The sequence below is a fragment of the Vicugna pacos genome, unplaced genomic scaffold, assembly GCF_048564905.1.
Source record: "Vicugna pacos unplaced genomic scaffold, VicPac4 scaffold_105, whole genome shotgun sequence".
Taxonomy (NCBI): Eukaryota; Metazoa; Chordata; class Mammalia; order Artiodactyla; family Camelidae; genus Vicugna; species Vicugna pacos.
In genome coordinates, this window is record NW_027328785.1 from 3,460,067 (window position 1) to 3,531,804 (window position 71,738).

General features: G+C 42.5%; 1 protein-coding gene and 1 long non-coding RNA gene across 2 annotated transcripts in view; both read left to right on the top strand.

Annotated features, from left to right (window-relative positions):
* Window positions 1–3,385, top strand: part of LOC140694835 (uncharacterized) — a 15,450-nt gene extending 12,065 nt beyond the window's left edge. The window contains exons 13-14 of the long non-coding RNA XR_012070478.1: window positions 1,618–1,715; window positions 3,111–3,385. This is a non-coding gene — a long non-coding RNA (uncharacterized lncRNA). The remainder of the gene's footprint in view (window positions 1–1,617; window positions 1,716–3,110) is intronic.
* A 10,063-nt stretch (window positions 3,386–13,448) lies between these two features.
* LOC140694830 (uncharacterized) lies at window positions 13,449–50,773 on the top strand. Its single transcript, XM_072957882.1, has 12 exons — window positions 13,449–13,681; window positions 14,156–14,436; window positions 14,957–15,035; window positions 35,998–36,024; window positions 37,834–37,892; window positions 38,125–38,242; window positions 38,779–38,902; window positions 43,476–43,535; window positions 43,634–43,791; window positions 44,070–44,190; window positions 49,292–49,401; window positions 50,746–50,773. Exons 1-6 carry the CDS (start codon window positions 13,489–13,491, stop codon window positions 38,128–38,130), a joined length of 645 nt encoding a protein of 214 aa, XP_072813983.1. The 5' UTR covers window positions 13,449–13,488; the 3' UTR covers window positions 38,131–38,242; window positions 38,779–38,902; window positions 43,476–43,535; window positions 43,634–43,791; window positions 44,070–44,190; window positions 49,292–49,401; window positions 50,746–50,773.
* Window positions 50,774–71,738: the final 20,965 nt, after the last annotated feature.

Genomic DNA, 71,738 nt, shown 5'->3' on the forward strand with positions numbered 1-71,738 from the left:
GTCCCACTTTGCCTGCTGGGGGCGGGAGGCAGGGTAGTCAGGGTGCAGGGGTGGCGGTGGTCGGGGGCCTGCAGCGGGGGAGCGGACCATTTGCTCCCATCTTCCCCGCGTCTTGTCCTGGGGGCGGTCGCTGTTGCCCTGTGTTATGAGACGCGTGTATCCTAGTCGGCCTGACCCCGGGAGTTGGACTTGGTACTTTGGGGGTGGTGGCAGCAGCGGCAGGTTTTCCCATGGAACTTGTCCATTTGCTCCCACTTCCCCCCATGGTTTGCCCTGGGGGCGGTCCCTGTTGTCCCAAGTTCGTCGGACGTCCATCTCCAGGTCAGCCTGCTCCCTAGAGAAGGCCACTGTGAGGTCATGGGCAAGAGTGGTGGCTGCTGCGGGGGTAGGGGCTGCCTTGGGGAGCTGGTGGATTGGCTCCCGTCTCCCTGATGGCCTGGTGTGGGAGTGGCCTCTCCTGCCCCAGGTCACCAGACGCACCTGTCCCACTCAGCCTGCTGGGGAAGGGGCGCCCTGGGCGGTGCCTTTAAGGTGCGGGGGTGGCGATGGCGGGGGTAGAAGACCTGCAGCGCGGAGCCTGTCAATTTGCTCTCCTCTTCCCCGTGACCAATCCTGGGGGCGTCCTCTGCTGCCCAAGAAGCCGGATGCCCGTCTCCAGGTCAGCTTGCTCCTGGGAGACGGGCCCGATGTGGTCGAGGGGCAGAGGCAGTTGCGACGGCCGGCTGCCCCGCCTAATGGGGCCACTTCTTCTCCTCTCCCCTGACCTGGCCTGGGGACGTCCTCTCTGGCGCAAGATTCGCCTGACACCCCACACCTGGTCTGATTGCTCCAGGAAGGTGGGCGCGGTGAGATCAGGAGGTGGAGAGGACAGGGGCTGCCCCTGGAGAGCTGGAGGATAAGCTCCAATCTCTCTGCAGGCCTGACGTGGGGGCGGCCTCTGCTGCCCCTCGTTCCCAGGTCACACTTCTCCGGGTCATATTTCCCCGGGGTTGCGGTAGGGTGCGGGGGCGTCGGTGTGTTGGCGGGGGTATGGAGCCTGCCGCTCGGGAGCTGGGGATTTAGCTCCCATCTTTTCCGCAGATTGGCCTGAGGGCAGCCTCTGTTGCTCCAGGTCGCAAAGCAATTTCTCTGACAGCTTAGCCACCGGAGGTGGGCAGGATGGGCTGAGAGGGCTGAGGCATGTACCAAGGCAGCGACGGAGGGGGCTGTCCCTGGCCAGCTGGTCAATTTGTTCCCGTCTCAACCTTTGCTGCCGCAGTTTCGCAGAACGCCCTTCTCCAGTTTATTCTTCTCCAGGGAGGTGGGCGCAGTGCATGCAGCCCGAGGTCTGGGCTCTTCCTTGGGAGGGGCAGAACTCTCTTGTTCTCCTTTGTCTTTATTCTTCAGCGAAGTGGTTACTGGACGCAATTCTTAATTCTGAGAAAGTGTAGCCTGTGTTATGGAAGAGCTGCTGGACAGTGAGGTTTCTGGGTGGATTTTCACATCAGCTGATGCCCCAGGCAGGCAGGAAAGCTATTACTCAGAGCTTCTTAGTCTGGGGTTGGGGATGGCCCCGCCATCCTCACCATGCTTTTTAAAAATGTGTTACTCCCCTCTTTTTCCTAGGTGACATTTTAGGTTATTGGGTCTCAGATTGCTGACACACTCATCCCTGTTCTCAGACATCTTTTAAACTTGGGTGAAGTGATAAGTAGGGGAAGATGATTTACTGAAAGGTAAGAATACTTAAATTCGCATTAAAGCTACATTCTGTCAATCTTTCTAAAATGATTTTCCTCTGATTCTAAATCCACGACCTAGTGAATGTTGTACTCCTGTGTAAATTATTGATCTTCACATCACATTTGTTGAGTGGTCAACGAGATTTGTTAATTAGATTATTCCTGAAAGGAAAAGTTCAGGCTTTTCAGAATTCCTTGTCTGATGTCACCCAGGCAGTCACAGTAGAAGACAGAGCTGATATAAAAATCCCTCAGCTGCCTGAACTGCAAAGCTTCTGGGATTACTGATCCCTGAAATGCAGGTGACTCTTGATGATAATCTGGGGGATGGTTTAAATGATCAGATTCTTCCAGTCCTATAAATGGGTTCCGTGGCCCCAGCCCCGGGAGAACTGGACATAAGGGCCATATCGTGTGTGGTGGGATGGGAAGGCAAGGTGTAAGAGCTGGAATCACTGAGATTCCACACTCGCTAAACACAGACTCCAGAGCCTAATTGTTGTCAGGTTCTGTTCTGGATTTGAGAGTGTGTTCATACATGATTCTTGCCCTTCTGGAGTCACTGCCTGGGTGGAAGTAACCTTTACATAGATCTGTGGAGGATGACATTTAAGTAGATGGGCTGTTATGGTTCTCAATGTGCCCAGGCTTGCTCTTCCAGGCACTCGTGGGACTAACGCGAGTCATGTTATTCACTCATTCACTGATTTATTACCCTTGAATTGATCACTCGTCCCACAGTAAGTGAAACAAGGTAACAGGAAGCTGAGTTTTGTCCCCTCTCCTATCACTGATTGTTTTTCAGTCGGGCGCCCTGCGTATGCATTGTGAAACGGTGGTATTTCGTGCCCAATGGGGCAGCACTGTCAGTTCTGAGAATCAGGGGAGACACATGGGTAGGACAGCACCCTGACACACATGGCACCCCCCATCCCATGAGACAGAATTGTCGATGCTCAGGTGACCCGATGTAGACTGCGGTGCTAAACCTGAGCATGTTTAGTTATCCTGGTGGCTATGAAAATACAGACTACCTGTCGCTACCTCTGGAGACTCTGAGGGTGTGCACCCCAGAATTCTGCATTTTAAGAAGCACTTTAACGAATCCTGATGAAGAGATCTGAGTGTCCCACGGAGAAACACTGGTGTGCGAGGCACCAATATTGAGGATTCTCAGGGAACGATGTCTTTTTAGGATGGTCCATGGGCCCTCACTTTAGACTTTTGCCTTGGGTTTAATTGTATGTGTTCAGAAGTGATGTCTTTCGATTCCAGTGCATGTCAGCATGCTCTGTGCAGGGATTTACTCTCAGTAGATGGCAAAAACTATGATTCTTCAGGTCACCGAGCTACACTGTGAACGATATTTTATTTTGGTTTTCTTTGTAGCAATGCAGAGTCTCCCGAGAAGAGATTTAGACTCAACAGCTTTGTGTCAGACTTTGGAAGACCGCTGCTGCCCAAGGTGTTCTCTGGCAGTGCAATGACGAATCTAGGTCCCTCTTTCACTGCTACATCAATGAAGTGGACCACTTGGACAAGGCCAAAGCTGGTATCCCTACCATAGCCCTTTACAGTGTTATTCGGCTCCAGGAAGCCATCAGATGCAGCAGGTGGCCAGAGGAGGAGCCGAACAGACTCATGAAATGTGACATCCCCAACTTTATCAACACGGACCAGAACTCTGCCTTTGTGGAAGATGATTTCCTGATTTTGTAACTACCGATTGTTCTAGAAAATAAGCCAGTTGCCCAGAACTCCCACAAAGACTTGAATTGAGAAACGTGCTTTCTCAGGTATCTTTCTGAAGATGTGAAGTCTGTCTTTGTATGGAAGGAAGTCCCCTTTCACAAAACTGAATGTGTTTGTGTCTGAGAGAGGGAAATGGAGACAGAAAGACGAAGAAGCAGAAGAGAGCCCCCTCAGAAGAGATCTAGTTAAGGTGAGTTTTTGTGCCTTTAAAAAACATTTGGGGTTTTAGGGGGAACAAAGTATTTACACTGTCTTATTCTCCTCATTGGAAACCTTGGCCCCGTCGTCAGAGTCAGCGGCCTTGAACGGGGGTTGCACGCTGCGTTTCATCTGGCACTGCGACTTCCACGCTCTGCCTTTAGCACGTTGCTTTGCCTGTCAGGGTTGCCACCCTTTTAACTGTAAGGTGAGGAGTCTGGAGTAGATGATCCACCCCAGCTCTGCTGTTTTGCAAATTTCTGATTTCGTATTCGGATGAGTCTGGGATACACCCAGAGCAGTATAAACCAGGCCCTACCTCCTGCCTATTGCTGGGGCATCCCTCAGGTCTGTGCCTTCTACTCAACCCTTTACTGAGCCCAGCTTTTGTCAGGAGCCCAAGTGCCTACCGGGATGGCAGGGGACTTGTCTTTCGTGGTCACGGTGGCCAAGAATTCTATTGGTGTGCTGAAACAACTCTTCTGAGATCCTCCACCCACCCCTGCTCAAACCTAATGACAGCACTACGGTTCCTTTCCTAGGAGGAGAATCAATCCATGGTGCATTTTATGACAATCCTGTCCCCAGGGATGCACGGAAGTTTATCAGCTGAGTGAGGGGAGGTGCCTCTGTGTCCCTGTATCTCTGTCTGCTCACAGTTCGCTGCCACCGGCTACTGAACAAGAAAAGTGCTATTCACCATGTTGTGTGTTTTCCAAATGTGTAGGTGATGGTCTTGTGGCTCGTGCGTGGGCTTTGATTTGGGATGGTGAAGGGCTTATAAATACCTCATCAACATGTATTCGAGGTGGCCTGGTGCCACACAGATTTGATTCATGAAGGCATCAAGCCTGCACACGGGTTTGGAAACAACTTGGTTTTGATCATTCACACTGCATGCATGACTCGCTGCTAATCTCTGGGTGGTTTTTTCATTTCAGATTTATTCACCCCATGTCTTGCTTAAGCTGAAAAATACATTTATTTCACCAGAATATTCTCTGATTCTTTGTTTACACACATCCAGTTTTTTTAATTCCTTTAAAAATGATTCTGTGTTTATAATGCCTCCTAATTTCTATCATCTCTATGTTGCCAGTGGCCTGAGACATGCACCAGATTTGATGCCGGAACAGTTCCACCAAAAGAAATCCCTTTGCCGTAATATCTTTTGAGGAAAATATTATTCTTTAAGGCTCTAACAGTAAATCGTAGAAGAAAGCATGGAACATTTCTTGTAGTTAATACATGTTCATGCGAAAAGAAATGATATTTTCATTAAACAATGTTGATTTTAATAACTTTTACAAATGTGAACATTATTATTCATAATTTAAGTAACCAGATAAAACCACAGTTATTTATTATGAAGATTGAAAACTATTTACACGGTCTCTTAATTAGAAGTAGCTTTATTAGAAGACTGAAGGGTATTTAAAAGATGGAAAAATACCCATGATGACACCATCATTTTTATTAACTAAATATCAAGAACTGTGCAGGGATAAGATTTAACCCTCTGCAAACTGCCAAGTTAGCATGAGGTAGTTTGTGGATGCTGCCAGAGGACAGGACACTCCCCCAGGATCAGAGACAAAGGACTTCCTGCCAGCACAGCAGGCAGCCTGTGGTTCAAGTTCATATTGGTTCCTGAGTTCCTTTCCTATTGCTGTTGTAACAAAGGACCACAGACTCAGTGGCTTAAAGCAATACACATTCATCTTCTCACTGTTCTAGGGTGCAGTAGTGCAAAGTCAATGTCAGTGGGCTAAAACCAACGAGTGGCCAAGGCTAAGTTCCACACCGAGGCTCTTGGGAGGGATTCGTCATCCTACCTTTCCCAGCTTGCAGAGGTGCTCACACTCCTTGGCCCAGGGCCCTGTGTCACTGTGACCTCTGCTGCCACTTTACATCTCTGTCTCTGACTATATAGATATAGAGGAAGAGTCTTCTACATCTGGTATGGACCCTTTTTCCTACATGGACATTGTATCCCTATTTATGTGCAGATGAAAACCCCTTCCCTCCAGGGTGCGGTGGCATCAGCTCACAAGATGACCACTCTGGGCTTTAAGTGTCCTCTTTGTATTGTCATCAGGGAACTTCTCTCTCCATAGTTAGCTCTGTGTTAATTTGTTGTTATATTTTACCCAGAATTACTGAAAGTTTTACTTAAAAGGGATCCTAATTAGCTCTGTTTACCTGTTTCCAGAGCTGAAAGCTTCAGTTCTAGAGTATCAGTTTGATTTTTCCTAAAAATACATTCCAGTATATTTCTCTGGTGAAAGTCTCTACCCTGTTATCTATTGTCCCATCATTTCCTTATTTTCTTGAATATATTAAAAGTATTTTATAGCCTTTATTGGTAACTCTGATGCCTACATCACCTGGGGTTTGCATCCTTTGTCTAATGCTCCTTATTCTCATGTTATCTGTCATATAGTCTGGACATGTTGCATGTCTAGAAATTCTTTATTACATGGCAGACATTGCAAATGAAAAATCCATGTTATCTTCCGTGAGAGCTTTTCTACCTTCCCGTTAGGCAGACAGTGTGAGGGACTGATCATGTCACTCCAATCAGGCGCTGAGGTGGATCAGGACTAAAGTGCCTTTTTTCTTAAAACAGCTTTGAGGTATACTTGGCAAAATAATTTTCACACGTTTAAAGTGTACAGCTTAATACGTTTTGACGTAAGTATATCCCCAAGGAACCATGACCACACTCAAGACAGTGAACATACCCATCACCCACAAAGCTTCTCTCCTGACTTTTGTTGTCCCTCCCTCCCTCCCCGTCTCTTCCCCTGGGAACCATTGATCTGCTTTCTATCACAACATATTGGTTTGCATTTTCAAGATCCTTATATGAATGGATTCATGCAGTATCTACTCTATGTTGTCTGACTTCTTTCATTCAGTGTAATTATTTTGAGAATCATCTGTGTTGCTGTATTAATAGCTTGTTTGTCTTATAGTAGAGTATTGTTTAGTGCTGAGTTTTTACTGAAGAGTTTATTGTGAGCAGTGTTTGTATAGACCATCATTTCTTTCTGCATTTACTTCTTGATGGATGCATGGGTTATTTACAACTTGTGCTATTATAAATAAAATAGCAGTGAATATTTGGTTACAAGTCTTTGTATGGACATATGCTTTTCCTTTCTAAAGCACCAGATGAGGAATGTCTGGATTATATGGTACACAGGTGTTTACCTTTTTAAAAGAATCTGTTAAAGACTTTTCCAAAATGGTTGTACTATTGTAAATTCCTTGTGGTGTGTATCAGTTCTGGTTGCTCTACTTCCTTGCCAGCACCTTGTAAGGTCAGTCTTTCTAACTGTATTCATTCTAGTATGTATGTGAATTAGTATCTCACTGTGGTTTTTAAAAGTATTTCTCTAATGACTAATGACACCTTTAATCAGCATCTTTTCATATGCTTATTATCCATCTGGATATCTTTACTGAAGTGTGTTTTCTGGCCTCATTCATTCAGGTGTTTGAATTATTATTGAATTTTGAGACCTCTTTATTCTGGATCAGATACAAAGAGAGACCTTTATCAGATATATGATCTGCAAATAGCTTCTGTCTATGGCTTGTCTTTTCATTTGCTTAGCAGTGTTTAGAAGAGCATTGAAGAGTCTTCATGTTCATAAAGTTCACTCTATCAGTTTCTTTTTAAAATAGATGATACTTTTGGTGTCATAGCAAAGAAAAATTTGCCAAACCCAAGGCCATAAACCTTAAGCCTATGCTTGTTCTCCTAGCTGTTTTATAGTTTTAGATTTCCTATTAAGATCTATGATCCATTTTGAGGTAAATTTTGTATATTTTGTGAGGTGTGGATCAAAGTTCATTTTTTTTTTTTGCGTATCACGATCTAATTGTTCCAGCACTACATGCTGAAAAGATCCTTTCTCCACAGCATCCTTTTTGAGAATCAATTGTCTGTATAAGTCTTGGTTTAGTTCTGAACATTCTATTGTGTTCCATTATTCTATTTTCCTGTTTTACACCAACACCATAATTTCTGATTACTGTAGCTTTATAAAAAAAGTTTGAAAATCAGATAGTGCAAGTCTTCCAACTTTGTTTTTCTTGTTCAAAGTTGTTTTGGATTTTTGGGATCCTTTGAATTTTTATATGAATTATAGAATAAGTTTTTAAATTCCTTACATCCTGTTCTGCCAAAATTCCACCCATGTCTTTGGCCGTCTCCAAAGCCACATTTTCTGAAGAAGTCTCTCTAGATCCCAGGTGAAAGGAATTTCTCTTTCGTCTGTGCTCAAATCACATTTGATATTATTTGATTACATTTAATCATATTTGCCTGTATGTACTTGTCTGATCTTTCCAGCCATTTAGTAAATCTCAAAAGATTAGGAATCTTGACTTGGTTCCCTCTGTGTGCTGAGAAACTAGTTCTATGCTTTGCAGGAGTGAGCCCTGCAGTAAGAGGTATCTGCAGCACACATCTAGCTCATTGCTTGAATATTGTCAAGGAATTCTGCAGATTTAGAATTGTTTATTGATTGTTGTCTCCAAGACGGCTCAGTCTTTTTTATTTCTATTGCTACTGCTGCAGTTTCAAAGAACAATGGGCTAGTTATTTTCCAAATATCAAATCATACTCTAATTGTGTTGTCACGCAACTTATGTGCTGCTGTGTCTTAACAACCTGCTTAGTGTTCACAGGCTCCTTCACTCATGGAAAATTTGGGAGAATGTCATATCCTTAGAGATAGCAATGCTGTCTTTGGCGACCTGAGCAGCAGTATCTGAATTCACTCCTGCTGTTTTTCCAGTGTCCCCTCTAGACCTCCTCCAGCCCTCCATGGGGGGCCCTGCAGTTCTGCCCTAGAAAAGCCTGTTGCTTCTCAGGAAGACTTCCCTATGAAACATAATCATGTCCTTCTTGTGGGGACATTCAGTCCAGAGACCTGAAAGCAGGGGAAAATGTTTAGCCTGCTTTTGGTAGAACCTAAATTCTTCCATACTTGTTAGAAGCAATTTCAATGAGGAAACTGTTTTGGCATCTAACAAATCAGCATAAATGACTGATGAGGAAGATCAGCTTCCCCATCCCACTCAGTCGTCATGTTGATGTGACACACACATTGGCAAACATTTTCTCCTGTGAGCAACGTAAAGTTCAAGACGTTATGAATGGCTTTTTGTTTTTATTTCTTAGTCTTTCCACATTCACTGTGTCTCGTGAGATTATATGAATCCTGCTTATTTTCAGCCCAGCACTAAACTTTTTAAAAGGATCACGTGTTTAAAAGGCTAGTGGACAATTTTTTAGAAGACAGAAATCCTTAGATTTTGGTCCCAGAGTTGAATCTTGGTTAGTGGTGAATGAAAATTCCCGTTAAAATTTTAAATTCAGTGATATAAAGTCTTAAAAATAGTTAAATATTAGTCAATTTCATTAAACACTATAAGAGTTATTTACCTTTAAGCCTGTTTCTGGGGCAATTTTGCAATGATTCCCTCCCTTTATCGATTCCCTCTTTATCAGAATCCTTGAGAGGCCCCTGTCATCATTGTCAGTATCATCATCATCATCATGGAACTGATTCTTCTGGAAGATTCTAGGAAAATAAAGAGATGGACGGGATTATGTGTAGGTCAGTGTGTGCATATACAATAAGAACAGCTGTCAGACATTAGATGCAAGATACCCATTTCATTTAGGGGAGAATGTGGTCATGAAATCCTGATGTGGTGAATGAAGGAAGCGGTGGGAACAGGATAGTCAATGGAAAGGAGGAGGAAGTGAGTGAATTGGAGAGCATAGACCCTTGGTTAGTTGATCAGCACATTGGTGAGAATGAGGGGAGTGTGATGGCAGAATCATGTCCCTCCCCGGCCACAGGGTAGCCACCTGTGACATGTTACTGTACATGGCAAAAGGGATGACAGATATTTTAGGATTAAAAATCTTAGAGGATTTCTGTCTCCTAAATTGTCTATTAGTTAGCCTTTAAACCCATGATACATTATTATAGATTAGTGCAGGGGCACAAATAAAAAGGATTCATATAATCTCACCAGACAAACTGAATGTAGAAAGGATAAGGAAGAAAAACAAAAAGTCACTTATAAGTGCCTTGAACCATAAATTGCTCATGAGGAAATGTTACACAAGGTGAATGTCACAGCCACATACATACTGCCTGAGTGGGATGGGACAAGGGGATCCTGAGATGAGACAATAGGGTGAGTAGTCTGGATTGTCCAGGTGCGCTGAATGTAATCACAGGGGTCCTTAAAATGGAGGATATTTCCCAGCTGAGTTTAAAATCAGAGGGAGGTGTAGCGATGGAGCAATGTTCAGAAAGGCTGCTGACCATGAAAATGGAGGAAGTTGAGGGGCACAAGCTAAGGAAGGTGGGTGACCTCTGTAAACTGGAAAAAAAAAGGAAACGTTCTCTTCTAGACCCTCTAGGAGGAAGGAACCCTGCTGGTATCTTGAATTTTCCCAATGAGAACTGTGTTGGATCTCTGACATCCACAGCCATAAGCTAATAATTCTGTGCTGGTTTAAGCTATTAAGCTTATGGGAATTTGTTACAGTGGTAATAGGAAAATAACATAGTGAGTGGTAGTGTAAGGGATTAAAGGTCTAGGATGGGGTGTGGAGAGAATTCTGACATTTACACCTAAAAACAACCAGGTGAAGTGGGAAGGTGTTTTAAGGAAGACCTACCTGGCAGGGCTGTCAAGCAGACTGGAGTGAGCGAATCCTTGGAGTTAGAGGAATCAATTAAACCTCACAAGGAAAATAAGAAATAAAATGTAGCAGGGCTTCAGTGTTAGTAGATGTAGGAATGGAAATGGGCAGAGAGATATAAACATTATTTTGAAATTAGCTACAGGTTTGATGACTGCATGTTTGGGAGAGTTAGCCGATGTGTGGACTGAATGCATCCCCTCAAAATCCATATGTCGAAACCTCATCTCCCAGGGTGATGATATAGGGATGCGGGGCCTTTGGGAGGTGATTAGTAGGATAAAATGAGGTCATGAGAGTAGAGCCCTCATGAATGGTATTAGTGTTCTTATACAGGGCCCCAAAGTGCTTGCTTCTCTCTCCTCTCTGGGCCATGAAGATAGTGGGAAGACAGCCATCTTCGAGCTGGCAATCCTCTCCCAGATACATTGACCTTGAAAGCCTCAGCCTCCAAACCATAAGGAATATGCTGGTTGTTTAAGCCACCCGACACACGGTAATTTGTTACAGAATCCCAGACTGACGAAGACAGTGGAGAATGCCACTGTGTTTTGCACTGATTGCCTGGAGAATGCTGAAACCCAGGGAAGTGGGCAGCACAGACGTTTACTCATTTAATCCTGCCAACACTGTAGGGGATAGAGTCTACATTTTCCTCGCTATTTAAAAGGTAAGGAAAAAGAGGCACAAATAATAACAATGACAACGACAACAACAACAACAACAGCAACAATAATTTGTCCAAGATTCACACAGAACTCCCTGGAGGGAGAGTGAGAATTAATACTTATGCAGGCTGGCCCCAGAGCCCCTGCTCATAACTACTAAGTCAGATCACCTTGCTTATTTAATCAGTTTTTTTCAACTGTGATATGAGTGTACTGTGTCCAGTAACTTATAATTTCAAAATACTTCACTGTAAGGGAAACATTAGTCGCAGGCATTACAACCCACAGAAAGCTAGACATACAAAAATAACTTGTTAAGGCAAGATAACCAATAATGTTTTTAAATATTATACCTGCTGACCCTTTGCAATAAAGTGTTTATTTATAATTCTGTCTGGCTACAGAATAACATCATAATCCTGCATGTGGCTGGTGGCTCCCGTGTTGGACAGCACGGGTCTAGAGAATTTAAATGACTTGCCCAGCCTTGCCCAGGAAGCTCGTGGTGGGATCAGAGCTATAGTCTGGGACTGTTCCTTCCTATCCAAGTCCCTCATGGAAGCTTAGAAGCTTCTCCTTTGGTGCCCAGCTGTCTATCCGTACTTATGACATCTTGTCAGGTGCCCCGGCCTGCTCCTGAACATCAGCCAGAACCCACTTCTGCTCTTTTTTGGCCAGGTAATACCTTCTAGCAACTTCCATTGCCTTCTTGGCATCAGTTTTTACATGGAAGGGTAGTGGCTAGAGAAGGAAATGTGTCCACATGACAGGTTTTTCATAAATATAGTAGGAGTGGTCAAGGGAAGAAAACCTCAGGAATACGAGTGGAAGCAGGTCATTTAATATACCAAATGCGTACTTTCAATGTATGTTTGTGTTTCCGAGTCCACGCTTGTTCTACTCGTGCATTATAGGCCAACACATCAGGAGACAAGGATTTGGGGCAAGAAATAGCGGCTTTAATTTGTAAAGCCAGCGGAGAAGATGGTAGACCAATGTCCTGGAGAACCATCATCCCAAGTCAGAATTCAGGCTCTTCTTATATTAAAAAGGGGAAGCGGGAATGCTTGGTTGTTGCAAACTTGGTGTATGAATTCTTTGTTGTTAGAATCCTTTGTTCTTGCAGCTCTTCACCTGGGTCAGATCCGTGTAAACCTCCAACAAGCAAATGTTATTTTCTATTCTGTATCTTGTTATCTTTATACGAATGGAAAAGTGATAATATCCTTCAAAGTCAGAGCCTTGAGAATAGGGTCTCCTGTATATTTCAGGATCTAGGCAACATTGTTTCACAAAAGGTGCAGAAACAGCAAGACTAAGCCTAGGAAACAGGGCACAGGTTTAAAGTCAAAGGAACAGATCTAATATGGAGTCAGATTTGTTCTTTACTATTTCAGTAGTGCCATGGAGAAGGCACTGTGGGCAGCTTTCTGTAGGGTCCTGGAGGCTTTCTCTCTCAGCCTCTGTGCGCCTCTATTGAAAACCCGTCATCGCTATCTGGCCTGCTGGAAAACCAGTCCGCCTGTTTTGCCCTGAAGTTGTGTTCTGTTTATAACTCATCTCTACTCCTTGGAAAACAACTCAATAAAAACTCAGTTGGTTTCCCACCAGCCCTGAGCAGGGGTGAGGGATAGCATGTTATTATTTTATAAAAAAAAATATAAAAAAGTTTTAAAACAGCACTGGGCACATAGGAGAGAGACAATCAATGCTTCCTGGCTTAAATCGAAAATGATGACTCAGTGAGTCTATGGCTGCTGTATTTGCTGAACTAGTTACTCCTTTGCTCCATTACACATTTATTTTAACTGAAAAAGAAATATATGCATATGGTTAAAAAAATTCAAACAGAGCAAAAAATACTCAAGTGAAAGAAGTTTTCCCTCATCCTCTGTTCTTACACGCCTCCCTGGAGATGCCAATGTTTACAATCCTTTGTGTGCTTTTCCAGATATGCTATGCAAGTTCCCACCAATGTATGTAAATTCCTTTAAAGTTTTACTTATTTTTAACTTTAAGGGATTTAAATCCTCAAGTGGCTTCTGCCACAGTAATAGAAAAGAAGAAATCTGACTCCATATTAGATCTGTTCTTTTGAATTTAACCCTGTGCTCTGTCTCCTAGGCTTCTTCTTGCTTGTAAAACAATGTTGCCTAGAGCCTAAAATATACAGGAGAGCCTATTCTGAAGGCTCTGACCTTTAAGGGTATTTAACACTTTTCCAATCATATAAAGATAACACGTTGCAGAATAGAAAATAACGTTTGTTTTGTTGGAGGTTTACAGGGATCTGACCCAGGGAGATAGCTGCAAGAAGAAAAGGATTCTAACAAGAAGGAATTCCTACACCAAGAAGTTTGCAAAAACCAAGCACATAGGAAAGCAGCCTGAATTCTGACTTGGGGAGATGGTTTTCCAGGACATTAGTTTGCCATCTAGGTCTACAGAAACTTGCTATTCCATGCCCCAACACTTGGTCTCCCAACTTACTGGCCTGTCCTGCACTGAGGAGAATGAATTTGGACTCAATAACACTTCTACCTACCTAGCAAGTTGGACACTGGGACTGAGGGCAGCTCTCCCACACACAGGGGCCTACGGTGAGCCCTTGATTATTCCCTGAGTTTGGGGTGTGGTTTACCCAGGAGGGATGGGGACTCTACACCAACACTCAGGCAGTCTGCTCCTTCTGGGGCTCTGACATTTTACCTCCCGCTCCCTGCCAGCCCAACATTTGGGACAGTGGAGCTAAGGCAGAGATCGTGCCTGCCTGTTTCCCAGCGTGTAAAAGGGGAATATGTACTCTTCCCAAGGTAGTTCTGAGAAACAACACCTGCGGGTGCTTGGTTCCCTGAGCAACAGTAAACCTAGCTCCTTGTGGGGGCAACGGGTATGATACCCGTAGGGTTTCTGCAGAGACCTTAGCTGGAGGGCTGGGCCAGGGACGTAAAATATGAGCTGTGGGCAATGACGGGTAAGAGAAGGGTGTATAGGCAGGACTGCTGCCTCCTTCGGGGTGCCACAAGAGGTAAAACGCTTTCTCCCCATCTCTGTTACTCCCCTCCCAATTCCAGATAACTGCCTTCCCTCTGCTCCTCCTGTCCATGTGTCTCCCTCCACTTTTCCCCGCCTCCCCTCCTCCTCCCCTATTCTCCCTCCCTCGGTTCCCCTTCTCTCTCAGGACCCAGAGCGGATCGCTGGCCCTCCTGCGCATGCGCAGTTGCTGCCAGCTGGACCGCGGGTTGGAAGCTCCAGCTCCGAGCCGGGGATCGGCCCCAATGACTTCTCAGCTCTGTCGCCCTGTAGGCCTTTGGCTACTGCCTGGGGCCGGGGCCTCTGGCTGTGGAAGTGCAAGGTGAGGGGATATCGGGAAAGGGGTGAGGCGGCTGCGGGAGGGCGGTCGGCGTGTCACAGCCCCCCAGGGCGCCAGTCAGTGTGTGTTCAGCTGGATTCCTCGGGCCAGACCCCTCTGCCCGCGCCACCTGCCCCGGCGCCCCGGCCACAGCTGTCCAGGGCCAGGTGTGCCCCTGCCGCCTCTTGGCCCAGCCGGGCTCCCCTCAGTCCGCGGCTGGCGTCCGCTTCCCCTCTCCCGCCCGCGAGTCCTCCCCTCCCGGGCTTCCTCTCCTAGGCCGCCGACCCGTCCCCACCACTGGGCGGGCTGTGTCCCGGGCGGGCGGGGTCTGCACACCCGGACGGGGCGGGCGGCTTGGGCAGGGGCTGGCCTCCGAGCGGGGCTGCAGCCCGCGTCCCCCACCCCGCTCTCCCTGCCCCGCGACCCCGGGGCTGCCTTCCTCTCCCTTTCCCGATCCCTGAGGTCCAGATTAGCGGCGTGGGCGCTGCTCCCCAGGCTGAGAGCCCGCGGCTGTAACTCCCAGCTTCTCCTGGTGGAGTCGGGAAAAGGGAGCGGCAGTGCTGAGGGAGCTTCTGTCTCCTTGATCAGGATTTCTGCCCCAGGTATGTACCTTGAACACTTTCAGGTGTTATGATGGCGGTGCTTGTTGATGTCACATGTTTTTATACTGAGAGGGATTACAGTGGTGAAAGCAGGGCTTGGTTCAGTTAAAAATGAGCTGAAGGCATGAGGTTGTCTCATCCTCCATCATTCACTCTCCCAGGGTGAAACGTGAGACCGTCGATCTTAAAAAGATACTTATAGTCCCTAACTAGTCCAGCCCAGCTATTGTGTGTTAACAGGAACAGCACAACCTGAGGCGTTGGAGACCCAGGGACATTGCACTCCTAAAGAGCTCCTGGCAAAATCTGGTTTGTTTTGTTTTTTTTGTTTGTTTGTTTTACTTAAATTGTGGGACAGACTAGTAGTATAGAGGGAAAAATAATTGGCAAGAAGGATTTTTTCATATAACAGCTTTATTGTGATATTGTTCACACACCATGAAGTCCACCCACTTGAATGTTACAATTCAGCAGCTTTTAGCATATTCACATTTGTGCAAAAATTATTATTCCAGAACGTTTTCATCACATCAGAAAGACCAGTTGAAATGCATGACCTATCCACCCCTTCCCAGTGGTGGTTCTAAAGAAGTTTCTTGGCTGTTCCTGACCATAAATTAACTTGTTACATTCCATGAAATATCTGGGAGGAATTCTAATCAGAATTGCAATGAATCTGTCTATCAAAGCAGGAAGAATTAATGTCTTTATGGCATAAACTTCTTCTACACATGAATATATCTGGGACCCTATCTTTTCATCTGTCCAGAGCCAGGCCTATGGGAAATCCTCATTAATTCTTGGGTTTGTGAATGATGAGATTCAATACATCATTAGATGCAACTGTAGCCTTTCACTGAAGAGAAAAGTAACCTCGTAGAAGCCAAGTGATTCTCTGATGGTTAGAATGAGTGACCGCCAGTGCTGGAGTATTCGAGTGGACTTGGTGCTTGCAGAGTTCTCCACCACCTACAGCTAAGGGGATTACCGTGTTCTTTTACTTTTTTTTTTATGGCGTTGCTTTTATTTTTACTTATTATATAAAATTATTTTTTATTGAAGTGTTGTAAATTTACCATGTTAGCTTCAGATGTACAGCAGAGATTCAGTTATAAGCTTATGCATATGTATATAAATGTTTTTCAGATTGTTTTTAGTACAACTCATTACAAGAAATTGAAAATAGTACCCTGTGCTATATAGTAGGTCCTTGTCATTTATTTTATATTTATTAATGTGTATCTGTTAATCCTCCCTTTCCTGCCTGCTAACAACAGTTTGCTTTCTATGTCCATGAGTCTATTTCTAGCAGCACCGTTTTTGCTAGCAATATATGCTGGTTGGCTCTTTTCTGTTTCAGTAGTTCCATCTTATGTGTGGGCGTTTTTCTTCTGGTGGGCCTGTGTGTGGTTTGCACACGTGATAATAGAGATCTGTATTTGGGAGAACTCCAGGCCTCGTGTAGTCCCTCGTATGGAGCGCCCACTGAACTGATGCTTGAACTTGGAAAAAAACAGTAAATGTTGGAATTTCCACGATGGTTGAGACTTCCAGGTTTCTATAACCTCTTTAGCCCACCTAAATTTTGGCTGCACCCAATACTGGATAATTTGGTGGAACTTCATGGTATGGTGGTGTAGAGACAGGGCCTTGTATGCTTCTTCTCTTTCCTTTTTCTAACAATCATTTTCCTGGGCCTTCCAGGTACTCCCCCAGAAGGGCCCAGGGCTGGCTTGGTGCTGCACTGAGGCAATATTTGTTAATAAGTCCCTTTCCTCATCTCTTCTGAGCCTCCATTTCCTTCTCTGCACAATGAAGGCTTAGACTAGATAAGTGCTTTTCAGTTTCTTTTAAAGCCATGTTTCCTTTGAGAAACAGAAAATTCAAATCTCTCCTCCCATCACAACCCTTTAGATTTTGACACGTCCTCCAAGGAGTCACATAGCTCTTTGTGGTAAATTGACGTGATTGTGATTCCACGTGGCACAGAAAAGACTCTTCAGAGATTTATTGCAGGGAGAGGGCAGGAAAGGGGCAGTATGTCACACTTTCTTGTGTGAGCACTGGAGCAAAGACTTGGGTTTAAATACAGTGTCTGATGTGGCATCTCTCTAATCTTGCACAATGTGATAAACCTCTATCCCTAGTTTCTTAATGTGTCAAGTTGGGGTGGTAATGTTTTAAGGCTTTTGTGAAACATTATACACATAAGCCATTTGTGTCTCGGTAGATACAAGACCTGCTAGAGAGTCGGAATTTCTTTAAAAATACATATATATTGTCCACATCACTCTGTCTGTGTGTATTTTGAAGTTCCTGGAGGGTGAGGGTTGAGTGTAATGTCCATCGTGGGACAGGTGGCCCATGGGTCTGTGTGCCTCAGATTGCCCCCTCCTCCCCAGTCCTCTTCCTCTCAGTCCAGGATGAAGTTCCCTAGTAGATTTACACAGAGGTCTTGTGGAAATGGCTTTTCATTTTATTGTTTCACCAAGGAGGGTTGCCATCATGATCTCTGTGGTCAGGTTTTGGTGACCTGAAGGCTATGCAATTGGGGATTTCTATTTTATAAAAAGAAAAAAAATTACAAATACAAAATTAGACCTAGGTTGGTGGCAGGGGCTTTTGAAAGTGGGGACCATTAGCTTTTTTAGCTTCAGGTGCAGTGGCCTCTGGCCACGAGGACACATCCTCATGCTCTGAATTTGGAGGGACCAGTGGGTTCAGTGGGAATATTTACTGAGTGCATCTCATGGGCTGCGCATTCTCTTATTTGTACTGTGTGTTCCTTATTTGAGACGGTGAGCTGATTTAAACTCAATAGCCTCTTTAAAATAATAGACTTTTTATTTTTAGATGTAATGTAGATTCCCATGTAGTTGTAAGAGATAATATGGAGAGGGCCTATGGACTCTTTGCCCAATTTTCTTTAATAGTTCCATCTTGCAAATTTGGGGTACTATTCATTCGTGACTCACTAACCCTTTTAGGTTTGTATTATTGCCCTCATTTCTATTTATGAATAAACTGGTGTTGAGAGAAGCACACAGGTCTGCCCAGGTCACCCACGTGGTTAGTGAAGATTTGGGTGGAACGTGGGCTTGGCATTTCCAAGCAGTACCATTATGATGGTCTGTGGCAGGGAGCAGCATTCACTTTGCTTGTTTATTCATTCATTCAACAAACATTTATTGAATAAACTCTGTGGGTCAGATGCTTTCATAGGGTTATCTGATTCTTCAGCAGTATGGAGAATCAGGTAATGTTTACTTTTTCTTTTTTTTTTTAATATGAGAAAAATATCTCTGAGAGGTTATAATCTCCCCAAAGGAAAAATAGCTCATAAATGAGGGATAGTACATTTGTACAGTTCCTTCTTCTTATGCAGGTGGTACCCTAGGCATTTTACATTTGCAAACTTCCATAATCCAGATATATTCTTGTAAGGCAAGAAGTTTTTTTTTAATTGAAGTATAGTCAAGTTTACAATGTTGTGTCAATTGCAAGGTGGTTTTTTCTGAATTTTGAATGGAGAAAATATTTTTTGAGGGGGTTAATTAAGTTTATTTATTTGTTTCATTTTTCTAAAATGAGGTACTGAGGATTGAGCCTAGGTCCTTGAACATGCTAAGCACGTGCTCTACCACTGAACTGTACCCTCCTCCCCAAAGCAAGTTTTCTTACCCATTATTCTGCACCTTAGGAGTTCAAATAAATTGGCGTTGAAATCCAGATATTTTGATCCTACTATGGTTCTTTGCATTATATCCTGCTGAGGGGTGGGGAAGCAGTTCCTTTATTCATTCATTTATTCAGCAGTTTTGAGCACCGACTTTGCATCAGGGCCTGCCTAGGTGCTTGGAAACAGAAAACAAGAAATGATCCTTTTCTGCAGGGGATGGAAGCCTAGACCAAAAGCTGGGTAATGTGATCTGAGCTTCAGTAGCCATGTGCAGATGCTGAGGACAAAATTATCCCCGATTTGCTTGGACTTCCCTTGCCTTCTGGCTGGTGCACACCAGGTCGCCGCATCCCAGTGAGGCCCGCAGCCCACAGCACAGTATGTACATCGATTTACCCTCCCTTCTCGGCAGGGCCTGCAACATGAACGCCCCTGACTATGTGCAGTGCGCTGAGGACCACCAGACTCTCCCGATTGTGGTCCAACCCGTGGGGATCATCTTAGAGAATTTCTTTTGCATCTATAATGGAATCTCCTTGGTGAGCCAGATCAGACCGTGCGGCTCCCAGTGGGCACTCTGTATCTACTATAGGTATCTCTATGCGCCCGAGAATGGATGGAGTGACTTCCAGACCCACCGCAATGTCATGGGCCTTGTCACCATTACTGACTGCCTCTTGGCCAAGACCTTCTAGAAGCTCCACGCACAGAGGAGCTGTATGGCACCACGCTCTACGACTCTCAGCTCTTTGTCTTTGTGCTGTATGGGGAGGTGGCCGAGCAGCCGCACACCGACGTGGCCTTCAATCTACGAGGACTGCGGGTGGTGGAGAAGAGGATCGACGACTTCACTGAGTCACTCTTCATCTTGCCCAAGTCCAAGTGGCTGGATGGGGACCCCGAAAATTCTGGGGAGAAGACCCCCCTCCTCTACATCCTATTTGAGAAGGAGGACTTCGTGGGACTGGACACAGACAGCAGGCAAGTCAACCTGAAGGCCGGGCCACCCTGGCTGTGTGACAGATTGCTTCCCTACATCCAGAATGGGATCATCAAGGAGGAGGGCTTTCTTGTAGCCAAGGCGGGAAGGAGGTGTAGCCCGCCGGTTTTCAGACGTTTAAAACTAAATCCGCCTTTGTTTCAGAGAGATCCTTTTAGGGTTAGTGTGGACACTTACTCCCCCTTTTCAGCCAGGACACTTGGGGGGACCCCTGGAGTTGCTGTCCAATAGAGTAGCCACAGCTACTGATGTTAGTAGTGCTGGGGAGGAGGCCGGTCTGAGCTGAGATGTGCTGTAAGTCAAATGCACATCAGACGCTGAAACTTGTCTAGTAAAAAGAATATAAACTATCTTGTTACTTTCTATATTGATTACACGTCAAAATGATAGTATTTTACATACAGTAGAATAAGTAAGGTCTGTTCTTAAAATCAGTTACTTGGTTTTTTTTGTTACATTTTAAACGTGGCAACTGGGAAACATTATTTACATGACTCTCATTTCATTCCTGTTGGACAGCCTGTCCTGGGACAGTTTCATCCCTTTGCTTATAAATGAGACTCTGAATCCCGAGACGCAGAACGAGGTGCTGGTTGAGCTCAGGGTGGAGCCGATGTCTCCTGCCTCCCAGGCCCAGCACCAGCACGGCTCAGGCCCTCTCCCCTGCCTGACAGCCACCATGCCAAGTTAGGACATCAGAAACACTGCCAGGGGCTTCCGAATTAGCTCCTTACGCAGGGAAAGGCGTGTCACGGTGTATGGGACACAGCAGGGAAAAATTCGTCCTCACTTTGTCCCTGTGATTAGGTCAAAGGCCCCACTCTGCCTTGGAAGTGCAGACGATCACTTCTGGGCTGCCTAACCCCTCACCCTCTACTATGTTTCCCTGTGTATCTTTCAAGCTGTCCCTCGGGCAGAAGAGGGTGAGACGTCTTTGCTGAGAGGTGGTCCCCCTTTACTGGGGAGAGTGAGGTGAGCTGTGTCCCCCCGGCCTACGGCCTCGGGCCTTGAGTCTGGAGAGCGCTCATGGCGGTCCCACAGGTGACGGTCGGAGGACATGGCACGTGCTGCCGGGCCCGCTGTGCAGGAGGGGCTCTGTGATTCTCTGTGATTCTAAGGTCAGATTCTACTTTCCTGTTGTTGGTAAGATGGAGGAGAAGATGCCAGAGAATTGATAAAAAGAAAATCCACACCAGTCCTGTGAATGACAGACACAGGGGATCCGTGTCCCACCTGCGTGTGGTGCCTGGCAGGCTCTGGAATAATTTTCACTTCCTCCCCGGACATTCCTCTATGGCTTAAGGAAGGGGAGAGGCATGTCGTGGCCATGATCTGTACTTGTCCTCACAGGGCCCTGTGATCTACATGCCCACACTACACTTCTGCTCCTTGGAGATGAGGTGTCAGGTTTAGGAAACTGGGCACTGCTGAGGGCATAGCTGCCAGAACCGTGCTACACCAAGGCTGGCTCCGTTCACCTCACCTGTCACCTCCTGTTGAGTCCTAAGGCGTCATTCAAGGTAGGTGCATCGGTGCAATGAAAGCAGGGACCTCCTTCACCCCCTGGACAGACTGGTGGGTGATCAGTGGAAGCCTGGAGCCCTGCCCCAGCCCCACGCCAGTGCCTCCTATTTTGTCATAGGAGGCACTGGTGACATTTTTGCTCAGCAACTGCTTGGCTCTGATTCTGCAGAGCCAACAGAGAATGCCAGCTTGTTTTTGCCTTTTGAAGTCTGCCCTTGGGATTTGGCGGAGTAGCTGGATGTGTGCTTAGCCCATAGTGGTTGACACTGTCACCATTGTTTACCCAGAACCTCGTGTACCAGGCATGGCTGCCGGCATCAAAATACAGCAGCGCATTAAACCTCCCTCCTGGTGGGTCTGTCTGTTCTGGTACCATAAGGGCTCAGCCAGCATCTGAAGGTCAGTGAGATAACGTGGCCAGTGAGCTCGGGTCAAGCACGTTCTCCTCCAGTGACTTTTACTCCATTGTTGCTTTTACACAGTCATTAATTTTTTAAACAATGCTTTGGTTCAGGAGCAGAACCTAATTCTCCACTGTTCCTCTTGGTGGGAGTGAGTAAAGTTTCCAGCTTGAAATGCGACCACATTTTGTAGCTCAAAAGCTGTCTACACGCATCTAGGTGAAGTTTTGGTTTGGGGCGCTGACCACGTTGGGGTCCCCCGGCAGCATCGCTCCCCTCAGGCCCCTGCCTTCAATGGATCAGGAGGTGAGGGTGGGTCTCACCGTCCCTGCGTCCCTGTCCTCATCACACTGAGGTAATTTCTTGTAAATGCTGTCAAAGTCATTTTTGTTCTCGTGTGTTTCTAATTTTGGCTGTTCCTCTATTCCTTTTTCTATTTTCCTTTTTCCCTTATACCACCCCGTGAGCATGTTGTTGGGTCTGAAAATGTGGGCTGTGCACAGCCTGCATTGGAATAGCCAGATCGCCCTCTGTGCCATCTCCATCGCTATAAAAAGCAAAAACTTAACAGTTGCCATGATTCGTATATTATCCTAGTCATCTTATTTTCTACTTTTTTGGAATTTTTGCTATGTTAGCACATCACCCACTGGAGTTTGATATCTGTTAAAGTCCTTGCTTTGAGGAACCTGTTAGTTCGTCCTTATATTTGGTAACAAATGCTCTCTTACTAATTTTGTTTATTTGTTTTGAAGAAGTGAGATGCGAATTGATTTAGGCGGCTGCTGAGGGATTTTTTTCATGGAGTATTTAAACTTGGAAAGTCAAATTCTGCAGCACCTTGCTTGATTCTGGCTTTTACACAAACGTGCTCGGCACATGGTTCCTGGCTGTTGCTGTGTGACGTGCGTGACGGCGCTTCCTGGCCGGCGGTCACTGGTGAGGAAGTGGCCGGCTCGGGGGTGAGCAGCTGCAGGGGACGCTGTTGGAGGAAGCAGTCACCGGTTTTTTGTTTTTTTTTTTTTTTTTTTTGCATTCACCTTCCCAGTGCCATTTACTTTACTTTGCATTCATAGAGGGGCAGGAGCGGGCCTAAAACCATGCCACTCTTTTGTTCCCTTTATGAGGCTGGTTTTTCTAAGTATCAGGAAAACATTGCCTTGTCCTAAGTAACTGGTTCACTTGGATCTGGTGGACACAGGGACCGCTAAAGGGGACCGTAGCTTCCTCTCTGCTTCAGCCAGTGGGCATTCAGAGCCAGGTCTGTGGTTTGCCTCAGCAGCCGTGCAGGCCTCCCTGCACCGGCCTTTACTTTTACCCCTTTTTGGCAGTAAATAGCTGACTCTGTGTCTGTTGCAGCTGATGTCCACCACTGACGGCCGTGTGGTTATTTTGCGGTAGTGAGTCTCCAACACCCCTGTCAGCCGTGAAGGGACCTTGCATTCTCACCCCGACCCTGGTTCATCTCACCCAGGGAAAGGGCTTGGCCACCACCGTCATGCTGTACATGAGGCCTTGTTTCTCCTTTCATGCTCTGGTCCAAATGTGGACACTTCATCCTTCACTGACTTGGTCTCGCTTGAGACAGTCCAGACTTTCTGAAAGAGTCCATCACATTCTGGGGGGGAACAGAACAGAAGTAAGAGTCGCAAGTAGGAGTCTAGGCTGTCTGGGTTGGCAAATGCAGGCTGGGATCTGTGATGGCCGGTCTGTGCCCTGGAAACTGGCCTTTCCCGTGGCTCCCGAGAGAAAAGGGGTCGGAGCGAGAACAGACTTGCCTGGGTTCCTACCATCCTCATCTGCTCACTGACAGGAGTGTCAGCTAACTAGGAGCTCCCCCAGACCTCGGGCCCTTCAAACCTCAGATCACGGGAGATCCTTGAGTCCCTTCTTCTGGTCCTTCTTTGTGAGAATCCAGTGCCTTCTGAGGTGACTGGCAGCAGGAGATGCCTCCCCCTCCAGGGAACTCCCTTCGGAGGACTGTGACTCAGTGCACCTTGCTGTGAGCTTGTGGGTTTCCATCGTGCTCCCTGCAGAACCAGACTTGAGACTGGCTTAGTGACAGAAATAACAAGACTGATTCCAGGGCAGGGCCAGGTGGAGGGAACAGTGGAAATTGAATGTGACCTCAAACACCTAGGTGGGTGCTGGGGCTGTTACTAAAATGGGGAGCCTGGGAGGTACCTGCCAGGAATCGAAGTCTAAAGTAAATGGTGGACATAAGGCCTTTTTTTTGACATATGGCATTTTTAAGATGCCATTTGTCATCCAAGTTAGGACTTCCAAGAGGCACTCGTGTCTATGAGCCTGGGGCTCAGGTGAAGGAGCCGGACTAGAGATACACATTGGGATTCGTCATTCTTAGCTGGTGTTCACAGCCGTGCAAGTGGATCAGCTCATCTCAAGAGGTGCAGACTGTGTCTGAGGGGGGGCAGGGCTGTGCCTGGTTTGGAGGAAAGCCCGGACCATGCAGCTTTGGTGTGTCAGTCAGCGGCGTTTGTGATTTTCAGAGCAATGGCATTTATCCTTAAGGTTCTGGGGGGTGGGCAGGGCCACACAGGAAGAAATCTGAAGAGAGGGTTTTGGCCACGTGTGCGCGTCTTGGGACGATCCAGAGGCTGCAGGGTCCAGAAGGGGAAACTCCTCAGAAGCTGGAGTCGGAGTGGGGAGTTGGGAGAATGTAGTCACACTCTCCTGTGATGAAGGGAGGGAGGCCTAGGGAGTCCGCACCCTAGCGGACTCTCTTTCCCACGAACAAAAGGCAATCAGACAGAAGATTTGAGGTAAGAAGGGATGGGCGTTGGGAGAGGAGCCAACCTGGAGAACGGTGGTTGAACAATTCTTGAATAGTCTCCCTGAAACATAGAGTTAAAAAAACCCAGACTCTTAAGAATATTGATAGTGACTGGGGAGGAGGCAGTTGTTTTTCTGACCTCCTAAGGGTAAGGTATGTATCCGGGGATATACAGAAGAATCGGGCAGTCTGTTCCTGGGGCTTCACCCTTACCAGGGGGAACAGTGCAAGTTTAAAGGGGGAGAAGGGCAGCGGAGGGAAACTAGCCAGGTCCCGTGTCACGTACCAGTCGGCCGCCCTACTTGCGTGTTGCATTCACATCCATGCCTCCCAAGTGGGCGGTGGCAGCCCCGTTTTGAAGATTGGGAAGCCTCCTCAGAGGTTTAAGGAATTGGTTCATTTAGCAGCTAGTAAATGCTGTAGCAGGATTCCAGCAGGGCCTTGTCAGACTTCAAGGGCATGTTCTCTCTACTAATTCCGGTTGTACCTGAAATGGTGAAGTGAGTCAGTTTCGGAGCCTTTCAGAGAAAGTACGCTTTAAGTGTCTCAGGACTGCTGCACAAAGCTCAGTGTTCTTTCATGGTTCGGAACCACCGCAGTGCTTTTTGCCCCACAGATGTAAGGTCTTATTCCTTTGACGATGGCGTGGTTGTAAATGACATACAGGTGCAAAACCACACTTAGCAGCTTCTGAAGGGAAACTCTCCTGTTCTCCCTTGATCGGCTTTCTTCCACGGGATGTAACTGTGCTGCAGCTAAGGCCTGAGCTTTCCGTATGGAGTGAGGGTTTGATATCCAAATTTAGCATAAAACAGTCAGATGGAGAAAATCGAAGATGACAATATATTTTGGGGTTTCATTAGACAAGACATACTATCTGTTAATGGCTCATAAAGCTAATGAAATTGAGTACAGAACATTGCATTTCTTACTTTCTACTGAGAGCTGTCTTCCAACATAAGGTTCTCTGCTTTGGAACTTCAGCTCAGCCACTAGGGCGCCTGTCATTGTGTTGGTGTGATTGCATTTACACAGTGCATGTAATCTGGGCTTCCTTAGCCCCAAACACTCCAGTGCAGAATCATAGGCTGTAGCCATCACTTAGTTATACAAATACTTCTAAAGCTATATGATACCAAAAAAAAATAAATAAATAAAAATAAAGAGAGAGAGGGAGATTGCCTTTATCAAAGTTCCTTTGGATTTTAACTGCAAAGTGTTGTTGAGCAGCTCTGGTTTCCTTTGGATATGAATATATACATTTCTTTGCATGTAACTTGGATTTCAGGCTTGAACACCAAGCTCTTGTTTTCCATGAGCCACAAAAATCATAGCCAAATGACACACGTATGAAACAGTTTATTCTTTTTATCTGAAACAGAATCCTTGAATTTGGGACTTGAGCTGCGACTTTCCTGTTTGCTCTTCCCACCCCTCTTGTCACCTCACTCCTTTTTCCCACGTGGCCTCCAAGAGGTCATGGTCTCATAGGAGCAGGTGGACAAATACCAGTTGGTCGCCAAGCAGTGCTGCTGTAGATGGAGCCCAGCCAAGAGCTAAAGGACATCATCAGGGAGGACTTCCTGGAAGAAATTGGCTCTACATTCAGTTCTGGGGACAGAGTAAGAGTCAGCCAGGGGAAGGAATCAAGAGGGTGACTCAGGTGGCAGGAGCAGCCCGGGTAGAGGCCTGGAGGCTTGTGGGGTGGGGACTCGGGGAGACTGCCCTGTGTGGTCCAGGGTGGTGGGTGACCCTGCTTTGAAGGACACTGGAGAGGGCCTAGGGGTGGAGGGCTTTGGAGGAGCTTGGTTTTTACTAGAACTGACACAGAAGAGGCAGTGAAGGGTGTCAGCAGGAAGTGACCCTTAGGAGAGCAGCTCTGCCTGTCCTTTTGAGTCCCAACCCTTCATTCTTTTATTCACAACACACGCAATTCTGAGTGTCTAGGGGAGAGGGGGTGGACCCACAGTAGTAAGCAAAATGTACTTTCTTCTTGAGAGCTTAGCAGTGTCAGAAGTTGACTTAGATTAAAATGTTTTATTAACACAGCAGGGCCCCTAATCCAAAGTGCGGAGGTTGGAGGGAAGGAAGACTTCCTTGACAAACAGTTAAAATGAGCCTGGAGGCTAGTGGGAAGTAGCAGCAGGTCACGGGGCCCCTGAGGTCACTGGGGACCTGGTACTGAGGTGAGGATGGACAAGCAGGGTCGGGGGTGGGGCTAGAACTCTACCAGGGAGCCTCTGATGGGTTTGAAGTGGGGGAGATGTAATCAAATTTGTGCTTTGGGAAGGCTGCCTTGGCTGTGTGTGTGTGTGTGTGTGTGTGTGTGTGTGTAGCGGGGAAGAGGGGGAGGGTGTCACCAACTGGGAGGGTCATTAGAAGACCATTCACAGGCTCGGAGGCCACCAGTGGGAGAGGGGCGTCGGGACTGCTTGGGGACCGCAGGGGCAGAGTGGATGCCGGGTTTCCTTGTGTGGAGGGCTTGTTAGCGGGGTCGCTCTAGCGACACCTTGTGGCTGGAAGTAAACAGATGGAGGCCGCCAGGTGGACTTACCTCTTCTCTCCTTCCCTGCCTTGTGTGATGATCTTAGCTCTGCCAACATATGGAACAGAAGAGCTAAGTTCCAGAGTAGCCCAGGACTTTGCTGGGCTCGTTCAAGTGAGAGCAGATAGGATTTAGGCTTGTGTTGAGATCTGTAAGTTAACTTAGCTAGAAACGTCCTGTCTTTTGGATTTTCATAGGGGTAGTAATTCTTGATAAAGATTGCTTTCTTGGTGAGAGGAATTTTAATACAACTGATGTCTTTCTCAAAAAATATCTTATCTTTTAAGAAATTTAATATTCAAAATAATAGGAATATTTTAAAATGATAAACTAAGGCTTTCGTGTAGTTTCTTTGGTTTCTGAGTTGATGTGTAGGTAGACCCTTTGCATTACATAATAGCACATCTTTGACAGTATTTAAAGAGCTGTTAGTGAGCGCCCCCAATTTGAAAGCATCATTAAAGCTTGCTCTGAAATAGTGAAGTCATATAGGTCTTGTTTGCAGAAGCCAGATATTTGGTTTATAGTGTGCAGCATAGCTCCCTTTATAAAATAATAATAGATTCAAAATTAACAAAGTGGAAAATAATTGATTTTTTTTAAAAAATGAAACATAAACTTTCTTGTGCTATTGTTGCAACTGGAAATTTTGAAAAGAAAAATCCTATTGTAATATCATCTAAGTGAAATACATATATGTCTGTCACATTTGAATAGTAACTGCACAGTGGTTTTTGAAGTCAGGATCATTCCAGCTCAGATACTGGCAGTGATGGTTGCTGGTTTTCAATGGAAGAGCCTAAATTTGCTTTCTTAGCTTTATTCTTTTCTTTTCTTATATTTTCTTTTCTTTTCTTTTCTTCTCTTTTCTTTTCTTTTCTCTCTCTTTTTTTTTTTTTTTTTTTGGGGTAGTGCGAGGGTTGAGTAGTGCTGTGCCAGCATGATTTGGGGGCAATTTGTGGGCAGATGTCGTGCAGCAGCAGTGAGATATTTCCATGCATTTTACTTTCCGGACATCACCAGGGAACATGTGTGGTTTGTGCCTGCAGGATGGGATGCTGCAGGACTCCCTGGTCCATCAATGTTATGTCTTGGAGCTGCTCCGGTCAGTGAATGATTTTCTGTGGCTTGGAGCTAATGTGGTCTGATGCAGATGATCAGATGTGTAACTAAAGTACTGTTACTTGAAATAAGAGAAAAGCTAGCAAAAATGTCTCTAAAATACAGGATGAGGGAGGAGAATTGGCTGAGCTGCTTGCAGTGGGGAATATTCTCAGGTGACTCCCTCACTGTGTCTCCTGTCACTATCCCCCACAGCCCTGCATGGCAGTCCTACTGAAGCAACCATGCACTTTCTCAGAAACGCGCTGAATTTCCTTGTGCCTCTGATTGTTCACTTTGTGTTTTTGAAAGCACATCTTGCCCTTTGCTTAAATGCCATCCCTGCTAGCCACCATCCCTGCTAGCCACCACTTACACTCATTCTTCTGGACCTCGTCCATATATAGCTGCTGAATGAAAGAACAAAATGTAGTATCTCCATTTAGTGGAATATTATTCAGACATAAGAGTGAATAAAAAAGAAAAAATAAATAAAGGGGAATATGAAAAAAGCCATCTGCTCTGGGTAGTCCACCCTGACTGCTCAACCCGGCCTTTTCCCTTTGAAACCCCACCCCTTATACCCCACTCTAACTATTTTTGATAGTATTTACCACCTTCTAATAAAGTTTAACATTTTCAAAAAAAAAGAGGCATGCTGATACCACTTCAACATGGGAAAGCCTTGATAACAGCACGTTAACTGAAAGGAACCAGACACAAACGGCCACATATTGTTGATTTCAGTGATCTTAGAAATGCCCAGAATTGGCTCATGCAGTGGCAGAGAGCAGATGATGGTTGCAAGGGGCTGGGTGGAGGGGGGTTGTGGAGTGACTGCTAGTGACAGGGGTGTTCTATTGGGGTGATGAAGTGTTCTGGAAATAGATGGTGGTGAGGGCTGCACAACCGTGAGTGTGCAGAAGACTGCTGAGCGCTGTCTCTGGGAGTGCTTGTTGTTGGGGCGGCTTTATTTTGTTCTCATCCTGTAATGTGAAGGGTCATCTTGTGCTGAGACCATTCAACTCCTGTGAGTGGTAAGGCTAAGAGACTTTGCAGAGTCATGTTTCTTTTTTCCCCCTTGCTGAGTGTAGGCAAAAATGGTTTAAGCCTGAGAAAGTGCTCCATATGCAGAAATGTCTTTCAGTTTTGGCTGGTGTAAAAATCTTGTGAGCTTTTTAATCATTTAGGACAGTCTGTAGGGGGAAACAGCCTGTGAAGCCTGGGTGAGACTTGGAAGAGCCACGCTACCCTCCCAGACACGGGTGGGGATTTCACCCCCATTCAGGCAGTGAAGGGCCAAGACCCGTGAGAGGAGTTGACAGTCATGAATATTTATGTGTATCCGCTGCTTCATCTTGGATATTAATTTCTAGCTGAGTCATTTTGTGGCGGCAGCCTCATCCTACATCAGGAATTTATAGTATCTGCTCTTTGAGGTGAAGAGCTGACAGACTTGATTATTTAACAGTCTATCTTGTATTGATATCTCAGATTCCTTTGTCAATCACAAAACAGCAGAAATACAGACGTCCTTTAATGCCGATGTGACCTGGAGCAGGTTTGGTTTCTGTACCTCAGTGACCTTATCTGCGTGTGGGGAAGATGATAACAGTGCTTCCCTCAGAGGGGCTGGTGAGAGGAGACTGAGAAGCACAAATGGAAGACTTACACGAGATGCTCATGAATGACAAAATTTAGTGCTCTCAGCCTGGTGAGGCCTCAGGGGCAGAGATGTCAGAACAGAGCAGTCCTAGCCGGAGTTCGATCCGCATTGGCAGGTTTTATGATCACTATCACCACAGTGGGTTATCAGGTAGTTTTAAGACTTGGTAATATGAATTCATGAATAATGTTAAAGACTAGACAACTCAGATCCGGTTTACATAGTTCTCAAGATTTCCTGTGAGAAATGGATATTTTTTCCCCATCTTAAATCTGAGTGGATTCTCTAAAAAAATTCTGTAGTCCTCCATCTTTTTCCTTTAATTCTCCTTTTTTTTAAATAAAAGTTTTTAAATGGAGTTACTGGGGACTGAACTGAGGGCCTCATGCGTGCTGAGCACATACTCTCTCAACTGAGGTATACTCTCCCCCATAATTTTTTTAAACTTTACTTTCTTAGTATTCAGAGGTTAGAGGCCTCTAATTCTTTTTTTGGAGACTTGTCCATAAACCGGTAAATCTAAAATTAATGGACAAAATTTGGTTTATTAAAAAAATCATTAGAACTTTTATCAATCCATTCAAAAGGAAATGCTTATTGAGTTAAAATGTTTCTCCTTTATGGTGATTTCTAATTTTTGGTCTAGCTTAACTTATTAAAAGTAATCCTCATCATCATAATGACCAAGCTTGCTGTGAGTGGACACCTACCAAAGGCTAAACTGTTTTTCTCATGTTTTACTTCAAAGCAGGTGTTTGACGGTAGGTATCAATGTCTCCTTTTTGCAGCTGAGGGATTGAGAGGTGGGCAGCTTGTCCCAAATCAAACGCAGCTGGCGGTGCCTAGCTCGGTGCTGGAACCCAGGCTGCACAGGATGCATTCTCAATTTCTCCTCTGATCAGCCTCCCGTTGAGTGGTTTCCCGAACTCCTGTGAGTCCATAAATGACCGATTTTGGCGATCTCAGCCTGATGAGGCCTTCAAAGGAGAGACACCAGTGAGAATGTGAGACAGAGTGGCATAAATTAAAATTGTACATTTTCACAAATGTTGCATTCTCAGGTAATGACTTAAATAGTTTATGTTTTCTTTATATTAGTGCTATGTAAGCACTAAAAACAAAACATTAAAAATGATTATAGTGCAAAATAGGAGTGGGCTTTGAAAGTCCAATCATTGCTAATGATGTTGCTTGTTTTTCTCTAGTGGTGCTTATTGACAGAATAATTTACAATGACTGAATTTGTTTTATGTATGTAGTCTTAGTATGGAGGAAAAGTTTGTCAGTGCATATTGAAAGTAAAATCTTTACTCTTTTCTTTCCTGATGATAAATATGTACGTTGTTTCCATGGCTTAAGTATATTTCCTCATTTGTGAAATTTGAGTGATGCCGTTTACCATGTCTGACTGTGAGAGGTAGACGCCTTGTATACAAAGCATCCAAGAGCTGCTTAGTAAAAATGTGCTGTCACAATGACAGATAGTTTAGAAGGATCAACTGTGAATACTAAAGAGGGTGGCTTGTTTCTGATGCATATTCAATATGGATATATATGAATATGGCTTAAAGTAACAAGGATTCAGGGTTTTGTGTGTGTGTGTGCGTGCAGTATGAAGTTTTAATGAAATCTGTATCATTCTATTGAGACAGGGACTAGTTAAATTGACTTAAGCAGACGACCTTGAAGATTATTTACACAGAATGTGTATTGTTACAACTCAGTGTTCATGCTGCCGTGTAACTATACACTCAGACATTTAAATTCGTAGGACTCTGACCAGAAGCATTAAGTTTAGAAAAATCCACATTGATCATTTTCAGGGAATAAGCTTCTCTCTTTTGTGATTAAAGAAAATTTTGATTTATTTTTCTGCACTCTTAATAGGTTTTAAAATATCAAAACATTGATTTGACATGTCAGCTTTTTTAATAGAAAAAACCTCATGCTGTTTTAATATGTAAATAAATGTTTTTGTATTTCAATACACTTCTATGATTTCCTGGCTCTTTGAGAAGTATTTTGCAAGATACTTAGATTACCTCCTGTTGGAAAAATACAGACATGACTTTTATGAATATAGGCCTAGTACAGGTCTGTTGGTTTTTGCTACAGTGCAAGACATGAGGACTAGGAGAGCAGTATGTGCTACATAAGCTTTTAGTTATCTGATTCTTGTTTCTGATCCACAGGCAATTTTTGTGTTGCACCTTTCCAGGCAACCAGGAAGGCCTTTTAAGCCATAGGTGGCGCTGTTACACCTTCTTACAGTCTTAACTTTCCTGTTTGTAAAGGAAGTCTTAAACAACGTTTTTTTTTTTTTTTTTGATTCCTTTGCTTAGTGCTTCAGGGTAGCACAATGTCCATTATGTCTGACTACCTGGAACTATTATTCTGCTTATGTCTTAGTTTTATTCTATCATCTCGCTGTGAACATTTCAGACTTCCTGTGCAAACAGTTGCAACATCGGACTTTTCTTGCAGTGTTAGAAACCAGTGAGCCGGGATTTTATAAAAGAGCTAGAAGCGGCCTCTGGAGCACCTTAAAGCTGAAAAGTGTACTGAGTTCCCTAAGTATTATCCCCACCGCTGTGTGTCAGTGGGTGGTAGGAGATTTGGTACATATACAAAGGGGTGTGGTGTTTTGACTTGGGTTTGCGTGCACGCGCTGCCACTGAGCTACGTGATCCTGAGTCAGTTCTTTCTGAGTTTTTCCCTCGTCTGTGAGATGGGGACACTCATTTCTGCTTTGTAGAATTGTGAGAATTAGAAATTATGTAAAGTGTTTAGCACAGTGTGTATGACAAGAGGGCTCATAATCTTAACTGCTGTTTGGTGTGAAGCCATCATTTGATAGTCTTTGGCAATTACTGAGAAACAGGAAAATAAGAAAAGCTGGTTTTATGATGAAAGATATTTGAGGAGGTTCCATAGTTCCTATACACATAATTTAGCATCAGCAGAGTCAGGACAGTTACACAGTTGCCCTGAACCAATGTTAAGCCACAGAATTTTTGTTACTTCATATATGTTGGGGCTTAAGGGGACCCAATACTTATACACATGTTGTGTCCAGCAGCCAACTGAGAGATGACAAAGAAGAACAGGCAGGCGATAAATGTCTCCTTTATTACTGATGAAGCCATGTTCTCCATGAAATTCAGGGCTGTGGGAGAGTGAGTGTCATGACACTATGTCCCAGAATTAGAGACTTACGCAGTCCCAGGTAACTCTGGTCCACAGCGAGCATTCCCTTGAGAGATTCTGCCCCATAATGCACAGGACTGTCTTGCCATGGAACTGAGCATCCCGGCTGCTTCCTAAGGGTGGCCAACACTGGAGGGGAAGGAAAGCTTTCATATGCCCTGCTTGTCTCCCCGGACTCACACCTCAATCTGTTAGTGTGAGGAGGGCTAGCCATGGGCCAGTGGTCAGGGGTGTGAAGGGAGAAGCAGTCTCCCATGGAGCAGAGGAGTGGGTAGGAGGGAATCCCCCCTCAGATTAAACAGGTGGTGGCTTGAAACAGAAGGGTGCTCCTCAAGAGTTTATAAGAGGGGAAATAAGGATTTCCTTTGGGACTCAGAATAGTCATGAAACACAGAAGATGATTAGATGGGAGACTTGTAAATCACTTTCTTATTAAATTGAAATTTGTTGGGCACCAAAAATGTGCTACATTCTTTTCTGAGAGTTTTACAGAAATGAATCCTCCAATTTTCACAACAAGTGAGTAAGAAAGATTTGATTGTTATCCCAGGTTTACAGTGTGGAAATTGAGGCACACAGAGGGTAAGTAATTTGGCCAAGGTAACAGAGCTAGTAAGTGGCAGAGCTGGGATTTAAATCCTGGCTATCTGGTTTCCAGGCTCCCAGGGATGGGCTTTGGGTGTTTACAGGTATCTGCATCCCTGGATCTCTGTACCTCTGCATCAGTTAGACCAGAAAGGACAGGGAAAGTGGAGTTATACAGGTACTCACAGTCGTGTTTCAGCCACTGTCCATGGAGTGTGCCCCGTGATTGGCATTAATTGTTTTCCAGGCAGTAGTTCTGTTCTTATAACAGAAATTTAGTCCATTGAGTTAATCTAGAAACCCTTCCTGCTCTGCTTCTGTCCACGCTTGCCATGTGACTGCCTGCCCGAGAATGGGCCGTGGAGGAGAATCTGTACTCATGGTTGAACTCTGATATTTCAATCTGGTTTGTAGTTTCACATCTCCTGTTACATTAATAAATTGAATTTCTGGTTTTCTTGCATCAGTGTGTCATAAGTTTGCTTAATGTGAAACCAGTCCATGGGAGCCGAGGGGTGCTGACGGTATAATTTCTGAGCATGTGGCATTTCTACCCGTGCAGAAATGGCTGGAGGATGTCCACCTTCCTCACTGATTTCTCCCAGCAGCAGGGTCCTCTCCCACCCCCGGATGTGAGGATGGGATCTCTCTGAGTAGGCCATTCAGAGGCCGAGTCCACCAATCAGATGAAGTACCTGGAAGTGGGTTTAATAGAAGAAAAGGGCTTCCAGGTAGTCCGATGGGCTGTTTGAGTCCGTTTGGTGAGAAGATGTCCACTGTCTGTGGTTGAGCTGCTTCTTTGCTGTTTAAAAGTCTGTATTACATGAAGGGATTTTAAAAAGCAGAAAGGTGTGATTTCAGGTGGTACATCCGCACCGGTGAGTAGTGCTGGATGACCGCCTGTGTGAGGAATAGACAGAGTCTTACAAACTTCATAAAACAGCTTTTAAAGCTCTTCCATCTGAGTGCACTTCGTATGGGGTCCAGTTCATGACTGGTCGCGCTGAGAGGGCACGTAACTGATGATGGCAGAAAGGACACGGAGGCATCAAAAAGGTCCCAGACATGTTCTGTGTTTAGAGGATGGTGCACAGAGTAACATATTTGAGCTGGTTTTTCATTGAACACTTTTGAGTATTTTCTAGGACTCCCCAATCCCCCATGGTTCCATGCAGCTGGGTGTCCCCTCAGTGCAGCTCTGTCAGCGCTTGCCCTGGGCTGACGCGGTGTCACGGGGAGCAGGACGGTCAGTGTCCCCGGCTCCTCCGAGCTCCGTCTCCTCATCCGCAGAGTCGGGTTTCTCATCCGTGTCTACTTAGTAGGATTGCTGAGAATCACACGTGATGGTTGTCAGGTGTGATTTGTGGTTGTCTCTGTGATTGGCGTATAGTCAATATTTGATAGAAACACATGATTTTTATTATAATTGTGGCTCCTAGATTGCAGTGGTTTTTAGTCTGCATTTATTTTTTTATATAAATTTATTCTTATTTTTAAGTAAGCACTTGTATTTATTTATTTTCATGAAGGTACAGGGGATTGAAGCCAGGAACATGTGCGTGCACAACAGGTGCTCTACAATGGAGTAATACCCACCCTCCTTGTCTGCACTTAAAAATAAATATTTCAATACACAAAATATTTCTTAAACACCATCATGGGTCCTATTTTCTGCATAGACAATTGAATACATATGCCATCTCAATAAGAATAAATGTCATAGGGACATACCTTTCTAAATCTGTTTACGTGTTTTAAAACGATCATAGCTAGTGAAAAACACGAGTCTTGGATCCACTACTTCTTAGGGTCTGCTTTGCCATCATGGGGAATTACATTCTACAGAGAAGGCAAATTGGATCTCATTGATATTTGGATGATTTTGCAATGTTCAAGGCTTTCAAAAGCTGACCGTTTTGTATTTTAAACTAACTACAAAGTTATCTTCTAGAAGTTGTAAGTCCTTAGCTTGTGAAGTGCCCAGTAATTCAGTTTGTATATGTCTGTGTCTCTGTGAACGTGTATGTGTGTGATTTCAGGAATGTAGCAATAAGTTCCATATAGCCTTCTGAAATCTTTCTCCTCCAGTTCAAGGTGTAGGTATATATTTACACAAATAAATTGATACTCTTTTGTGATTTGGCATATTGGTGGGAATAAGAGGTTCTCATAATTGTTTCAGAAGGGTTGGGGAGCATGAGCTTAGAAAATGGGAGGAGATAGAGGCAGGGAGGTTCTTTAAACTTTGTGCAAGATGAGAAACAGTAGCTTTTCTTTTTTCTTCTAAAGCAAACTGGCACTGAATTGTAACATACTAATACTCAGAATTGCTTTTCTGATCAGAGACAAGTGCCTCAGATTTTTCAAGGCAACATGAATGATGAAATGTGTTTTAGCAGTTATCTTTAAAAGTAGTTTTATTTTTCAAGTATAAGTCTATAGACTGTTCTTTTTTTCCAGCTGTACAAGAATTTCTCATTGATCCAGGTACGTGATCAATGTGTTTAGTTTCTTTGGGTTATTTATTTTTTTTAAGTGCTTGATTCATTCTGGTGTGAATGAATGTTTAAAATTTCTGGATTTTGATCTTTAAAACTTGCTGATTTATCAGAACTGCAAAAAACCTGATGTTTGTTCCTTGTTTGGTGGGGCAACCTATTGATTTATGTTGTCTGTTATAGAGGGAAATTCTTCCTCTAGCCTGTAGATAATTAAGTGAATGGTTTGCAGTGTGCCTTAAAAATTATTTGAATGCATTGAGCATGTTTGTCCAGTGAATTTTGGATTGAGTCATAATAATGACTTTGCTTTGATTCTGTGGCTTTTGTCCTCTCCACAAGAATTTGAATTCTCTGTTGCATTTTGTATTCGTGTTCTTAACAGGGGAAGGAATTTTGCATTTTTTACAGAGGTGGGTTTTCCTATCCCCTCTGAATTCCTTCTGTAATTGATACAGCGAAAATCTGTTATTGCAGTGCTTAATTATTTCATAAAAAATTTTTTGGCTTAATCAGAAACAATGACAAAGAATGATAATAAAAAATACGAAAACCTTCCTTCCTTTGAAGAATAGAAATGAGGTGGTCAGGCTCACGCATGCTTTGTACCTGACACACTTACTCTCATGTCATTGTGTATCATGAGCCGGAGATGGAGTTGCTTCAGGTTTATAGATTTTTGTTTTAACATTTGTGTTGAATTCATTCTCTAGGCATGATGATTCCTGTTGCCTTTGTGGAAAGTGTAGATGAAGGGAAACAAATGCTTTGTTTTGTTTTCAGGAGGCCTGAGATGCTGATGAGAAAAGAGTAGAGGGTGGGCTGAGGAAAATAGTGATAGACCCTCACCTCCAGGCTGAAATTGATGAACAAAGAAATCAATTAAGTGTATTGGTATTTGACTAATAGAAGTCAGACAGCCCAGACTGTCTAGTTATGCCCAAAGGAAAGTACTGAATTCACCTGCAGAATTAGGTGCTTTACCATGTAGAAGCAGCTTAGAGCAATCAGAAAAATCAGTCTTATGATGAGATATAAAAAGAATATAATATCTTTTATTTCTGAAACTTTTCTACATTAAGTTGTGTAGAGCTAAAATTAAGTTTCAAGCACCAGGAGTTAAGAGTTTAGGTGGTTCTGTGGGATCGTTATTCAGGGATGTGTCTAGACCCTGCTGGAGTGGCCGAAGCTGGCCGGAAAAGATCCAGAGCCAGGATTTTTCATCCTAGGATGTCCTCCATAATGGTTCCATGTGGGAGCCCATGATTGAGTTAACAAGTTGTAACACATCCCAGCCGCCTGTCAACTTTAAGAAAAAAAATGTGCTTATTAACTGCTTTAAAGCAAACACCTGTGCATCCTCACTCCTGTCTCCTTGCCATAAAAAGCAGAGACAATGCCTTGCTTGCATATTTGAGGTTATAGATAGCACACTGCTTATTGCACAGCAATGACCCAGGCCCTCAGCTATAAACGCCAGGCCTGCGTGGTGTTAGATAGTCTATTATCCCCAAAACAGGGACCAGGCTGGTCTGGTGGTCTGCTTTGTAATGAACATGTCTAAAAAATGTATCTTGTTCCCCTCAGCCCATGACTTCCCTAAAGGTAAACTAAGCCTTAGTACTCATGGTGGAGTCTACAATCTCTGTCTCATCCCTTCTTTCCCCAAGTTCCTGCCTACTATCTCACAACTGTTATTGACTTTTTACTTTGATTATACACAATAAATATGGGAGCATTTGAGAGAGTCGTGGATTTGGCTCCCTAATCCCTCTCGCTTTCTTTCCTTTTTCCGCAGTCTTGAGAAATTCATTCCGTGTCGGTAAGACTTCCGCCAGCCAGAACCCACAGTTCCAGGTGAGAAGGATGCAGGCTTTATCCCTCCTACCCGAGGGAGAGAGAGGAGATAATTGAGATATGCTCCCCTGTGGTCCCTTCCTGCCCCAGGGCCACTCCAGTTCACCTGCAGCCTTCTGGCCTCTGCTCACAGGGCCTCTGTCCCAGGATTGACCGCAGCCTTTTATTCCCTTGTCAACATTCCCTGTGCCTTTCAGAGGTTGCTCTCTTCTCTGCAATTCAACCCTGGCAGATGTGATGGTGGTCAGCGTGCTGATGGGCAGTTACTTGGGGACTCCCAGGAGCCATGCTGATTCTCCTGAGTCATTCGGGGTTACAGAACTGTCAAGCACTGCAGGAAGCCCATTCACGTGAGTTCAACACAGCATTACATCACTTTCATTTTATTTTTGAATTTTCAGTGGAGAAATTATTTGTAGCACACTGTTCCAGATTTTAGGCCGCCTGCTTTCCTCACCACCATTTCCTTGTTGGCTCTGGTGCTTGTTTTAAGAACCAGGTTTCTTCTCTGGTCATTTGTAGCAGCTGGGCTTTCCGAATCCTTGATTTGCATTTGAAGCAGAATGCTTCTTCGTGATGTCAAACTGATTTTCCTTGTCATGTCTGAATATTTCTTGTACACTCAGCAACAGTTTCAAGTGAAATGCTCTTGTCCAATTTCGGTTAACTAATATTTGCTGATCTCCTGCTTTCATGCTGAGGGCAGTTTCTTCTTCCTGTAATAAATGTTAGCAATTTGCATTTACTATGGAAGGTACTAATCCGAGGTGCTTTTGTTCTTAACAGTTTTAATACAAATCACCCATTAAAATGTACAGCGGATTTTACTCTATGCCCAGAAATGTGCATCCCAGTCAATCTTAGAATATTTTCTTCCCCCCAAAAGGAAACCCAGTACGCATAAGCAGACATTATCAACTTCCCCATCCTCCCCAAGCCCCAGGGAGCCACTCTTCTGTCTCTGTGGATTTGCCTGTGCTGAACATTTCATGCAAATCGAGTCACTTCATGTAAGTGGAACCGTCTATTTTGACTGACTTCTTTCACACTGAGTAACGTTTTCAATGTTTGTCCACGTTGTGGCCTGGGTCAGTACTCTATGCTTTGCTATTGCTGAATAATATTTCACTGTATGGCTGGGCCCCTTTGTTTACCCATTCATCACGTGATAGACATTTGGGTTGTTTCTGTTTTTTGGCTCTGAAAATTAATGGCGAAAAGTAATGGTGAATATTCCTGTAGGAGTTTTTATGTTAACATTTGTTTTCAGTTCTCTTACTTGTGTGCCCAGGAAGCAGAATTGCTGGATCATTCAGAAGCCAAATGTTCAACTCTCTGAGGACGTGCCAGGATGTTTTCCAAAGTGGTCACGCTGTGTTACATCCTCACCAGCAATGGCTGCGGGCTCCGCTTCCTCTGTGTCCTCATTAGTGCTTGTTAATCTTTTTTTGATTTTAACCTATTGTAGTGAATGTGAAGAGGTTTCTCCTAGTTGTTTTGACTTGATTTCCTTTAGAGCTAATATTATTGAACACCGTTTCATTGTGCTTATTGGCCATTTGTATATTTTCCTTGAAAAATATCTTTTCAGATTCTTTTTTCATTTTTTAATTGAGTTGCCTTTTTATTGTTGAGCTGTGGAATTTTTTTTTTTTGATACACAAATTCCTTATCAGATAAATGATTTGAAAAAATTTTCTCCTGAGTGTTGTTTTTTCACTTTCTGGATGGTGTTTTTTGAAGCAAAGTTTTAAAGTTTAATGAACTCCAATTTATCTCTGTTTTCATTTTTCCTTGTGCTTTTGGGGTAATATTTAATATCTGATGTATTTTATTAAAACTTGTATATATAAAATAACTTAATTCTTAGGACCGTTCTAGGAGATGGGTGCGGTTGTTGTCCCCAGTCTATGCATCGGAGACTGAGATGCAGAGAATTTGACTGACATATTAGTGTCAAAGCTACCCAGTGCTGTGGGAATTCAGACCCTCATGTTTTTCCCTAGCATCTGAGCTCAACACCACCATGCTCCAATCTTTCCAGGAAACGTTAATGAAAAAATCTTTACTTTTTTGATTTCTTGTTAGATTTTTTTCTTATTGGGGACCTCAAATTCTCATTTTCTTTTCGGATATCAGTGTCGATTTATTTTAGGTCTCATGTAGGGAGAAGCATTGCTATCAGTTAACTTCTTTATTACTCACTCTCCAGTGATGATTGTTGCTAGTTGATCTAATCAAGTCATGCTTAAGTCTTTCCTGCTCATGACACTAACAGCAGAGTCATGACTTATAGAATGCTCAAAGAAGAAAGTACTTGATTGATTTTATTTTGCCAACCAATCAAACCAATCAAATAAAACCCTGGTGTTGACACAGACTATAAGCCCTCCAAAATAGGGTCACTGTCTTCATTGTGTTTCATTTGTTGGGTCACAGTGTCTGGATAGTGCCTTGCTGTCCAGCAGTTTTGTGAGGATACGGTGCTCGTGAATCATTGTAAGGACAGAAATTTGACAACAGACTGTGTTGTTCATTTCACGACGGAAAAGGTAATATAGAATTACTGTTCAGATCTGTTTTAAAATTAAGCTTTGAATTTTGAGAATAGTTCAAGAAGCCATACAAAGCTCTTTTTCACTAATTTTAGATCTATCTTAGACACATTATGTTTACATAGCAGAGTAACTTATCAAGTAGATTTGACAAAGGAGTGTTATATTGATTATTTGTTTTAGTTGAAATATTCTACCAGGGATAAAGTCATAAGTGCCCATAAATGAACAAATATATTTGTATTTAAATGCAACATGGGAGCAGACTACATATGTTTCTATATAATATATATGACTGTGTGTTTTAATCTTTCTGTCAGTGTTTTAATAGTTTTTCAGCAATTTTGTAACTTTAGAATTCTTCTAAAAAAATCACCCCCAATTCTAGTGCAGTTTGTACTGTGTATCCTGTCTTATGCATGGGATTCCACTGTCCCCTCAGTGAGGAATTTCCTCTCCTATTGTGTTAGGAGCAGAGTTAAAGGAACTGTGATTTCTAGGCCTTTGCTCTCCATGTGTTTGCAGTTGGCTCTCAGTCACGATTTTCCCTTTCCAGAGTTTTCATTGTTAAATTAGAATTTCTGAAAATAACTATTAATATGTTGCATTGGTCTCCCTAGAAACTTGACGTTTTTGTGCTTTTCAGTTTTCAATTTATGAAAAATGCAAATGCACTCTTGTTTTTAAGTTGTCCTTTTTCAATAGATATTTATCTCTTAATTGATAGAATAATTTTTCCCAATGAATGAATTGGTGTGCATGTTTTAAAGGATAACTTACTTTTTATTTTTCTTATTGTAACAGTAATATTCATTGTAGAGAATTTAGTAAATAAGGATTAACACAGTAATAACTTCACAATGGCCTCTAATCTCACCTGGAGATACAGTTGTAAGGTTTGAAATTGAGAATTATAAGTCCTCTCAAATTTTTCTTTTTCAAGTACGTATAGGTTACTGAGATCCTCGAATTCCCATATGAATTGTAGCAGCAGATAGTCAGTTTCTGCAGAGGAGCCCGCTGGGATTGTGATCGAGACCACGTTGAATATACGGATCGCTCTGGGGAGCACTGCCATTCCAAGAGCACTTTCTTTTGATAGGGGAATGTGTGTGAAGTGTCTGTCCTGGTATTTAGGTCTTCTTTAACTTTTTTTTTCAACAATGCTTTGAGTTTACAGAGTATTATTTTACTTTAATTATCTTTGCCTTTATATTGAGGACAAGTGTGCAAGGTACTGGGATCAGAAGTGTATTTGAGCCCCGCAACTTGCTGCCACCATGGACGCTGCGCTCTTGCTTCACCCGCTGTACAATCTTGCACAGAATACGACCTCAGTAACTCTCTCTTGAATGAATGATTATATGATTGTTGGATGATGCTTGAGAGTCCTTGTGATGATTTTTTTCCCCAGCCTTTCCCCAGTTCTTAACTATGCCCTTTCTCTTCCTAAACTCCAGCCTGGGTTTCAGCCTGCCTGTGGCATTGATTTTCCTTGTCTGTGGACTCTTCCTTTCACTGGTTCCCGATAATGTTACATGTGGGCTGTGGAAACTTGCTAGATGTCAAGAAAGAGCTAATCCATTGTAGGCCAGTATTTTTAGAGTTTGTTATTGTTTTATTGATTGAAATTAAATGAGGCTGCCCCCTGAGCCCTCCCGTGAGCACTTTTGACCTTCCTACAGCTGATACTGCTCTAGTTGCTGCATGTGCCCTTTCCCCAGCCTTGATTTTGTAATTGAATAAGTCACCATCACTGGAGCCCTCTCTTTAAAAGATAAAGAGAACATTTGCTCCTTTTCCCTGTTTGGGGACTTCAATGAGATGAGATCCCAGATAAAGAATGGAGCCCCACCTCTTTCTGACCCCCGCTGTTTCCGTTCCTTTCTTCAGGGGAAAAGAGTACAATTCAACAGTATAAAGATTGATTGTGAGCTAATGAGATAGACAAGACAACCGATCATTTATTAAATAACCTTTCATGATAGAAACAAATGTATTATACACACAAACAGCACACAAAGCACTGTAGTACCATGGTTAAAATCGTGGGTCCGAGTTCGTGTCCTGCTCTGGAGAGACCAGTCCTGTGAGATGGAGAACTGGTAAGTCAGCTTAGCCTCTCCAGAACTGGTTTTCTGTCCTGCAGAGACGGGGCTCGCTAGGCGTCCCCCCCCGTAGAGGTGCTGTGGGGTGTAAATGACGCGCGTGGGCAGCCTGAGCACAGCTGCTCATTCCTCGTAAGTGCAGGGTAGCATAGCTTTTGCGGTGATGGCTTTATGACCGCCCCATGTAGACTGTCAGTGCTCTGAAGGGATGCCTTGTGGTTTGGAGATGGGATTCTCACTTCTGTAAATACCCAAGTATAGTGTTATTGGGTCCTGCTGATTTCAGTCTATTCTTTAGAAAGTACATATTGTAGATATATTTTTCAAGCATGCGTGCTTTTTTTCTTTTACTATTTAAAGTTCTACCCTCTCATCTCTTGGTGTTACTTTTCATGGAATCCAGGAAACAGTCCTAAGCTACCTGCCTCTTCACACTTTTCCGTGGTGGTTTCCTTCCCTGATTAGAAGAGGGTTTTGCACAGGAACTTTTATTTGTTCCCCTTTTCTTGGAGTCTCTCTCTCTGTCTGCCCATCTCTCACCTCTCAATCTGTCCATTTCTCAACCCACTGCTTCTTCTGACATGTTCCAAAACGCATTTCAGGTAGCTTACAGAAGAACAGATACCAAATAAACAGGTGAGAAAATGGGGCCCAGTTCAGACAGTGAGGCTAGGAGGCGAGCCTGTGTGAGGGTTGCAGGCGTGAGACACATGCCTCTGCCATGTGACTTATAAGATCGACAGCAGCAGTGTGCTTCAAGTTCCCAGCAGACACAGGGAAGCAGGATTTGAGGGAGATGCTTACTGGCTGTGAAATAAATAAGTGACTTAGGAGAAGCCCAGCCTTTCCAGCTACTAAGGCTTAGGAGAATATTTTGAGTGTCTTCCAAAATCAGAGTATGGCATCTTTTCTTTTTTCAGAGTTCTATGTATAGTTGGTTACATTCTATACCTGGAAATTTCTCCAAAACTGCTTCCCACGTGAGTCCCATGGCTCGGGGTTTGGGTGGTTCTGCTCATTGATGGGGGTTGGCCAGAAACAGAAAATGAGAGCCTCAAAGGGGCCTGGGATTTGTCAGTTATGTTTTGTCAGTGCTGTAGGGTTCAAGAAATGCTTTCACCGTTTCTCTCCATCTGAGGCGGCAGCGTAATCTCTTACCAGCATCAGGAGCTCAGGGCCACGGGATGGTGGGGGCTGACTGCACTGCCGTCAAGACAGCTGAGCTAGTCACTGCAGGTGTGGTTCTTTTACATACTGCATTTCATGTTCTTTACTAGAATGTTTCAACAGGGAGTTAATTAACTGAGTTAATTAACATTTAATAAATATGATCTTTGTTGAAAAGACAGTTATAGGCAGAATATAAGCTGTGAAGTCTTTAAAAACGGTTTCATTACTGAAATTTCATTTGGGGAGATACACGGTTTATCTTATATATGGCTCTCTTTTAAAGTAACAAAGAAACAAGACAGAAAAGGCAGAGGATGATTTCTGTTCTTCCTCTCGGCTTGCAGGTGCCCTCACCCCCAGTAGCATCAATCAAGACACCAGCACTGACAATGGCCGTGCTCAGAACTGCCTCAGCCCTGAAGACACTGCTGACAAATAGAAGGGGGCCACGCCCTGTTACAGCAGGTGCTCTCACTTTGTGGGTCCTTATGTAACTTCGTGGTGTTAATCAGGATCGCCCATCCTACATTGTGTGATGCTGCTGCTTTGTCTCCTAGTTACTTGTTTCTCTAAGTATTCTTGTATTATTCTCCAATGCATAGTACTACACACCTAAAAATGCTTTTTTTCAGATGAAAAAGAATGTGCATTTAAAATAATAACTCTGAAAAAGGGGGCAAAAAAGGCTATCCTTGTCCCGCTATTCAAAGATAATAATTAACACGTTAACGTATATTTTCATCAGTGTGGATCACCTCTGTCATAAAAAACCAGAGAGCACTCTGTGACTGTTTACTGTGTGGACACCTCCATTTTCCATTCGGCTTTTTATATGTTTTTCTACAATATTCTATCTCCTCTGGCATGATTTTTGATGACCAGTATAGCATTCTGTCTTGTGGAGGCATTGTCCATTTTACTTCGGACTTAAATAAACTTTTAAATTCCAAGTATACTTAACTGAAATACTGAAAAGAGAACTGTGGTGGTAGAGGAAGGCCCTACCTCCCTTCCCCTTATTTCCGAAGAGTAAAAACTGTTGAAAATTTGATATATATGTTTCATGACCTTTATGCCTATGACATACATATATACACACATATGAGAATTCCATGTATACGTGTGTGTATATATGCTTTATTTAAAAATGAGACCATACTATATGTTTTTCTGCAGCTCGCTTTAATCACTCAGGTGTATATCATAGACGTCCTCCCACTCCAGACTCACACGGTCCTTTCAGATAGAGTGGAGGGGTCTCCTGATTTGCGGGTGTGGTCTCTTTCCCACGCACACCTTTGGTGAGAGAATGCTGTGGACAAGGCCCTGGACCACGGCGAAACGCCGGCTCCCTCATTGCTCGCAGCTCGTCGTGATTTAACGCATCATTGTCTTGATGGTGGACAGTTAAGTTTTCTCCATTTTCCACTGTCAGAAAGGATATTTGACTGGCATCCTTCTTGTACAGACATTCCTGTGATCTTTTATGAGTATTCCTTTAGTTAAGGCTTCTGGAAATTTAGTCCCTGGATGTGACATTTACATTCATCACAGACTCCATTCAAGTAACTCTAGAAATTCCTTCCATAGGGGAATGAAAAGATGCACAATTACTTATGTAACCAATTCTCTATTGCTGGATATGATTTCACTTCAGTTTTTCTTCCCACCATTGTAAACAGTGCTGTGTAAATGCCCTGATGGGTACATCTTTTTGGACTAAATTTGTTTTTACCTAGAGGAAACGATTCGTAGAAGTGGTGTTGAGTCAGTGTGTACGTACGTTTTTCAGAGTTTACATATCCATTGACATGTCGTCCTCTGAAAATGTCGCTCATGGTTTCTTCTCCCACAGATGGACACTAGATAGAATATCTTTTAAAAATATTTGCCAATATGATGAGCAAAAGTGCTTTTTCATTGTTTTAGTTTGCATTTGATGACCAGTGAGGTGTTGAGCATTTTTCACTCATTAGCCATTTGACTTTTTTAAAATGAATGATTCCTTTTATCCTTTGCACACATTTAAGTGGGGGAGCTTCTTGTTGCTTTGTGACAGCTCTTTGTATGTTATGAGCATTAACTTCTTGTCTTCAACAACATGTATCACAGAGCTTTTTCTTGTCATTTCTTGCCTTTCATTTTGTTTAGGAGGATTTTAATTTTGGTAGTGTCTCAAAATATTCTTATGATAATAAATGTATTCCTTATGTGTTTTATCTTTGAAATTATTCTTAAAAATAATTTCTTATACTGGAATAAATCTCCTCTGTAGGTTTTTTTTAATCTCTAAGATGGAGATGATAATAGTACTTGTTAATGTAAGGGTAAGTTGAGTTAATAAGAACAAAGTGTTGTATTTGCTGTTATTAGTACTTTTTTATATTTACATCACTGTCTGTAAATTATCTTGTGGTCCTTATGAGAGGAATAGTATTTATTCTTTCTAGGTGATTGTCTGATTGTCTCAGGACAATTACTGAAGTCATACTTTTCTCTTTGATTTGAAATCCCACCTTTACAAAATACTTATGTACACTAGAGTCTCTTTTTGAGCTCATGGTTCCCTTCTGTCAATCTGCCTTTCTTACTCCAGCACCATAACTTACATATTGTAAAAATTTATTTAATAATTGGCAGTCTGAATTCTTTTTCATTCTTTTCTTCCATCCCAAATTTTCTTGTCTAGTATTATGATTTTATTATTCCTGAAGAATTCCAAAATATTTTGTTCAAGTTAAAAAAAATCAGATTGGAGTTGTCATGGGAGTTTTCAGTAAGTTTTGAATTATTCTGATGAGAACTTACATCTTTACAAAACTGCTTTCCTCCATGCAATTTGTTGATGTCTCTACATTCTCACCTCTTACTTTACCCCTCAGTACAGCCCTGAAGTTTCTCCATTTAGAACATGGGCATTATTTTTTAACTTATTCCAGATTATTGTTTATGTTTTTGTCAATTTTGTAAGTGAAAATTTTTTGCTATTATATTTTTAAACGCTTAAAACTGAAATTTAGAAAGGAAGATTCGGTTTGTAAATACTCACTTTGTAATTTGTCATTTAAAATTGTAAGTATTAAGTAGTTGTTCCAGAATCCTTTCTTTTTTGTTTTTAAAAATTTGTGTCGAAGATTCTCAAAATGTTCATAGCTAAGTAGTATAGGTGGGGAGACAGATGGAGAGAGGTAGTGTGGCTCATGTACAAACTGTGAGCAGTTTCATGGCTGCCTTTAGGCTGGAGAAACCACAGAAGAGCCCAGGTTAGACAAGGAATGGCTTTGTATGCACTTGAAAGCCAGCTTTCCTGCCTGTATGGTGAAGCCTGGTGGGCGTGGCAGGTAGATGATCAAGGTCTGATCAAGGTCATTTGCTGCACAGAGCGCTGTGTCTGTGAGAAATGGTGACCATTGCCATGGCAAATGCTTGGTGCCAGGAACAATGCAGGGGAGCTGGGGAGCCTGTGTTAAGGATTTTCCAGTCCTGGGAGTGGGAAGATCAGACTCTGCATTCAGATCTGAGTTTGAATTAATCCTCTTTAGTTTACTGGACCTCTGACTTTTGTCAAGTTATGCATCCTGTTTGAACTCCTGCATCCTCTCAAAACAGAAGAATTACAGCCTGCTGCTAGAGTGTTTGATCAGGGTAAATGATTTGTGTCTATAAGATGCCACGTACAGTCACAAGCTCAGTGAGCAATGAGCTGTCCCCTCTTCTCCTGCAACTCAGTGCTCGATAAGTCATCAGCAGAAAGCGAGTCCCTAATTTGTATGTGGTGCAAGGAAGAACAAAACTAACGTCTTGCCTTTCCCTGGCAGTATTCTTACTTCTTTGCTTCATGTACCTCTTTCCTCCTTCACTCTCCCCTTTCACCTCCTCCACCAAGAGCCCGAGACTCTCTCAGAACACTAGATTCAAATTATTTAAATGTTGGCTCATTCCCATGAAATGACAGTGACTTAAAAAAACTGTACACATCCCAGAATTCATTGTATTTGATTTACACACACACACACGTGCACACACACACACACACACACACACATCAGGCTACCTCCCATTTACTGAGGGAGAAGGGCCACTTTTTCTGAGTTTTCATTTACTCAGCGTGAGAGCAGTCTCTTAAGCAGAATTTCACCTGGCTTCGTGCATGGTTTTTTAAATTGGATTTCTGCTTTTTGTCCATAAAAATATTCTCCTATTAGAAGACAGGAAGTGGAGACATAGATATTCTGCTGAGATATTGGTGTTATCATATTTGAGTTTTAATGGACATAAGGCGGCATAGAGTCATACATTATTATGGATGAGAATCCATGATGATGTAACTTGGACAAGAATCTGGGTCTCCTGCCATCGTGTCCACGCGGGTGAAGAGGCAACTGGGTGGGGGATGGCAGGGAACCTTCTTGCTTGAGTTCCAGGTTCTTGTTAGTTTTCATTGCTCAGCTGCCTTTAGTTTATGTCCATGAGGCCTCTCATGGGAAGGTCATTATGTCCTGAGAGACTGAGTTACTAATCAGCAGAAAGCTCTGGACCCACTCATATTTTCCAGAGTTTTTCTGCTGACCTGCTGACACTTTATATAAATGAGACCTAACAAACTACTGGATATAAAATCCTTATTGTTATCATTTGCCCTCGAGTTCCATAGGAATGGGGTGCTGTCTCAGGCTGTCTAAGGCTAGATCTGAACAAAGATAGGGTGATAGGCTCTGCTGCTGGACCCTCCCCAGTCGAATGGGATTTCCACCTTAGTTTTTAGAATCAGGCAGATGAGTTCAAATCTTGTCTTTACCAGTTATTAGCTTTGTGACCTTGGGGAAATAACTACTTTTTTGGTTCCAATTTTCTTTATCTGTAAATAAGTTCAGTATTTATTTTAGGGTTTTTGTTTTAGAATTGAATGTGCTAATTCCCTAATTTATTCCTCAAATACTGATCACATGGTTCTATGCTGGTGCCTTAGTAGTTGATTGCTAAGGGACTCAACAGTGAGAATGGGGATGGGGCCCCCTGGATCATACAGCTTATATTCCAGGATATGCTTGTAAAAGACAAGATTGCAGTGGATTTTTAGTAAATGTCCATTCCTTTCCTAATCCCCATTGATTGTGTATATATCTTTATACTAATATATGAACAATTTTTTTTGCAGTTTAAATCTCTTTGTAGTATTTAAAGAATGTAGCTATAACAAAAATACGTGAAATAAAATGACTTGACTTTTATTTTCCTTTCAATAAGCAAAACAAAATAAAATAGAAAAGAAAAGAAAAAGTATTGAAGGAGTAGAAATAATTTTATTTCCGTGGAATCAACTCCCTATGTTAGGTTTTTCCATTGTGATGTTCAACATCATATAAAATTGACAGGTTGTGACTTCAGTGTTGATAGCTAGGTGAGTATAGTTTCTTTTTGTGGTTGTCTTTGATGAATTATTTGCACTAGATCATAAATGATGTGCATGTTACATATTGGAAACGAGGAAACATTGGAGACATACTACCTCCAATGCAGTCATTTTGTTACCGAGTCCAAACTCGTTCTGCTCGCCGCATGACAGGCCAATAAACCGGGAGATGAGGTGTTGGAGCAAGGAATAGTGACTTCACTTGCAATGCTGGCAGACCCAGAAGACGGCAGACTGATGTCCTGGAGAACTATCTTCCCCAAGTAAGAATTCAGTCTCCTTTTATACTAAAAAGGGGGGGGGGGTTGTGGTTGGTTGTTGCATACTTCTTGCTTTATGAATTGTTTGTCCTTTGAATCCGCTGTTCTTGCAGCTGTCCATGTGGATCAAATCATGGTACCCCTGTAAAACCTCCAAAAAAACAAAGGCTATTCTCTATTATGCAACTTGCCATCTCTACAGAAGTGCAGATGAGCTAACATTTTTAAAGATCAGGGCCAGGAGAATAGGCTTTCCTGCAGATTTCAGGCTAAAGGCAACTTTCTTTTTCAAATGGTGCAGAGCTACCAAGTCTGAGCCTAGGAAACAGGGCACAGGTTTAAACTCAAAGGAACAGATTTAACATAGGGTAAAAACTGTTACATTTTATTACAATTCCGTTTCCAGCTTCATAGATAATATTAGTAAGAAATATGAGCAATTTTGTATTTTTGCTTCTTAATAACCGATAAGTGTACCAACTATATTTTGTGAGCAGGGATGCTGTGCAGGCATTGGGGTGACAGCAAACTCTTGTAGGGGGTGGCCGACCCTGCAACATCTCTGATGCCCCGTGAGTGTTGGTGAGGGTCCCCGTAGACAGGGGCTCTCTTCAGGAACCAGCATATGGGCATTGACCTCTGGAGACCTCTTTTTCGGCTGCAGGAATTTTTTTCAGATATTGAGATTGAAAAATCACTCCAGCTGGGAATAATTAGGGAAAAAAAAGAAAAGGAAAAGGGTTTGGAGTAGAGTAGAAGAGTAGGACTTAAGATCACGGAGCCTGAGTGCTTGGCAGCGGGGCCTCGGGAGAGAGGGGAGCAGAGGTGGGGAGGGGCCTGGCTCCGGAACCAGCTCCTGTAATTGTCCCTGCACACAAGCCACATAGCTTTAAATTGGCCTGGGCCACCTCTCTGGGCTGGATATCACCCTGGGCAGAACCGTGGTATCTGTAAAGTAAAATGACTTCACAACTATTGCACAGAGCTGCAGGTGTAAGAGAGCCTAAGCCTGTCTCAGAGTGCAGGGGACAAGCGGAAAGGAATGGCAAAATTTCCACTGACAATTGAAATTTTGTTAAATAGCCTGCTACAGTTGTTTGCATCACTTGAATGAATGCAGGCATATTTCTGTGGGCATTTATAGGTTCACTGAACCCCACCAGCCCCTCTTGCCCCCATCGGAGATGGGCTTTCTCAAGCACAGTGCCCCTCCTGCTTGGGTGGAAAACGCTGCTGGTCCTTGCCTGGGGCCGGGCTGCTGCAGGGCACTGAATCCCCGAGGCACGGCCTGTGAGACACGACAGGAACATCTCTGCTCTTGACTGGGTGCCTCCGTTTCCCCTGCAGTGTAAAAATGCCGGTGACTGAGTTAGAAGCATGCTTCCAAGCTGTCCATGTCCTTGGCATCCAGAAGCGGAGCCTGGAAGCTTTCGAATTTATCCAGAATGCGGTTTACATTCACCTTCAGCAGGTGGGTGTATGTCCTTACACAAGTGGAGGAATTACTGCAGTTTTCCTGGAACTTTCTCACTACAAGTCCATTTGATTTTTCTGTGCTAGGATTCAGTATGGCCTGCTAAAAACTCTGGAGTGAGATCTTGAAACCCTGATGAAGAGCATTATTTATTTCATTTCTCTATATGATACTCTTTTACTTTTAAAATTCAGAATTTTTGGTTGTTTCAAAAATTTTTTGGGGGGGTTGGAGAATCATGTTTACTCTTACCATCTTTGCAACCTGTTGCTTTGTGCCTCTCACCTGTCTTCTGTCACTTGTGAGGCGGTTCCATTTGTGACCCTGTCCGGGTTGTTCATGTTATAAAACATAAAGCCTGTAAAAGTACAGTCCCTTTTCCTCCGAAGACATTCCACAAATACTCCTTTAACCTGGGTGTGGTTTTAAGAAGACAGAATCTTTAGAACATGTCCTTGCAGGTTGCTAGTGCAAAATCCCAAAATCAATAGTCTAGCTCAACATCTAAAATCTTTCTAATTTACCTTGGAATTGTATGGATAAGTGAAGCAGTTTGCTAAGAACTCAGACCAGGTTTAGAATACAGGTTGGTGTAGCTCAGCAGGTCCTCCCAAGCTGATGCTCTGCCAGAGGGCGGGGCCGAGGGGAGAGGGCGGGTCCTGCCCTCCCTGAGGTGACAATTTCATGGCAAAGACTTTCACCTGGTGAAGAACTTGGAGTTTCTTCTAAGAAGAGTGGGTCTTAAAAGAGTCCAAAAAGCGCGGGAGTGGCACAGTCCCATTTGTCTCAAGTAGGGGAGAGCGGCTGTGGGGCCACTTAGGAGACTCGTGAGTCCAGGTGGGCAGTGTTGGTGGCTTCCACTTGAGCGGTGGGACGGTCAGTGTTTAAAAGCGAACATATTGAAGGCATGTTTAGATGGTAAAAAGGAAAGGATGAAGGCTGGCTGTGAATGCAGGATGGAGTAAGGTCCAGGTTTCTGGGTGGATTAATGAGGTAAATGATGGTCCTTCTGTGCTCTGAGGAGGGAAAGCTGCAGAGGGAGTTCTGCGGAAAACTGATGAGTTCAGCTGTGGGTAAAGTGAAAGGTTGTTAGATGTGTGGTCTGGGAGCTCAGGTGAGAGCCAGTAGTGAGTAGGGGGAGGTGAGAGGGACTTTCAAATAATTTTGTATTGTGAACATACAAATAAGTATGAGTAATGACACATTTAACACCTCTATAATCTGGATTTAAAGCCCAGTAACATTTTGCTATACTGACTGCAGAGGTTCTTAATATTTTTTAATAGAAATAAGTAGAAACAAAATAGTGGAGTTAGTGAGCATCTTAGAGTAGATGTGTGTCCTTGTATGTATTTTTATACCTCATCTGTTTATAACCATAATCTACAAAAAGTTATCTTGCTTAGCATAAGAGTTAAACACAGGGACGTGACACACATTGTTGGGGGTTGAAGCTGATCTTCTCGGGCAAATTATGGACCCTCTCTTTGCCTTAGTTGCATCATCTGTGACTGCCCCAGGGCCCCTCATCACAGCTGATTTCCTAGAGTAGATGTTCGGAGGGAGGCTGCTGAAGGGAGTAAGAGGTGGCAACAACTAGGGATATTGAAGAGAGACAAAAACAGATTAAAGCCGATAAACTGAGTACAAATACCCTCTAAATAGAAGGAATCCCGCAGTGTTTTGAGCCGCTTATCATAAGGGAAAGAAAATCACGTGGATCCAAAGCTCTTGAGCATATGAGTATTGTGGGTGGGAGGGTGTCATTATAAAAGTGTTGAGAAAAGGCCTCTTTGTTTTCCTTGACATTACCAGTAACGATGGGGAGCAGAAGCGAAACCCTCTGCTTCACAGTTGAAGGTGCTGTTTTGTGCGAAACTGACCAAAGTTTGGAAACCAGTCATCAGCGATGCTGGCAAATGAAGAGGCTTCTGGATTGGGTGGGGCACTTGCTGTGACTTCCAGGTGACCTGCTGGCTGGGGGCTGTGTGGCGGGCAGTAGTTTTGCAGGGTAGCCCGGGCATAATCCCTAGCTCTGATGCTGCTGGTCTGATTAACAGACCTGGGCGCACACTGTCCTAATGGGGCAGCTCGGGATGTGGCCCTGCCGTGCTGAGAGCGAGAAGAGGGCTCCCCTGAGGAGGTGTCCCTGCGGAGAGTGGAAACGTACTCCTGCAGGGGAGGAAGAGCCTCTGAGCAGCGGGCCGGATGCACAGGCAAGACCAGCATGAGCACTGATGTTTCCGGGAGCCGGAAGTCATACAGTGGCCCAAACGGCCTTGTTCCTGAGAGACTGGAGGAAATAGATGCTGAAAAGGCAGGCTAGGGTCAGACCCTGTGGTGGGTTATGAGTGACAGGAGAGGATTGTTCAGGCAGGCATGAGACAACCCTGTGGGCGTCCCAGCTGGGGCGTCACGCCGAAGGGAAGAGCAGAGTTATAGACTTTGCCACTTATTAGCTGTGTGACTTTGAGCAATATCACCCCACCTCTCTCTATATATATCTTCATCTGTAAAGTGACACAGTGACAAGGTCGTGTCATCAGAAGTATTAGCTTAGCTCTGATCCTCTTTGTCGACTCCTGTCAGTGCTTCCCTGCAAGGTTCTGCAACGGCTGCTTTTACCCTGAGACGGGAGGGCATAGAGGGACACTGTAATACCCGAGGGCAGGAAGGGGTTGCTTTAAAAGCAGACATGTAACAGCCTGCAGCTGCAGACCTGCAGGCAGTTTGGTTGACGGTCCTTGAGAGGACTTTGGAGGCCTTAGCGTCGTCTTAAGTCTTGTTTCCCCTTGGGGACCGGATTTGCCTTTGGGGATTGATGTTGAAGATTTGAGCTTCTGCAAAGCTGTTTTCAGAGATGTGTATATACGTAAAATATCATATAAAATAAAATGATTTATTTAACGTGTGCGAATTTGTAGCTGTTAGGAACAGCTCTGTTGGCCTGGTCTCCACGGAGGACACCAAGGGTCAGCAGAGCGTGCAGGAGGGCAGGCAGCCTGCAGTGCTTCTGCGGGGTGTTCTCCCCAGCAGGGCGCTCTGCTGAGTTGACTCTTCTCTGAGTTTTGTTGCCAGAGGAGCAGACAGCAAATTAATGAGTTCTAGAGGGATTGTATAATGACAGGAAGAAATAGGAACCCGGAGATTTTCCGGACTAAAACACGCTTTGGTTCCTGATTCAGTGTGTTCCATTACAGAATTGATGAGTTGTGTCTATTCTGGAACGTCATTGAAATAAACGTTCAGCCTATATGTTAAGGGCTTTGTTTTATTTGGCTGGAGGACTCGAGCCGGGATGACAGCCTCTCAGATCACTCTGAGGGACTGCACCCAAGAGGTAGGGGAGGAGCTAGGATATATAGAAGCTTACAACAAAGACCAGGTAATTGGAACAATAAAATATTGCTTGTTATCTAAAGAAAACCAGATATCTCAAGTTCAAGTATTTACTGCTTTTCTATGTATGGTGAGAAGCAAACATTTGAGTCATTGAATTCATTCCTTTGGCAAGCCCCTGGCTATCTAGGGCCAGTATCCTGTCCTTTCTTAGTCTGAGTCTGCTCAGAGGGCACCACTGTGAGTGGCTGAGAGGCCGGGCTGTAGGCATGTACTCGCTGGGGGTTGGCAGCAGCCGCTGATGACTCGGATTCAGCATTCTTTGTTTACTGTCATGGTTGCAGTATTTTCATGCACATTGTAGTATTTTCATTCACAGTGCTCCCACTTGGTCCTAAATTTGACCAATATTTTGAGAGAAATTTCATGACCAATTTTGTCCCACAGTGCTAGGATGGCTCATTCCTAGTTCAGGTGAAGAATCTTCTAAGTTGCCATTCAAGGTGTAAGTTTTTTTTTGTCAGGCCCTGTTGATACTAAAAGTTCTCTGGATCACCTGTCTTACTAGTCTATTATGATACAGAAAGTGTTTACCCATCTTTGCTCATTCCCATACCTAGAATCACACTATTATATTTATTTTATTCAGGGTTATAAATTTTATCTGTTTCTTCAAGATGTTTAGCCATCATCAATCTTGTGGGCCTAGTTACACATTGGGAAATGTAACAGACAACAATTTTATAAAATAGACAGGATATAAGTAATACAGCTAGTAACGTTAATAAAGTCACGAGTAAGAATTTAATAGTCGAGAAGTTGTATTTTTGGGTTAAAATTTTGCTTGTGATTCTGAGTTTGATCCTATGAGAAAGTTCATATTTATGGTCAGGGTCAGAGCAGGTATTAATTGGCCAGTTGAAATCTCCCACCTTGTAAGATCAACAGTGGCCTAAACAGAACTATAAATTCTTTTTAGAATAACGTTTCTGAGGGCTATCTAATTAGAGCCTTGGAGTAGGGAAACCCACCAAGGTAACACAGAAGTACTAGACATAGGTAATTTATCATAAACTTAACAAGTGGAGTAGATCATAATCAAAGGTTGGAGAAATTATCAAAGTAATTGGTATACAGTCCTGGTCCGGTGTCTTGGGTCAGCTGTCTAGCTCAGATGTCGTCTTCTTCTCATCCTGGTCTGGTAGCTTTTTCTCCATTTGGGCATTGTTTTAAGGTGAGCAGCACTCGATAGGCCAGTGCACTGCAGGGGATGTTTCAGATAGGAAATGAATCCGAGACTCCGTTTCCTTCAGCTTTGGTGTGTATGGTCTGGTAAAGAGTACCTGAAAAAGGGTCCTTCCATTCAGGTTGGAGACAGTTCTTTAAGTCATGCCTGTTGCAGTATGTATAATCCCCTGGCTGCAGGTCATGGGGCATTGGAACTTTACCCAAGGATAGATTTCTGAGCTTCAGAAACAAACCTAGAGTATCCTTTTCATAATTCAATTAAACCGTACAGTAATGTGACATAACAGCAAGGAATGATCTGGGAAGTGTCTTAGTAAATATGGACCTCAATTAACAAAACTAGAATTTAATATCCACTAAAATATAATTTATTTTCTCTCTTAAGTTACCCTCAGTTTTCTCAAATATAGCCAAATCAAGATTAATTTTTTACAAGTTAAGTCTGATTATTTGATCATATAGGCTTTTTTAAATTGGCTGTGTTGGAAGTTTTAATACGGAGTCTCAGGGTAGAATGTTAAGGTTTGCTAAGGCCAAGAAAGACACGTCAAGGCTTTTCATGGGTTTCTACCTTACAGATTTAGGTAAATTCTTTTCTCTTTAAAATCCTTAAAATATCTTTATACTCCTATATCTGTTAGGAGATGATCTCCCTAATTTGTTTGATAGAGCCACTGGGGACCTAAGTGTTTTTAGTCTCTTGAGGGATCAGATAGAGAGAAAAGATAAGTGTTCCAAGTGTGATTACATAGGTATAATTTATCAAATTGCTGTGAACCATAACTAGCTTAAGGAGAAGAGATTCTTTACGTCTGGGAAACAGGTTAAAAGCCAGTAGTATTTCAAACAATATCAAAAATTATAACCATATTCAGCAGGTTAATCAGTCCCATGTAACTAATTCTTTTAATGAGAGTTTTCATTAGAACTTTAAAATGTCTTACCCAGTTTAGTTCAGTGCTATAGTGTGAAATTTATTAGGAATCAGTAAATCTCCTTGAAGAGAAAGCATTTTGCAAAACCATCAGAAGAAAACAATTAACTGTCTATAAATGACAAAAGATTTAAAAGCATGGTTAAACACCGTTACACTATAATCAATAAAGAAATCTGTTCACTATACCCATAATTATCACTGGTAACATTTCAGATATACCAGAATTTTAGGGAGTCCATATAATTTCTACAATATCTATATTAATAATATTGTCTCATTCAATATAACCTTAGAAGTTTTATGATTCATTTGACAATTCCATGTTATTTAAAATGCCAAATGAAACTTTATAGTTAAAAATCTCTCTTTGGGATGTTTCAGGGGCCTTCTGTAGCATCCCAAACTTAACTGGAGATTAAAAGAATTTTAATTAATTAAATTAATTTTTTTAATTAATTAAATTAATTTTTATTTAATTAATTAGAATTTTATATTTGGGGAGCTTTTTGAAAGATTTCAGAACACTTGATCAGATAAACATATAGATCACTGTAAAGTAGTACTAATTCATTAACAAGAAAATACGTCAAAGGTAAAGGCAGAACAGATCAGCTAAGTGGTATAAGAAGTTTTACAATCTGTTACTGAAGGAGGATTAACATTTTAAGAAAATTTTTTCCTCTTAACAGAGAGAAAAACAATTCTAATCTTGTACCAGCTTACTTCTAAGATTCATTTACGTTGCCCAATTTGTTTCTAAACTTAGCCAATTCTGACCATGTACAAAACTCTTCCCTCAGGGTTCCTTTTCCACAAGCCTTCCACAGCTTTCTATACTTATATTAGTGTGTCCCTTATTTTTCTTCTATTCAGAAGTAACCAGGTTCAGGAGAAAGTCACTATTTTTCATTAACAAAATATAATTCCATTCTTATATCTTCCTTTACGCATTTATATTACTTTCCTAGGATACTGAGATCATTCCCTTACTAATAGAGACTATTTCAGTGTGGCACCAACCATTTATTAATATTTCTATATACCTTTAGTTTCACTGTAAGAGGAAGTTAAATGTTAAGTAATTCGTATTTCAATGTTATTTTATCTGAAAATGGCATAGCTATTTAATAAAATCTTGTGATTTAACTTAATTTAGCACAACACTAGAATTTAAAGATACCAAACACTTAAAGATTATCTTAAACATACATTTTAAAAATATATTTTAAATATTTACCCAAAGCTCTCATCTCATTTGCATTTAATTTACTTAAAATTTTACCACAGCACATTACTTTTATTTATTTTTTGACAAATCTGCAACAGATATAACAGGATCTTATTTGACTTTCATTAAACCTAGGTACAGTAAAGGTATTATACATAATATTGATGACTTTAAAGATGTCTATATTAATTAGAACATACTTAAACTAAACAATATCAAATATTATCTTAATATTGAATATTTTCCATTTCACATGACGCTGAAAGTCAATTTGTTCAGTTGTTATTTTAAAAATACTTAATGTTTAAGCTCTTATATTTTTACGTCAATTAAGCAGAGCTCTATGACTTTGAATTTTTTTTCTTTAGCAGTAGAAATATCTCACTTCTATAATGTGTACACAGGCTTATAATCAGAAAAAAGCTAGAGATCTCATAGCTTCACTTTAAAACTTACTTATAAGATAGGTATAATAATAGTTGGAGTAAGCTGAATTTGCTTGCTCAAATCATTAAGGCTTACTATTTATGAAACAGACAGTTAAAATTTCTTCACAATGTCTGAAGGACCCTTCAGAGTTCTGAGTTCTAATATGCCAAAAATTTCTTGGCCTTAAGGTTTATTTCGTTGAGCTAATTAGACTCAGTCCTAGGTCACTGTTTGTTGTATTTATATTTCTGATGTGCAAGACAAAGACACTGTCTTCCAGGTCCCCAGAGAACTGCTCTCTCACCCAGGCCGTATTTTATCTCCTTAAATGGCATTTTTGTATCAGTGAGAAGAGCTGTAAACAAAGAATTCCATGTTTTAAAACTTTAAGGCTTACTTAAATATGTCTTCCAAAACTTGCATAAGGCATTTAGTAAGATCTCTTTTCCTTGTGTTATAAGTTAAACCCAGGGTAAACCTGTATTTTTTTATTAGCCACTCAAATTAGTTTTTAGTTTTACATTATATTGGACGGCTTATGTAACTATATTGGTTTATTTTAATTTGTTCAATTAATATTTTCAGAGGGACAGATATGTGCCTAGCCTTATAATACCAAGAAGGGGAAGTGTTTTTCCTCTTAAACATATGTATCCCACAACACAAGCAAAAGTTTTGTATAAAGACCATTTAAATATACCAATTTCACAAACTTTTATCTCAATTTTATTAAATCTTATACCTTTAATTTTTATATTTATTAAGTTTAATCAATAATTCTTATTTCTAGAAGGAGTGCCAGAAACCTTTTTTGTGTGTGTGTGCATTGTATATAATTTTATAGAAGTCTCTAGGATGCCCAAGATTCAGCCAAAGAGCTTAGGCACTTCTCAGTTTTTAATTTCATTAATTGGTCTGTTATCCCAATTATTGATCAAGTATTTCAGTCTATATATACATATATTTCAAACTGTGGTAAGTAAAATGGGCTTGTTTGAACTTTAATCTTGGGGGGGAGTAGGTGAACTCTTTGGCCCTTTTTTTTTTAACTTTACGTTGTGTAGTATCAAAACCCTGTATGTAAATCCAAAAATGTCCATTTTATTTATTTGATTCAAAATAACCATATAAAAATATTTATCCTTTTGGGATAAGCCACTTATTTTTTTTTTCGACATTTTTACAATCATTTTTCCAGTTATTCAACCTAATTAACATTAATTATTCTAAGTTTTTATTAGCATATCTAGAAACATTTATCAGAAAGGAAAACACAAACGTAGCTTTTCAAACCAGTTTTATTTTTTTAACTAAGTTCTTAGGTTAACCATTAGATATATTTTTCTACATTTAAACTTGATTTTAATAGAAACCATAAAACAACTGTTTATAATGAGATCTCTTTAAACTTTCACCAATTAAAAAGTTTTTCCAAATTAAAAAATCCATCATATGGCCGTCAATTTATATACAAATATAATATATATATAGTGATTTTAAACCAATAAGATGAAGAGGCACTTCCACATGAGAGTCGGGGTGTTGCCTAAATAAAATTCAAAGGTTTACTCTCCAAAAGCTAAAAGCCTTTGTGGTCCAGGCTGATGCAGCCAAGTTTAAGATGGCAAAATATCTGAAAATTGGTACAATCAAAGAATTGCTTAGAATCCCAATTTATTTGCGTGGCCACCATATGTACACAATACTTGAAACTTTGGTATGGTGGAGTCCAAGGTTTCCTTTAAAAAATAAACTAAACATACATATACATACATACACACACTTAAAACACCCAGAGAAAGATAAAACATTTACATTTCAAGGACACAGGAAGAGAAATCCAAGTTACCCCTAAAGGGGATTTTGTTTTTATAAGTTCAGAATTCCAAAAAATGTTTTTATCAGGCCTGGTTAGTTATTTTCAGAGTGAGTTTTTTTTTTTCTTATTCCCAATTAATGTTGTAAATTTTGTATGTACATAAACCTGGCTGGGGTAATAGTTGGAGACTGGCAATCTGTCATTTCTTTTTCTTTTCTTTTCTGTTCTTTTTTTTTTTTTTTTGAAAGTTCTATTCCCCATTGTAAGGTCGGGTTCTCAGAATAAATTTGCTAGTAAGATTTCCCACAGGGACAACTCTGTGTCATGAAGTCTTTGTGTCTACCACTCCTGGAAGATTCTCTGTCACCCGAGAAAGCTGTTACCAGCCAGGAGGATGGTCCGAATTTTGGAGTTGAAAGTTTCCTCATAAGAGTTTTACTTTTATCCTGAAAAATTCAATGGAGGTAACCAAATTGAGGAAAATATTAGACCAGACTCTTACCTAACCACTCAGTCCTGAACCCAGTGTCTTTCAACTTGGACTCACTCAGGATGTCTCCACTGGGTGAGTATTTTCCTCATATGTTTCCACCAGCCCCACTTTGGACATATACTCAAAGTGGATATTTCCTGTTATCTTTCAACCAGGCCCCACTCAATATGTCTCCACTGGGTGGGTAATTCACCTCAGTTTCTTTCAACTGGAGGGCCACGTACCTGGATACACCGCCAGATAAAACTTAGGATCATCAACCAATATGTGAGATCCGAGAACCTAGAGAGACTCACCCAAATTCATCTGGACTCCCTGAGGAGGTGGATGGGCACAAAGGGCCACTGCTGGTACCAAGGCTCCGGTTACTTGGAGAGTTCAGGTGGAGAGAAATCTGCTGTGGTGCTTCATGGTGTCCAAAACTGTTGACTGAAATACATGTGCAGCCTAAAAGTTAAGAGTTATGTTTCATTTGGCGGGAGGACTCGAGCCAGGATGACAGCCTGTCAGAACTCTCTGAGGGACTGCTCCCAAGAGGTTGAGGCAGAGCTAGGATATATAGGAGCTTTACAACAAAGACCAGGTTGTTGGAACAATAAAAGATTGCTTGTTATCTAAAGAAAGCCAGGTATCTCAAGTTCAAGAATTTAGTACTTTTGTATGTGTGAGAGGAAGCAAATATTTGGACTCACTGAATTCATTTTTTAGACAAGCACCTAGCTATCTCGGGCCAGTAGCCCGTCCTTTCTTATTCTGAGTCTGCTCAGATGACACCATTGTGAGTTGCTGTAGCAGCTGAGCTGCAGGCCTGTCCTAGCTGGGGTGTGGCGGCAGCCTTTAATGACTTGGTTTCAGTATTCTTTGTTTACTGTCATGGTTGCAGTATTCTCATTCACATTGTAGTATTTTCGTTCACAGACTGATTATGGATAATCTGCAACCTTGGAAAGCAACTGAGATGGAATTACTGCAGTTACCTTCTGCTTTAATAAGCCATGTGCAAACATAAACAGGGAGGAAGCATACACTTGGATTTGGAGGTGTAGGAAAGGGATCCTGCACATTGCAGGAGAACGCAATGCAGAATTCCTTACGTCCAACTTTCTTTACTGTAGTGGTTTCTGAGAACAGTTTATGGTAATTAACCAACATTGACAAACTGCACAAATTGCATTTAAGAGCTGGCCGGCTGAAACTTGTGTATTGGAGAGGTGGAATTCAAAGGCAAGTGGTCAGGTGGATTGGAGAGAGATGGAGCCAAGGCCTGGGCCCAGATTCCGGTTTAAATGGCCATTTCTTCACCATAAGGCCTTGGAATAGAATTCAAAATCTCTTAACCTGTTGGTGAATCTGTGAAATGGGCATAATATTCGTTTCACCCTGGGATTGTTGTAAGATCTAAAGAGTATTATAGCACACATTAAGCACTTAACCCACTGGCACTTAGCAGTGTTCACTGTGTGGGGCCGCCCCGCTTAGCATGTGTCAGAGCCGTAAAGGCAGCATTTGTCTGTTGAGGATGCACTTGCAGCCCCTTGGCTAGGTTATGAATTTGGTGATTTCCTATAATCCTTGTAATTCTATGTGCCATGGACAGTTATTTTCATGGACAGATGAGGAATCTCATGGTAAAAAGACTGTATAATTTGCCCAAAATCAGACCATAATTTTGGGTGCAGAGGCCTCGGTTCAGCATGGGCCCCTGGGCCTTCTGCCCTCTCTGTTCAGCACCAGAGCCAGATATGGAGTCGGCTGTTTCCCTGCCCAGAATATCCGGCAGGCCGCAAGACACATCTGGCCCTGTGCTGCTTGAGCAAAAACTCCGAAGGAGAGACAGTTACAAAAGGGATAAAAATAAAAACAGACGACAGCAAATTGTGATCAGCTCTGAGAAGGAAAGGAACATGTCTCGCCGTGCAGAGCTGGGAGCTTTCCCGTCTGGGCTGCTCTGGGGGTGTTCATCTCAGCTAAACAAGTTCTGCTGCTGCACCAAGGCAGGAAGGCAGGGCGCGTGTGGCCAGGTAGACAGGGCCTCGTTGATCTTACTCATTCCCCATTAAGCGACAGTTGTCTCGGGCACTTAACTAATAAACAGATGTTGGCCATAATCATCACGCACTTTGCTTGGTAGTTTTATTGGCCCCAGCATTGAGATGAGGTCATTGAAGCTGGGGAGTTTGCTGCATGCCCGTGATTACCTTGCAAATACCCCAACTGTTCTTTCAATCTAGACTGGTGTGGCTGTCATGTCCCAGCCCTGTGAATGGCATCGTGTAGCTTCTCCCAAGTGGCCCAAATGACTGACATTGATATGCTTAATTCGTTGGAAATAGTATGTGACAATAATAGAAAAAGGTAGTAAGAAATTGTTTGGAAAACTGGAAAAAACCTTTTCTTCCCCAGCTGGGGGAGCGTAACCTGTATCACTCACCCTACTCACTGCCTGTCACCTCCTCCCCGCCGACTCCGTGTTCATAAGCCACACTGAGTCTTGGGAGAACATTTTGCCTCATGACACTTTTGACTAGGACCTGCAACTTCTTTGTCCCTGGTTAACTCTCTCTTCAAAGCCATTCAACTTTTTTGCAGGCTCCTCCACTCAGATGTAAGAATAGCCTCTTTAAACTTCTTGATGCAGCTCCTTAATGAAGATCTTGTGATGGAAACCTAGCCAAAACTGGGATGTATGCATATAGTGACTGCAAACTCAGCACTTTGTTAGTTCAGAATCAGAGGGGTGAGTGACTCAGGAAATGCTTTTTTAAGGTAACAAGGGGAAAGTGAAAGGACGCTTGCTGTGTGAGAAAGAAACATCTCAATCACAGCCAGTAAGGCACCTGTGTTCAGGATGGGGTGTGGCGAGTGCAGAGTTCTCACAAAGAAAATAGTGGTGTGATGGGAGCGAGGACAGTTGGGTACTTTATTGGGGAGGAAAAAAAGTGGGCTGAACATTTCCTTGTTGAACAAGAGGATTGTGACATGATGTGCTTGTATTTTGGAGAGAAGGGTTTTGTGGGGACAAGCCTAGGAGTATGCTGTATGTCTGGGGAGTCAGCACAACAGAGAAACACAGAGAACCGGGCAGACCCCAAGACCCATGCTGGGGGAGAGACTGCCCACCAATTGGAGCCCTGGAGGCTGCTTCTGTCCCTTAGCTGTGGCCTCAGACCTCCCTTCACAGCCCAGTCCTGTTGATACAAGAATAAAAAACGTTGGGCATGAGAAGGGCTGTGTCCCAGGCTTTCATTGAGCCCCTGGGATGTGCCCCACCAGATTTTGTTCCTTAACTTCATGCAGTAAAGAATTCAAGAGCAAGCCAGTGTTGAGTAAAGGTAGATTTATTCAGAGAGATACATTGATAGGCAAGAGAAACTTCACGAGGTGTGGGGGTTTGATGCTCATATTAGAAGTAGGTACACACTCCACACATTGTGGGCCTTCCCCAAAGAGGGAGAGAGAGTGGTGACCGCGAGGTGGCGCTGTGTTGCTTGTTTTCTTGGGCTTGGTGGTTTCATATGCTAATAAGTAGAAGGACCAGCCTTAGGGCAAGGGGCTAGGATTCCCAGGGAGTTGGCCATTTCCCACCCTTTGACCTTTTGTGGCTAGAATTGGGACTGCCATGTTGCCTGGGGCATGTTATTCACCAAGTTACTATTACAATGGATGTTTACTGAAGCTCAAGATCTGCTAGAATTTAAATCTCTTCATCCTGAGCCTCAAGGCCTATTGGGGTTTGAATCCTTTAACATTTTGATGTTAATTGCTGTGGCCTTCCTTGAATGGCTGTGCTCTTCCCCCTTCCATCCTGTCTCACTGTGATGACACAGAGACAGCAAAGGTCGGGCCCAACCTGTGCTCCTGCATTTAAAAGTGGGAGGTGTGAGGTGGGCTTATGATGACCCTGAATGGTAAGAAAAATGTTTCAGATTTTCCTACGTGAGACATGGGGACCTGACAGCAACCTCCGCAGATTTATCTCACGGGCATTATCGCTTATGTTGTTATAGAAACAACAGGCAAGCCAAGAAACAAGTATAACTCACAAGGTTGTAGTACTGAGATTTATTTCGCTGGCACGCTCAGAGGGGCTTCATTTCCAAAGCTCTGAGCACCTCCAAGACGTGCACATGAGGTTTTATAGGGTTAATTACAAGTATGGGGCTATTAGCCAATAAGGCTCAAACAACAAAAAGCAAGGAATCAGTACACTGAAGCTTATCAATTGGGAACAGATCCCGTTACTGACAATTGTTGTCCTTGGATTTACGTGTTAGCATATTAGCCCATTAAACTGACACTAAACTTCAGGTTTACCAGGTAGCTCAGCAAAACTTAGATCAGTAAACCGACACTTATCACACTTAGATTTGTGACTTAGCTTGTTAGCCCAGCTGGGGTTTTCCTTCACAGTGTCACTTATATTTTTTATTTTTCTTTTTATCTTTTTTTAAGTATTTAACCCAAATTTAATACCAGGGTTTTTTGGGAAAGAAATTTCTCTTTATCTTTTCTTTGGGGTTCTTTTGGGGGGGAGGTAATTAGATGTATTTATCTGTTAGTGGAGGCCCTGGGGCTTGAACCCAGGACCCCGTGCACGCTAAGCACATGCTCTACCACCCGCCCCTTCATCATTTTCTTTTTGCTTTAGCTGCCAAGAATCTTACAGCTGAATTTGTAGTCGGCCTTTAACACTTGCCCTGACTTCATGGAATCCATTTTTATGAGTTTATCTCCCCCTGGTTTCATTTAAGTATTGAATCTCCATTTTCTCTTCACTCTCCGTTTTGCATTTTTGTTGTTATGGTTGTTAAGCTGTGTTTAACAGAATTGTTTAAATTCTCTTTTAGCAAGAGGCTGAATGTAAATAAATATGTAAGCAAACAGCACAATTAAATGCTTTTATACATTCTGAGCTGTTTAGTAGTAACTTAAAAACCGAATTGAATATTAAAGTGATAGCATTTTAAAAATATTTTTTAATTTTTCATAAAAATATAGCTGATTTAAAATATGATATTAGTTTCAGGTGTACAATAGATGCTCCATTTATAGTTACTGTAAAACATTGTCTGTATTCCCTGTGTTGTAAGATACATCCCTCTAGCGTGTTTACATTACATGTTGCAGTTTGTATAAGAAAGTTGGGTAACGCAGAGTCTGGAACGTGGCTGTGTATGACTCAGGTTCACGCTCACCCTGCCTGTCAGAGCTCAGGCCTTCACTCCTTTCTGCAGGGGAGCGAGTGGAGGCAGCTCTCATCAGCGCTGTCACCACCCTCTGAGTGGCAGTGACAGCAGTGACTGTGTGTGGACGTGCAAATTGTTTTTCCAAGAGCTTTATATGCGTTTCTGCATTTAATAATTAAAGCCCTCCTGTGAGGAAGCGTTTTTAATGCATAATACATTTTATTTTGATATTGATAGATTTCAAACCTCTGGAAAATTTACAGTAGTACAATAAACGCTTAGATACAGTTCACCTTATAGGGCACTATTTGGCTTTCTGTGTCTGGCTTATTTTAGCATAAAATTTCAAGGTTCATCCATATTGTAGCCTGAATCAGTACTTTATTCTTTTTGTTTGATAATATCCTTTTCCATTTTTTTTTGGTTTTAGTCTATTTAAAAATATTTTCATTGAAGTCTAGTCAGTTTATAATGTTGTGTCAGTTTCTTGTCTACACCAAAAGACTTCAGTTAAAAAGGAACATACCTGCATTCATTTTCATACTGTTTTTAAACATAAGTTACTATAAGATATTAAATATATTCTCCTGTGCTATACAGTATAAACTTGCTGTTTATTCTTTACATACTCAGTAACTGCAAATCTTGAACTCCCAATTTATTCCTTCCCACACCCTCCCCCCTCTGGTAACCACAGTTTGTTTTCTGTGACTCTGTGTCTGTTTCTGTTCTGTAGATAAGTTTATTTTTTTGTTTCTTTCTTTTTTTTTTTTTAGATTCCACATGTCAGCAATCTCATGTGGTATTTTCCTTTCTCTTTCTGGCTTACTTCACTTAGAATGACATTCTCCATGTCCATTGATGTTGCTGCAAATGGCATTATTTTATTATTATTTTATGGCTGAATAGTAGTCTATTGGACAAATATGCTACAACCTCTTTATCCAGCCATCTGTCAGTGGACATTTCGGTTGTTTCCATGTCTTGCTATTGTAAATAGTGCTGCTGTGAACATTGGGGTGTAGGTGTCTTTTTTAATTAGGGTTCCTTCTGGATATATGCCCAGGAGTGGGATTGCTGGGTCATCTGGGAGGTCAAGGTTTTGTCTTTTGATGAACCTCTATACATTTTTCCACAATGGCTCCACCAAACTGCATTCCCACCACAGTGTAGGAGGGTTCCCAATTCTCCGCAGCCTCTCCAGTATTTATTGTCTGTGAACTTCTCAATGATGGCTATTCTGACTGGTGAGAGGTGATATTTGATTGCAGTTTTGATTTGCATTTCTCTGATAATGATATTGAACATTTTTTCATGTGCCTACTGGCCATTTGTGCGTCTTCATTAGAGAAATGTTTCTTTAGGACTTCTGGCATTTTTTGAATTGAATTGTTTGTTTTTCTTTCTTATTAAGTGTAAAAGCTGTTTACATATTCTGGGAATTAAGCCTCTAGCAGTTTCATTTATTGTAAATATTTTCTCCCATTCCATAGGTTGGTTGTCTTTTTGTTTTGCTTACTGTTTCCTTAGCTGTGCAAAAGTTTGTAAGTTTAATTAGATCCCTCTTGTATATTTTTGGTTGTTTTTCTATTGCTTGAGTAGACTGCTCTAGGAAAACATTGCTGAGATGTATGTCACATGTTTTGCCTATGGTTGCTTCTAAGAGGTTTATAGTGTCTTGTCTATATGTTTAATTCTTTAACACATTTTGAATTCATTTTTGTGTATGCTGTCCGGGAGTAGTCTAACTTCATTGATTTACATGCAGCTGTGCAGTTTTCCCTGCACCATTTGCTGAAGAGGCTGTCTTTACTCCATTGTATGTTCTCACCTCCTTTGTCAAAGTTTCAATGACCAAAAGTTTGTGGGCCTATTCTTGGTAAATGTGTTTATCCGTTCATTGATGGATGGATATTGTTAGTAACTTTTGGCTACTCTGAATGATACTGCTATGAATATTGATGTGAAATTTTTATGAGAATATGTTTTCATTCTGTTGGCTGTACAGTTGGCCCTCCATATCTGTAGTTTCCACTACATGGATCCAGATGGCTGATTGTAAAGGGACTCGAACATCCTTGGATTATGGTATCCAGGGTGTGGGGTTCCTGAAACCAACCCCCCAAGGGTATTGAGGGATGACTCTACATATAGGAGTGGAATTGCTGAGCCATATAACTCTAAGCTTTTGAGGAAATACCAGGCTTCTCCAAAGAAGTTGCACAATTGTCCCTTTCCCCTGGCCGCATATGAGGTTTCTCTGCCTCCTGAACGACATTTGTTATTGTCCGTGATTTGGTAATAACCATCCTAGTGGGTGTAAAATGAGATCTCATTTTGATTTTGATTTGTCTAGTGATGTTGAGCATCTTTTCATATGCTTATTGGCCATTTGTATATGTATCTAAATTCGTGGTAAATTTAAAAATTGGGTCTGTTTTATTGTATTGTTCTGTTGTAAGAATTCGTTATATATCCTGGATGCTACTCTCTTATTAGATACATGTTTTGCAAAATTGTTCTTCTATTCTGCACATTGTCTTTCACTATGTTTTTTTAAACATTAAAACAATTTCTTTACAGGGGAGGTAGTTAGATGTAATGATTTATTTTATTTTTCTTGCTAAGCAAGCACTCTCTGACTTGAGATACCCATTTCCCCTGTCATTTCACTTTCTTGATGATGTCCTTTGTAAGAAAAGGGTTTTAATTTTGATGAAGTCCAGTTTATCTGCTTTTTTCTTCTATCACTTGTGCTCTTGGTATTGTATCCAGGAAACCAAAGCCTATCCTAGGACCACAAAGATTTATACTGTGTCTTCTTTTAGAAAGTTTATAGGTTTAATTTTTACATTTCTGTCTGTGATCTACTTTGTTTTAATTTTTATTTGTTATATAAAATATGGGTGTTCAGATTCCAGATTGATTCTTTTGCCTGCAGACACCCAGCTGTCCCTGCACAATTTGTTGAATAGACTATTCTTTCAATGGGGTGTTTTTGGCCCCCTAGTGGAAAACTGTCTGTAAATGTAAGTTTTTCCCCGTGGGTTTTTATTGTGTCTCATAGATTTATTTATCCAAACTTATGCCAGCAACATACTGACTTATTACTATAGCATTTTAGTACCTTTTAAAGTGAGTCCTCCAACTTTACTCTTCTTTTGCAAGGTTGTTTTGGCTATCCTGGGCCCCTTGCACGTCCATATTAATTTTGGGATCAGTTTTTCAATTTTTGCAAAGAAGTCAGCTGGAATTTTGATAGGGATTCCACTGTATATGTAGATCATTTTGAGGAGTCTTAATATTTTTAATAATACTGTCTATCATTCCATGGAAATGGGATGTCTTCCATATATGTAGATCTTTTAAAATTTATTTTGGTGATACTTCAAAAAGTTCAATGTACAAATCTTGTAAATTTTTGTTAAATGTATCTCTCATTTTATTTTTAATGCTGCTGTAATTGGAAATGCTGAGTTTCTTATGGGTGGGACTATATATCAATCTTCTTATTTCTAGAATTCCTTAACAGCAATTACCCTAGTTATATATTTGCTACTTAAATCTATCCACAACAATTCCCCACCCCGTGTTATAAGAAACCAAGACCCAAGTTAAGCTACCTGAACACCTATGTGGAAATGTGAAATGAGACCCTTGGGTGGGGCTTTGTGCAGATGATACTGGAGCTTATTCAGGATGGCTTCATCGTAATTTCTTTTAAACAACCCTTTCGGTGTATTTAGTCAGATACATTAAGAACATGCCCTTTTGATGTGCGGAGTAGCTAAGACTATGATTTTCAAATAATTTCTAATGAGAGTGTTGTTCTTGAAACCTAATTTGCATCAATCTTTGAAGATTTATGTTTCAGGGGCTTTGACTAAAGAACACCTGTCTTTAATCAATAACGACAACTAAATGCTCAAGCAACATGTAAGAGCTTGAGCAAACTGCCCCTAACCCATAGTGCTGGGTGGCTGCAGCTGCAACTGGAGTCAGCGCTTACCTATCCCAGTACGCTTGTGCTGATCTGCTCAAAGTGGTTCGTCCAACAGTTTGTCAGTAGTCTGTTGGACAAAGTCATTAAAAATTGATTGAAGGTTGCTGGAATGCAATATAATCTTATTAATATTAATTCAGCACATATTGAGTGCTTATTGTATGATGGAATTGTCCCTCAGCCTCACATGAATATTATTTCTCATAAAACCTCACATATTTCCTTGTTAATCTCACTTTACAGATAAGGAGACAGACAATTAGGTCTTCTCTCTTTTGGGGGAGCTCATTATCAATGATAGGAAGTTATAAGGAAAAAGATATTGATTCATCATGAGAAAACATTTTTCTGAGGGTCAGCAAAGAAGAAGATGAACACTGAAGAAGGTGATCATTGTTCAAGTGAGACAAGCCCTGGGTTGTGCGGAGTCAGCATCCCTGTCCTAGAGAAGGCACGTGTAGAGCTGCGTACTGGGTGAGGCAGCGCGGACGTGCAGGGAACGCGGATGCCGGGCCGTTGGGCTGTGCTCAGGCCTGGTGGGGCTTTCTCCTAAGGGCAGTGGACCATCATTGACAGATTTTATGTTGGAGAGTGGGGTGCTCTCGTAGTTCACTTTTGTCTTGTAGAATGCTTGGAAACATTTAGAAGGCTTGGCAGGAGGTGATGTGATGAGTCAGAGTAGGGTGGCTGCGAGGTGTAGCAGTGTTCAGTTTTCAAGTTGTTTTCAGGCCCAGGCTTGTGGCTCAGTAGCCGTGTCAGTTTGAATGACGCACTCAAGGAAGTGAAACAATTTATCTAATCAATTGAAGCAGTGATGTACCCAATTCCCAGGACTGTTGTGGAGATCCAGTGAGATAATGTTTGCAGTGTGCAGCATGGTCCCAGCACAGAGTCAGTGCTGAGTGAGTGACAGTGAGTATCTGGTAGGTCAGGTGTGGGTGGTGGGACTCGGTGTCTGAGGATATCTGGGCCCTGAAGGAGGGGTCCATTCACATCTGTGAGTGATGGGTCTGAGTTGGGAGAGGCACGGAGAACTTAGCCCCGGACCAAAGGCCCTGGGCAGGACGGCTATTGGAGGAGCACCGTGAAGTCAGCTCTTTGCAGGTGGAGTTGGAGGTGCCCTTGTGACATCTAAGTGCAGTGTCACGAGCTGAAAGAGGAGGTCTGGGCCCAGGCTGTGCATTTTCGAATAATGTCAACTCCTGAGGACACCGAAGTATTGATCACTGAACGGAAGTCATACTTTACAGGACAAATGAATAGTAGTATCACCTCTGTCATCAAAGCTCACGTCTATTTATTCATCACTCAGTTTGCTAATTGGGTACTTACAGAGCTCACTTCACCGTCCTCCCGTGGGCTCAGGCTCCACAGAAAAGAGCTGGTGTGTCTTCCTCTTTTCCAGAAGAAGACACATTTAGCTTGTAGCCTTCTGTACCTCGCCAGACTTAGGATATTAGTTTGTTGGTTTAATTGTATTTTCTGTTGGCCATGTCCTGACAGGAGAGAAATTTTACCTCATGGTCATGTTTCAATTAGCTGTTACTGAGAATTGCTGATCTGATACATAGTGTATGTATTATATTAACTTTGTAGAGTAGTTATCATTTTTCTGTCTTTGCCCTTTAATTTTGATTGCCCCTTCAGTGTTCTATCCTTTTTGGGGCCTTATTTTTTTTTAATTAAAAAATGTCTGTTAACAGTTAAGAAAACAAAAACAAAGAAAAAATGCACATGGGAGCTAAATTTAGAAAATGTCTAGTGTGTTTTCTATCTCGGCAATGGAGGGTTCTAGAAACTCGTGAAAACTTTCATTACACAAGTTCCTTAAAATGCTGATTAAGAAATAAAACCTTCCTTCCTCATCTTTCAAGCTGCACAACTAATTGTCAAGAAAGTGAGGGGAAATTCTCAGAAGCCAAGACAAATGAGAAAGCAGGGTTTTTGGGAGATATGCGAGCCTTAGAATCCCTGGGGTGCTGGTTCGATCCTGAACTGATTTTCAGTTGCCTTGACAGGAGGGCAGGATGTGAGCCCCAGGCCTCTGACACTAGGAGTTGGATGGGGGATCATATTATGGGCCAAGCCCATCCTGAGGATCTTGGTTTAATAAATGGTGAAATAGGAAAAAAAAGAATTCCTCAAGGCAAGAAAATAAGGAAAGTCAATTTTGTTGGAAGAGGG

Excerpts from the sequence above, each read along its gene's own strand:
- LOC140694830 (XM_072957882.1), top strand. The coding sequence starts at position 13,489 with ATGGTTTTCCAGGACATTAGTTTGCCATCTAGGTCTACAGAAACTTGC. Across the intron at positions 13,682-14,155 it reads CCCACACACAGGGGCCTACG|ATAACTGCCTTCCCTCTGCT; the intron begins GTGAGCCCTTGA and ends TCCCAATTCCAG. Across the intron at positions 15,036-35,997 it reads GATCAGGATTTCTGCCCCAG|CTGTACAAGAATTTCTCATT; the intron begins GTATGTACCTTG and ends CTTTTTTTCCAG.